Here is a 72,089-nt window from a genome sequence, read left to right as displayed (position 1 = left end):
TCTTTTATTACTTGAAACCACTTAAATCCTACTTTTTGTATTTAATCAAATCAATTTTGTTTATTAACAAACCCAGAGTAAGTGATTAATACCTGGGGGAGCAAACAGCTGTGCATATCTCTCTATCAGTGTTATAGAGGGCAGACAATTCACGAGTTTACCCTGTATAAGCTTTGTACAGAGTAAAATGGATTTATTTGGGGTTTGGATCCCATTGGAAACTTGGTGTCTGGGTGCTGGAGATAGGTATCCTGCTGAGTGGTTTTCAGTTAAAGTCTGCAACTTTGGGGACATGGTTCAGACCCTGGGACTGTATTGCAGCAGGCTAGACTGTCTGGCTCAACAAGGCAGGTTACTGGAGTCCCAAGCTGGCAGGGAAAATGGGCTCAGAGGTAAATTCAGCACATCAGTTGACAATCCCAAGGGGATCTCTGTGACCAAACCCACCACCAAAATCTGAAGAGAAGAAGAGCTACTTGATTCTCCAAATGGTCCAGTTACACCACCAGGCTCTGCAGATGGTCTCCTAAGGTGCTGGCTCTTAAACATTATATTGTGACCAGGCAAACTACAACACGCTGAGTCTAACAGTCTTTTAGAAGTTCAATACTCTAACATGCCCAGATTCTGTTTTCTCTCCAGCCATAATACAAATAATTCCCAAGGAAGGCCTCCTGGGGCAAGACTCTGTGACTTAGATAGATTCAGAATCTGAAGGAGAGAAGGAAGCATTATGATCATCTGGGTTGACCACTTGCACAACAAAGACCAGTGAATATCACCCAATAATTTCTGCATGAGCCCTTGTCTCGTGGTTGAGCAAAAGAGTATTTCTTGAAAGAAACCTTAATGCTGATGTAGTTTCTCAATGACAAAATCCCTTGTCAAAATCCTTTCTGGGGCTATGGAGGAAGATTAGCACATAAAAGAACATCTGTCTCTGCTGCTGACAGGCTGAAAGATCTTTCTTTCTTTTCCACAGAGCAGGTTGCTACCCTCCAAAACTGGAGATTGCAAATATTCATTATCTGTGGGAGAGCAGGCACCAGCCTGAAACAATATATTCTCTCCCAATGATTTGTTGAAGTGGTATTAGCAACCAGTCTCTCAACACCCTCACTTGTACGCCCATGTCTGGAGCACATCACTGCCAAAGTAAAGCATCTTACCGACCAGCTGTTGGTGGCTTTTCTTCATTTTCGAGATCACATATAATCAGGTCTTGCCAATGGATCAACAGTTCTTTTCACTTTTCACAGTTCTTTTCACTTTCAAGCAGTAACCTTTCCTTAAGAATGACCACCAAGTTCTTGTAGTGAAAAAGAAGGTAACACAGGGACACTCTGGCAGAGGCAGGAAATGAACTCCGCTCTTCTGGGTACCTTCCAGTACCTTAACCATTGCTGAAACACTGATCCTGATTATTCACTTTCTTGCACCTAGAAAGTTGTTTAGATCCCTGAGAAATGGATACAAAATGCTGCTACTCTGATTTGGTAGTATTTTGCGTTCACTTTAGACACATACAAATGACTACACAAAGTGCAATGTAATGGATAATCTTGCCCTCAGCCTCCAATATCTCATCCAACTGATAACTTGCTTACAGTATAGACTATACCAGAGAGGGCTTCTAGGAGGTTAAATTAATATTTGCAAAATGCTCTGATATTCTCAGGTGAAAGATGCTTTATAAGTGCAAAATATAATAACGTTATATTCTGCGGATTTGGGCTCAGCCTGTGTTATTGGATCAGCTGCTGTGACTACTAGATATACTCACACTGGTACAGGTCTAAAAATGTCATGTGTGTCACTTGGGTGGTGACCTGCATACCAAACCCATCACTTCAATTCTATATCTTTAAAATATAAATTGTCTTGTGTAGGGAACTTGGTTTCCTGCCTTCTCCTCTTTCTGAGTTATCCTGGAGTCAGACTGGGTTTCCACATCTCTTTTGTTTGCTAACCATCAGAGTGTATTTGGAGCATAACTCAGAAAAGCACATCCTCCTACCCACCTCCCTGCAAATAAAAGTATCCTGTTGTTCTAAGTCTGAGCAAAGCCAGGCTCGGGGTTCTGGTGTTAGGCTAAGAATTCTGGGTAGCCACCTTACTGTTAGGGGCAGACATCTGTTGAAAGTGCATTGACGTAGGATAGGGACTCACCCCCTGAGCCACTTAGAGGGGCCCAGTAGTTACGGCACTTGCCTAGGCCTTGTGAGTTATTGCTGACAAAGGCACAACACACTTTGGTACATGTGCGCATGAAAAAGAGATTTAAAAGGCAAAATGCAGAAATGATCTTATTTACGGTTGATGTGTGCTTCGGACCAGAGCAAACTGGGTAGTTATAGTGAGCTGAGCTAACAGAAGGCAACGTGGTCTACCACTGGGAGCAGAAGTCTAGGAATGTTGATACCAAGGTTCAATTTTCAGCTCTCCCATTGACCCATCACATGACCTTCTGGGAGTCATAGTAACCGTGGTGCCTCAGTTTCCCCATATGTAAAAGGTACCTGAGGAAAAGGCGCCTCTGGTTTATGTTAGCTGGAACACTCACTTTGCTAGGGAATCCTCAGATACAGCTTTTCTGTCTAAGCAGTAGAAAGCTGCAGGATGGATCTGACCTCATGTCTTCAAGGGTCTCAAACTGGGCACCCTAGCAACACAGGTCATTCTTGAAATGTTTGGCCTAACAGCTGGGGTAACTTGCCCCTTGTGCAGAAATAGATCAAGGGACAGCATGAATAGCTGCATAGAAAGCCTTCCTCACCACACATGGGTTCAAATCCAGCTTCCCACTCCTGGAAAAGAGGCAGCTGAGTCTTAACTGTCTGGTGTACAGTGACTTTTGAAATGAATGGTTTGGTTTAAAACCCATAAGTGCTTGCACCATAGGTAATGCACTTGGTAGAAGGGGTTCAAACTCACTTGAGATGTGTGCTGCCCTGTATACATCTAGTGGGTCTGTTCACTGCTCTGCAGGATCCCCTTTTTCCTGCACTTCATATTTTATTATCGAGTTGGCAGGAGCTGAGCAAGTACTGGCAGCAAACATGCAAACTTGGTTCTTTGTAGCTTTAATATGGTCTTGCTTTACTTGCCAGGAGATTAGAAAAGCATTATAGACAGTAAGGATACCAAGGGAGATCTCCATGCTGAGTCCTTCTCCGGCAATATTCCGGTTGGCACCAGTAGATATTTGCTTTATGTTTGACAGGCAGGATCAGCCTCAGCAATGGGAAGATAGGGGTGAGGGGACTCGGGGAGATGGAAAGCAGATTGTATGGCTGCCCGGACTTCATTGCCTTGATGAAGCCAAGTTATCCATGTAGTTATCAGCCATGTACTGTAAGAGAAGTACAGCATCTAAGGGAGGATGGCCCAGTGGTCAGGGCACCTGCCTAGGCAGTGGGAGACATTGCTGACAAAGGCACAAGATCCAGGGGCTGGAAGTTGAAGTTAGACAAATTCAACTTTGGAATTAGATGAGTTTCTTAGCAGTGAGGGAACAGCTGATAAGGAAGATGGTGGAATCACCCTTGGTTGGAGTCTTGAAGATGAGAGTAGCTATTTTTCTAACCAATATGCTTTAATCAAGTTTCTGTGAGAAATCTGATGGCCTCTATGTGTGGGGTGCCAGGTTGGGTGGTAGTGCTGGTCCCTGATGGCCTTGGAGTCTATGAATCCTCTTGTTCATTTCCTTCCATTATGCGACATGATGAGAACAGCTCTGAATTGCCTCCTACATGCTCTTAACATCTGGAGCTCTTCATAATGCCAATGACTATAAAACTCATGTTTCAGGGCACCAGGAAGGTTTTTTTCCCTCAAACATAACAGGCCAGATGTATTTGGAGACAGGGAAATGAGATTGCACCTTCATCTGAAGCATCAGAGATTGGCCACCACTGGAGATGGACACTGCATGGGATGGCCTGGACAATGCCCTGAGATGGCAGAGAGAATCCTCTTTCTTCGATGCTGCATAGTTTGGATGGCCTCTACTTCAGTAAAAGGGGGACCAACCGCCTTGGGGATGGGCTAGCTAGAGGAGTCAGGAGGAAGTTAATTGTAAAAGGAGAGGGTAAAAGAGAGCAGCTATGAGCATTCAGCACAAATGAGATGTTGAGAACAAAATTAAATCAAGAAACCAAAGGACATGAAGGGAAGAAATTCTTGAATTGAACACTAATGCTAGCAGCTTGGGTAACAAATAAGAGGAATTGCAACTACTCATTTATGGGCATAAATTTGATCTATCTGGTATTATTGAAACCTGGTGGGATGATTTGCATAATTGTAATGTTAAAATCAATGGTTATAACATATTTAGGAAGGATCAAGTATGCAAAAGGGGAGATAGAGGGGCATTCTGTATAAAAAATGGCATTATCTGATTCTGAATTACTGGTAACTTGGAAGAAAATGATCTAGAATGTTTATAGATCAATGTCCTAATGGATAAAGCACAAGATGGGGTACTAGTTTGGGGTCTACCACAGACCACCAAATCACACTAGGGAACCAGATGACCAACTCCTATGCACCTGTCTATGAAGTGTAGGGAAAATGTTATGGGATCATAGGGAACTTGAGTGACATAGGGTGGAAGTCTCATGCTGCCAGTAGTAAAACATCCTTTAAAGTTCTAAACATAGATGACAATTTCCTAACTTAAAAAGTATTGCAGTCAACACAGGGGATTTTTTATTAGACCTTCTCCTAACAGATAAAGAGGAACTGATCACAGAACTAAGAGATAATGGTAATTTAGGTACCAATGGCAGCATGAGACCTCCACCCTGTCACTCAAATTGAAGTTCTCCATGATCACACAGCACTTTGTCCTACATCCCCTGATGCATTAATAGACCAATTTCACAAAGCTGAAAACAATTATGAGCTAAATCAGCTGGGAGGAAGAATTTAATCTGAAAAATGTGAATGATAATTGGCAATCATTTAAGAACTGTTTAGCTGTCCTGCAGAGGCTCAAAAGCATGAAAACCAACCTCAGGGCAGATTGTTAGGAAGCAGGGCACAAACTCCAAACTGGTTGTGAGTTCTACACTTAGATTTCACCAACCAATTATCAAGCATAAACTTCTCAAGCACTGTAACAGCCTAAACATGGAGACTAAGACAGTCCCCTTGGGCACTCTCATCCGTCTACCACCCAGGTGAGCTTACCTTTGTGATAGATGGGCTGTTATGCCAAGTATCACAGCAATATCCAGGCTACTCTCAACCCCAAATGACTAGTCACTTACCCCAGATCAATTGCACTTTAGATCTCACACCAAAGACAAGGCTTGTAGCCAATCCTGTAGTAAACTATGTAAAGATTTATTATATAGGAAAAGGAAATGAATTATTTACAAGGTAACTGAAGATAAATAGATGCACAAATGAGTTCCAGTCTTAAACTTCAAAAAGTAATAGAAGCTTCTATGATAAGTAATCTCAATATGTCCTTTAGGGCTAACCCAGGCTAAGCATTGGGATCTTTTGCTTATGCCTAGCGATCCCTGTCCCCCAAAGTCCAAGCAGCAAGAAAATACAACTTCTCCTTGTTAGGGTCTTTTATACCCTTCTCCCCTTCTGCTTTGAGCTGCAATGTTTGCTGATGGGAGGAATTCACTTGCAAGACCCATTTTTGGTGTGGGTGACAGTAAACAGTCTTTTGTCCTCTTTGATGTTCCACCCTAGGTCATCTCACCTTGATGGGCCTTCTTTGTTGGGCAGGACATAACACCATCCATTGCAGACAAGCATCTCACACTAATCAATTTCTCTCTCCTATTCAGTGATTTATACCATTACAAAGATTTACTATACGAATGCTCAAATATTACCTTACAATATGGGATACTGAGTTTATAAGTGAGATGAATGCATGCAGCATCTCACAAGCATTCAATAAAGTCTAAACACATTCTTATAATTCGAAGACCTATTTTAACAGTATCAACACACAGGTGAGCCAGATTGATTCCAGCTCTGTATTTGCCAGTGTTCAGTTGAGACATGGGGACCTTGGTCTGAATTGGCACCTGGTCTGCTAGCATCACAGATATCTTACTAGAAGATGCCCTGAAAGCCACAATTGAGGAAGAAGGCTATTCTGATTTAAAAACCAACCTGGTTTAGAGGAGAAGTGAAGGCAGCTGTAAAAAAAAATAAAAGAAGAAACTAATTAACAAATGGAAGAAAGGAGAAGTTGATAGTAATGAATACAAATCAGAAGTTAGGAACTGTAGAAAATTGATTAGGAGACATCTATGGCCAGCAGAGTTAAGAGCAATAAGAAGGAGTTTTTAAAATATATTAGAAACAAAAAGAATCCTGACAAGGCAGAAAAAGCACACATCTTTAATACATTTCTGTCCTGGATTTTGGGGGCCAAGGAAAAATCAGATGAAATAGTCTCATAAATATCTAAGGAGCTACTGAAGTTTGTAATTTTTAAATCAGCAGGTCAAGATAACTTGCATCTAAGAGTTTTAAAAGAGCTGGCCAAAGCGCTCACTGGACCCTTCATGTTGATTTACATTAAGTCTTGGAGCACAGGGGAAGTTTCAGAAGGGATGACTATGGTAATTATAGACCTGTTAGTCTGACATTGATCCTCAGCAAGATAATGGAGCATCTGGAACAGGACTAGCTTAATAAGGAACTTAAGGAGGGTAATGTAATTAATGCAAATCAAACTGGATGTATGGAAAATGGATCCTCTCTAACTAACTTGATATCTTTTTTTGGATGAGATTACAAGTTTAGGCAGCAAAGAGTCCTGTGGCACCTTATAGACTAACACACGTTTTGGAGCATGAGCTTTCGTGAGTGAATACCCACTTCGTCAGATGCATGTCAACAAGTTTAGTTGATCAGGGTAGTAGTGTTGACATAATATATTTAAATTTCTGTAAGGTGTTTTGCAAAAATTATGATTAAAAAACTAGAATGGTATAAAATTAACATGGGCACATTAAATGGATTAAAAATTAGCTAACTAATAGGTCTCAACATTTGGGATTGGGAAGGAATTTTCCTCCAGATCAGTTTGGCAGGGATTTTGGGGGGAGGTTTCACCTTCCTTTGCAGCCCAGGACCTGGGTTACCTGCTAGGATCATCCGGGCCTATCCCACCAATCAGTTCCCTGCCACTGCAGGGGCCTTGGTGCCCCTTAGTGTCTCCTGTTCTCTGCCTGGCACACAACAATTTAGTCTCCTGAGGACTAAAATGCTTTAATCTAGCTCAGGTTATTGGGCTCAATATAGGGATAACTAGGTGGAATTTAATGGCCTGTGATATACAGGAGATCAGACTAATAATCCCTGTTGTTCCTAATCTCTGAGAAACCTGAGTGCAGTTTCCTGCTTCACCACCCACTTCCTGTGTGACCTCAGGCAAGTCAGGTAGCCTCTCTATTTCTGAGTTCCCCATCACTACAGTGGGGATAATAGCACTGCCCTGCCTCCCAGGGGTGTTGTGTGGATAAATACATGAAAGACTGTGAGAGGCTCAGAGACTATGGTGATGGGACCCTATATAAGTACCTTCGATAGAGATAACGTCCCTTCCCTGAAGAGCTCAATCACTGTTGAGGCTTTACATTTCTTCACCTGGCCTGTGTGCCAGCCTATGCAGCTCACCTTGGCAGGGTTTCAAAGTCAGTGGGATTACACATATGAATGAGGCTAGAGGGATTTGGCCCTATATCTACCTACAACCCCCAGGATGAATAATTCACTGAGGGACAGAAAGATCATGATTTGGGTAAGAGACGGCAGAAGAAGTGGGAGACAGTGGAACCCCCATCCACATGTGACTTTTAAAACCAGACTGGACCAAAGGCTCGGAAATGTCCTGAAAGGATCTATCCTGAATGGGACAGTATAATCCACACACCTCCTGGGTGTTGTGCTCTGTCCTGCTTTAGTGGCACTGAGATTAATGAGTCTGCTACAGCTGTAGCTAACAGGCATGTGGCTTTTAGCTCATGCATTTAGTTCCTGAGTTCCCAGGTTCAATCCTGCCTGCCAACAACTGGGGTCTGTGGGTATTACAACAATCAGGCATGTTAACATTTACTATTATTATTTGTATTGTAGTAGTTGCCCCAGCCTTGGAGCAGGACCCCACTGTGGAAGGTACTCCGCAGAAGAGGAGCTAATGGATCTTTCTCCATCTCTAGGGAACATACACAATCAGGAAGGAATTGTGAGACAGAAGGGTCACCTCATGCCATCCACTTATTTGGGGGACAGGGAGGGGAGTCCACACTCTACCAGACAGAAGCACTTTTATTAACCCCTCAAAACGTGATGCTCTGGCAATGTGAAAATTCCAGGAGGTCAAATGTACTGCTGCCTGGTGCAGTATCACTTCCAGCAGTCTGAATGAAGGATTAATGAAGAGGACTTGACATTTACCTAGATTCCTGTGCCACTAATAGGGTTGACAAAAGTGCTCAATGAATAATTTATACAGAGCAATTCACAGATGGAGAGATTCATTTTCTTCTCAGAAGCAGAAAAAGAAGGTGGGGAGGGAATCAGACAGAAAGGACTGGTTCTCTCCTTCCATAATACCATTATCAGAGTAAAGTGGGGTTAAGGCTTGATGGTTTAGTGTCACGGTTACTTGCTTTCCATTAAGGAATTAATTTTAATTACAAAAAAAGGTTAGGGGGCTTTTTGCTTTTTTCAATTGTTGCTGTAATCAGCGCGGTAGCTTGCAGCTGAGCTCCTTGTGACTCTAATATACTTAGCATTTGAAGGGGGGAAGGGAAGGGAAGAATTAATGTATTCAGGGAATATGGTTTCCCCCATTGTGCATAGGACACTCACTTTATGGTATGGTGCTGTTAGAAATACTGAGCCTTGTTTCTCAAGGAGAGGTGAACACTAGCATCTGGGGTAACCACTGGAGGATAAAATCTTCATGTTCCAATCCACTACAGAAATTTGAGCTGCACTGCAGTTCCAAGGCCAGCTTGATAATGAAGTATCAGCCTGGATCCAGGCCTCTTCAAAGTGCTTGGCTAACCACAACAGTAATGAATTGAACCTCACAACTGCCCTGCAAGGTAAGTACAATCGTCTCCTTGCTGCAGGTGAGGAAATTGAGGCAGAGAGTTGACATGAGGGAGTCTGCATAAGAGGAGATTAGGGTCAGGGAGTTCCTGGTGGTCAGAACACTTCTTTCCATATACTGTACTGTGTTTAAGCTGTAAATGGTTTTGGTTCACAAGTGTCACAACCAATAGGCTGAGTGGGGTGTGATACACTAGTCTATCCTGCTCAGCTGAGGCAACAGAGGGTTGAATGGGATCTGGGAGTTGACCCACATGCAAAGTTACCAGCTACTGTGTCTTTATATTAAAAGCAACTTAGAGAAATCATTCTGTTGGCCTCACTGCTCAGTTCAGCAGAGGTCTGCTGCAGTTTAGTGTTCTGTGGTGAAATCCTGGCGCCATTGAAATGACGAGCAAAACCTTCCTTGACTCAAGAGGAACCAGGATTTCACCTTGGAGGTGGACTTTGCCCCATCCAGGCACTTGTGCACATCTTGGTAAAAAGGAATAAGTGGTGTGCAGCCTAGTATGAGCTATGCGAACCAATTTCTCTACAATGCTGCTATAACTCCAAAGAAGGGCTGGGTCTACAAATGGACCCAGACACTGGGCAGTAGGAGAACTGGATTCTGTCCCAGAGTATGCTGCTGACTTACAGTATAGCTGTGGGTAACTCAATTATGTCCTGATTTTTAGCACACTAAGCACACAAAGATCCCATCAACTTAAGTGTTGCTGATGAAATCTACAGATGGAAAGAGGTAGGAAAGCACTATGGAGCGGTGCTGTCTCCATAAAGCAACTAAAAACAACTCAGGGTGAGGTTATGGACATAGTTAGACCATGAGCATATGCAGCAAGAGTCACTAGGGAAGGAGGTAGCACTTCGCAGCTCAGAAGACCATACTTATATAAAGCTGCACTTTGCTCAAAATGCTCCTAAAGATACCTGATTGATGCGGATAGTGAAACACAGGGTTCACCTTGGGGCTGGGCCTGCTCCTCAGCTGATGGAAACTGGTAAATGGGCTGACATCTTGAACTGGTGCCCTAACACCATCCTACACCACCTGAAGATCTGATCCCGTGTTTATTTAGAAACGGTGTGTGTGCGTGTATATCCTGCTGTAGATGGGATTGAGGGTAGCACCTTCCTTTTTTGGAGAACACCTGCCATTCTGTTTAATCTCATCCATTCCAAAGGCAGCAAATAAATAAATAAATAAATAAATAAATAAATAAATACAATTGCTCTTGAAGTTATTGCTGTCATGCAGGTTTTGGTAAAATACTAATAATACCTAGCTTTTATATATAGCTCTTTTCATCTCTAGATCTCAAAGCACAAGAAAGGTGAGGTGACTTGCCCAAAGTCACCAGCAGGCTAGTGGAAAAGCCAGGAATAGAATCCATGTGTCTAAATTCACAGTCCTGTGCTCCAGCCACACTGCCTCCCTCGGATTGGCCAAGGCCATCAAAGGAGGGGTTCTTACTCCAACCTTCTTTTTAATTTGGCAGCTGAGTTTTCGCAAAATTCTGGAACCACGAGAACCCCCTATAGTTCACCATTGGTTTTGATCTTAGCATATAGGACAGAATGCAAATTCCTTCCCTTGAGGTCAAACATTCATGGTGCTAAGATAATTTTAAAAAACTCTTCACTAAATAAGCTAAATTGTTGTAGATAACTCCATTTACTTATTTGGGAAGTGGAAATCTTCTAATAATCATTAGAGCACAGTACGTCCCATCTAAGCATTCCCAAGAGTCCCCACTTATCTAGCAGAGGCTAATGTAATATTCATAACAAATCACAATGACACAGAAATACAGTTGTTTAAAGAAGGGAAAAACACCTTTACTTTAACATTTAAAATATTAACAATGCTATTTGTACAGAGCTAAGCATTTATACATAATTATTGGTTTACTGCTAATGTTCAAGAAACCAGCATATAAAAGGACGAAGGCACAGAGAGAAATACACCGGGGCAATCTTAATGACTCTTAGCACTTATAGAGCATTCTACTTCTTTTAAAGTTAATTTATTAAGGTCGCTGATCTGGCGTGCCCTGATCCTCCTCCCAGGCTGGTTTAATTCTGCAGCAGCTCATGGATCCGTTCACCTAGAAGCTACAGAGAAAAGCCCAATTTTGTCAATCCCTCCTAGTCGAGGACTAGATTCTGCCATCATTGCTCACAGGAACAGTGCCTTACACAGACAATAGTAATGGTCTGGATCAATTATGCTTAAACCTCTTCCATGGGCACCAACAGGGATTTTTCTCCCTCATCACAGCCTCTCTACAACCTGACATTACTCATAGACTCATAGACTCATAGGTCAGAAGGGACCAATCTGATCATCTAGTCTGACCTCCTGCACAAGGCAGGCCACAGAACCCCACCCATCCAATTTTATAACAACCCCTATCCCAGGATAGAGTTATTGAAATCTTCAAAATTGGTTTGAAGACCTCAAGCTGCAGAGAAACCACCAGCAAGTGACCCGTGCCCCACGCTGCAGGGGAAGGCGAAAAACCTCCAGGGCCACTGCCAATTTGCCCTGGAGGAAAATTCCTTCCCGACCCCAAATATGGCGATCAGCTAAACCCTGAGCATGTGGGCAAGACTCACCAGCCAGCACCCAAGAAGGAATTCTCTGCAGTAACTCAGTTCCCATGCCATCCAACAACTCCCCGCAGATCATTGAGCAGACCTATCTGGTGGTAATCCAAGATCAATTGCCCAAATTACAATCCTATCATAACATCCCCTCCATATACTTATCAAGCTTTGTCTTAAAGCCAGGAAAGTCTTTTGCCCCCACTACTTCCCTCGGAAGGCTGTTCCAGAACTTCACTCCCCTAATGGTTAGAAACCTTCGTCTAATTTCAAGTCTAAACTTCCTAATATCCAGTTTATACCCATTCGTCCTCGTGCCTACATTAGTACTAAACTTAAATAATTCCTCTCCCTCCCTAATGTTAACCCCCCTGATATATTTATATAGAGTAAGCATATCCCCCCGCAGCCTTCTTTTGGCCAGGCTAAACAAGCCAAGCTCTTTGAGTCTCCTTTCATAAGGCAGTTTTTCCATTCCTCGGATCATCCTCGTAGCCCGTCTCTGAACCTGTTCCAGTTTGAATTCATCCTTCTTGAACATGGGACACCAGAACTGCACACAGTATTCCAGATGGGGTCTCACCAACGCCTTGTATAATGGTACTAACACCTCCTTATCCTTGCAGGAAATACCCCGCCTGATGCATCCCAAAATCGCATTTGCTTTTTTAACAGCCGTATCACATTGGCGACTCATAGTCATCCTGCTATCAACCAGCACCCCAAGGTCCTTCTCCTCCTCCGTCGCTTCCAACTGATGCTCCCCCAACGTATATCCAAAATTCTTATTATTAATTCCTAAATGCATAACCTTGCACTTTTCACTATTGTATTTCATCCTATTTCTATTACTCCAGTTTATAAGGTGGTTCAGATCTTCCTGAATAGTATCCCTGTCCTTCTCCGTATTAGCAATACCTCCCAGCTTCGTGTCATCCGCAAACTTAATTAGCACATTCCCGCTCTTTGTGCCAAGGTCAGTAATAAAAAGGTTAAATAAGATCGGTCCCAAAACCGATCCTTGAGGGACTCCACTAGTGACCTCCTTCCAGCCTGACAGTTCACCCTTCAATACGACCCTCTGGAGTCTCCCCTTTAACCAGTTCCTTATCCAACTTACAACTTTCGTATTCATTCCCATCTTTTCCAATTTGACTAACAGTTCCCCGTGCGGAACCGTGTCGAACGCCTTACTAAAATCTAGGTAAATTATATCTACCGCATTTCCTTTATCTAAGTAATCCGTCACCTTCTCAAAGAAGGAGATCAGATTGGTTTGGCACGATCTACCTTTACTAAATCCGTGTTGCAATTCGTCCCAATTGCCATTGACTTCTATGTCCTTGACTACTTTCTCCCTTAAGATTTTTTCCAAGACCTTGCATACTACAGACGTCAAGCTAACATTGTTTTGCCATGCAGTCCAATGGCAACTGGTTCAGACCCACTGAGACCAATTTAGGGCTAGCTGAAAAATTTCCATTGAAAAAGTTTTTCCATCAGGAAATTGGGTTTTCAGCCAAAAAAGAAAACATTTCCACATTTAATTGGGAAAAAAAGGAAACTTTCCATATGAAAGCCAAAAAAGCTTTCCATTTTTAGGGATTTTTTTTGTTTTGTTTTGTTTTTTATTAGAAGTTACATTTTCCCTGCAAAACAAAACCCTATTTTCTGACCAATGCTAGATCATATCATTTTGTTTCATCCAGACAGGCCCATTTTTTCATGAGCTGTCCCTGTGGCCTGAAAACCTTTCTTTGAACACCTGAACTGTCTGAGTTTTTCACTTGAGCAAAATGTTCCTTTAAAAAAAAAAGAAAAATATTTGTTCCAGGCATATTGGCAACTTTATAATGGAAAAATAGCATTTGGAAAGGCCTCCTTCCCTCTCAGTGCAAAGGCAGCATATGTTTGTAAACTCAGTTTAAAGCAAACAAGCTCAACTGATTTGTGGTGAGTGAGCTAGACGGAGGAGCAATCTCCATAAAATGAAATGTGTGAAGAAGCTTATTGAAGGGAAAAAAGTGGAAAGTGAACAGTAAATCTGTGGGTGAATGGAGGGTTGAGCTTTCTGACTATGGTTAGGAATATAGAAATTGGATCAAACCCCAGGATTATGGGGTCCACTCACTGGTAGGGTACCTCCTCCTGGCTTTTCTGGGAATTAGCTCATTCTAGGTCTGACACCCCTTTCTTTGCACTGGTGCCCTCTCTGTCTCTCTGGGATTTGAGGTCCTCCTTTGTTGTGACTCTGCCCTCTAGGTAGGCCATAATAGTTGTCCCCTTTTAGGGTATCAAAACAGGGACGGCTCTAGGTATTTTGCCGCCCCAAGCACGGCAGGCAGGCTGCCTTTGGCAGCTTGCCTTTAGGAGGTCCCCGGACCCGCGAATTTGGTGGCAGCCTGTGGGAGGTCCACCAAAGCCGTGGGACCAGCGGACCCTCTGCAGGCATGCTGCCAAAGGCAGCCTGCCTGACGCCCTCGCAGCGACGGGCAGAGTGCCCCCCGCAACTTGCTGCCCCAAGCACTCACTTGGCATGCTGGTGCCTGGAGCCGCCCCTGTATCAAAGTCCTATCAGACAACTGTTCCAGGCAATCTTCTGCACCGCTGCCCAGTCTATGCCATTTCCCTGTTGCTCTTTCCCTGGATGCCTTCCTACAGATTCTGACTCCCCCTTGGGTTTACCTGCCCAAACTCCCTCCCTCAGGGAGTAACTACAGACTACTTACCTCCATAGCCCCAAACACACCTTCCTTCTCCCAGGGAGTGACTGCAGACTACTTCCCCTGCAACTCCTTTCTGGTGCGAGATTCCTGGCTTTATCCCAGCGCTACATGTTCCTTCTCAACTGGGGTCCATCATCAATCAGCCTTTTAATCCCTGGATCCCCCCCAGGCGTATCCTGTCAGGTTAATTAGCCTAATTTAACCTGCTCTACCTTGTGTTGGAGGTGAGTACCCCATCACACGCAGGGCCAACAGTGGCCAGAAGCAGATGCTTCAGAGGAAGTTGCCAGAACCCTTTCATTAGACCAGCGGTCGGCAACCTTTGGTAAGTGGTGTGCCAAGTCTTCATTAATTTAAGGTTTTGCGTGCCAGTAAAAGGTTTCGTATGCCAGTAAAAGGTTTTGCGTGCCAGACCGGCAGCATGGGCGGCAGACGGAACGCCTGACCGGCAGTGAGCTGACCTGCTCAAAGCCCGCTGCCGGCCTGGGGTTTCATCCACTGGCCCCTGCCAGCCAGGGTCCCAGGCACCAGGGTTCCATCTATCCAGGCCAGCAGCGGGCTGAGTGGGGCTGGCAGCCCGGACTCCAGCTGGCAAGGGGCTGGCGGCCGGGACCCTTGCTGGCAAAGGACTGGTGGCCAGGACCCCAGACCAGCAGCGGGCTGAGTGGTCAACCCACTGCCAGGCTGGGGTTCCGGCTGCCAGTCCCTTGCCAGCCTGGGTCCTGGCTGTTGGCCTCGCTCAGCCCACTGCCGGTCCAGGTTCTGTCCATCCAGGCCAGCAGCAGGCTGAGCAGAGCCGGCAGCCGGGACCCCTGCTGGCAGCAGCCTGCTACTAAAAATCAGGCTGCGTGCCACCTTTGGCACACGTGCTGCAGGTTGCCTATCACTGCATTAGACAGATGTGAGATACTTTGTCCCCCATGTGGATCTCCTCCTAATACCTTATAGTTAGATATTGGATTAAGGCATGAAGTAGGAAATTTAGTCCTGAAATGGTATTCTGTGGAGGACTATGAAGGTAGAAGATTTTTTTTTTTTTTTAGTGTACCAGGAACAGTCTATTGGAATGAGCATTCAGTGTGAAGAACAGCATTTGGAGTGAAGGGCAAATCAAATGAGTACAGACAATATCAGAATTGATCTTTTGCTCAGAGTGATGCTTATGCAATTTTTCATGATAAACTTCCTCCTTCAGAGCACTGTAGGTATACCTACACTGCAAAAAAAACCCTACAACCAAACAAAAAACAACCAAACAAAAGAAAACCCATGACAGCAAGTCTCTGAGCCCAAGACAACTGACTGGCTTGTTGGCTCATGCTATGAGGCTAAAAACAGCAGTGTAGACGTTCCTGCTTAGGCTGGAGCCCAGACACTGAGACCCTCCCATCGCACCTGGTTTAAGAGCCCAGGCTCCATTCCGAGTGGAAACATCTACATGGCAATTTTTAGCCCCATAGTGTTAGTCAATTGACCTGGGTTCTAAGATTTGCTGCCATGTTTTGTTTTGGTTTTGATAGATATACCCTGAATTACTGGACAATCCACACTGAGAAATAGTCACAAAGAAGTGTTGAGTTGGAGCTGCTAAGAGCTATACCACAAATTATTTTTATTTTTAAAAAAGAGTAAATATATTTTTGTCTTTTCATAATCATTTAATGAGCTTACAGACTCATTACCTTGTAGATGGAAATTTCAGGGATACTTTTCACCCTTAAACAGTACAGCAATGGGGAATAACTTGCTGATGGAGTACAAGAATCCTGCACTTTCTAGATAAGGTGATACGATTGAACATGTGCAATTATCTCTTTGGAAGGCTCTGTCTGAAGTACTACGAGGGAATTTCCTCATGGAGAAAAATAATTATTCCCATTTTTAAAAAAAAACAACCTGTTTAATTTCCTAGTATCGCTTCTCCACATCCTCAGAAGCAATCGTTCCTTAAAAGTGATTCAGACTCCTCAGCATACACTGATTGAAAAGGGGTCATTTTAAAATGGGTTGGTAACTAATTAAAATGTGTGACATTCAGAATGTTGTCAGAACATGGCATAAAAACTAATCACAGGACAATACAACCTGTCATGGATAAGTGCTCAATTGAGAACGTGTGCAGTAACATATTATGCAGGGGAAGACAGGTCAGATTAGGCACTTTTTGTACATCTGGGGCCTCTCACTCCCTAGCTGGATGGTGGTGGTCTGTGTAATGCTGCTACTGATCAGTTTCATGCCTCTATTGCAATCTTTATGCAAGTTTCTCTTCTCCAGTCCGTGCTGCAGATCTGCAGTCTGGTGATAGCCAGACATACAGCAATGGAGTACAATTTAGATTCCCAGGGCAACATTTCTTACAACAAGCGACAAAGATTTTTGCTCTTCATCTGGTGTTTATATAATATGCATCCAGTGCTCTCTGACAGCACCGACTGAGGAAATGAACATATTGGTCTTGACTAACTCTCACTTATACAAGCAAATGCAAATTGCATTTTCCTGAGCTAGCAAGGACTGCTGTGCTACATTGGGGGGATTCACCCCCAAAAGAGACCAGGTGTGTTCCCTACTAGCAACCCCGGTGGAAAGACAGCTTTAAATTGCAGTTGAGCTCTCAACAAGCACCTCGCCAACAGAGGCAGCCTGAAGGATGCACTGGAATGAGTATGTTTTGAGAAGGCTCAGCACCTTGCAGGATCAGGTCCCATGTGCGATGAGTCCATATGCCAATATATTTCAGAGTGGTAGCTGTGTTAGTCTGTATCAGCAAAAACAACAAGGAGTCATTGTGGCATCTTAGAGACTAACAAATTTATTTGGGCATAAGCTTTGGTGCTCTAAAACCCACTTCCTCTGACTCAGCCAGTTTCCATAGGCCGGGATCTGATGCCTTATTAATGCCTTAGTGGTCACATTTGAGTAAACGGGAACATTTGTGAATGAGGGGATGCTCAGTCTAAGCATCAGAATCTGGCCTTCAGATTCTATCCAGCTCAGTTACCTGTCTTCCAACAGTGTCCAGTGCCAGATGCTTCAGAGGGAATGAACAGAACAGAGCAATTATCAAATGATCCATCCCCCGTCATCCAGTCCCAGCTTCTGGCAATCAGAGGTTTAGGGACACCCAAAGAATGAGGTTGCCTTCCTGACCATCTTGGTTAATAACCATTGATGGACCTATCCTCTATGTCAGAGCAAATGAAATATGTTTCCATAAATGTAGGTTAAATTAACTATTTTGGTCCTTTAGAATAAATAAGAAAACAGTCTCTCCAATATTCCTTTGGAAAAAAATTTCCATTTACAAATAAGTATATTATATACTATTTTTCCTTAATTAGAGTGTTGCTGCCAAGCAGCATAACAAAGGTTAAAGGTTTTTCATTATTTCAGTTAAAAATCATTAAAAATAACCCCAGGTTCATAACTTTGCTATCAAAATTGTCTTTCTTTTTAATAGGCAGTTAAAAATATCAATCTGGCTGGTCATCAAGAAGAGCCGAACACAAAAACGGCACAGATGGAAAATGAAAAGGAAAGGTAACATCCCACTACTGCTAGATTTATTGCTTTCCTCATACTTTTGTTTGGCTTATGTAAATTTAAATGAAAAATTTCCATTCATTAATCCATAGTATAGACTAGGATCCTTTTCGTACTTGACTCAAATGGATAGATTGAAACATGAAGGGTGAATTTTGAAGTGTGCTCAGAGTTGGCTGAATTCTGGTCCCATTAAAGTCAACGGTAAAACTCCCGTTGAAATCAATAGGAACAGAGTTATGTCAGTGCTGAACATTTTAAAAAAATCCCAGCCAAAGTACATGCCTTGGGATTGGGGATAATTCTTAAAGCACTGCAAGAAGTTTAGCATTGTTCCAGAGTCTAGTCCTTTGGCTACAATAAGTTTGTAGCTTTGGAAAACATACATTCAAAATCTTATTGGATAAGCAGTTTGCCATGCCAGTTTACAGCAGGCTCGTCAGTGAAGTCCAGAGCCCTCAGACCACCATCATCAAATCTGGTCAGAGGGCAAATCTGGTCAAATCTGTCAGTAAGGTGTGGCATTGTCAGTCTTTGGCCACAGCAACTCTCTCTCATTGGCTCCAGCTGTGAAGACTGGATGTACATTGACTCCTGCCCATTAGAAATCAGTTCAAAAGGGTCATGAGCGACATGGCAAATCAAAATCAGGTAGGTGCATGGTTGGGTGAGTTATAAGAGTCTGGTTTCTGAAATCGGCTGCAGACCATTCTTCACACCACATCAATGTTTCAGAGAAATCTCAGCAGAACAAGTGGGTCCACTATACTATTTGCCCATCTTAATTAAATCAGTGGTTAGAGCATTTTCAATTTAAGGGAATGACTGTGCTTGGCTACCTAAGCAAATGTCATCTGTGTTCATGAACTAGTGGGACTGGGTGACTGAAAGGTCATGTGCTTATAGGTTGAAAAGCATTCATGCTAGCACAGAACCTTCGGGTAGGCCGTTGGTTTGTCTGCTGCACATTAGAATGTCTATGACATTGACTATCCATGCTGGGAGTGCTCTTGTCAATTTGACTAAGAGCCCCATCTACCAGACTGTCTTATATGCTGCTATCGGTTCCAGAAAAATGGTTCCCATCTTCAAGCTTTTCTGAAAACCATTTTTGATGAATGTTGTCAAAGCCAGCACTTGCTCATAGGTGCTCTAAACTCTCTGAAAGTCTGCTAGCTTGATGCTGAGTATGGACTCCACTTCTGGGGAGATGAGCTGAAGAATGAGATGCTACAGCACCTTGAATGTCACAAACAACAGATATATAGATTGACAGCTTGCAGCGTTATGTGGGTCTCTCCCTAGTTTCAGGAGAGCAATGACTTTTGACGTTCACCATGTCTTCAGAAGTTGCTCTTCATAGACTACATGTGTGAAGAACTGCACCAGCTTGTGAGCACTAACCCTGAGGTGCTTCAAGAACTCTGGCAATATGCTGTCATAGCCAGCAATTCTGCTGCTCCTAATATCGCTCAGAATTTTATCTAAGTGAGGGTGTTAGCAGCTCTGTGAATTGCTGAGTGCCATTTCTCCAGTGGAATTGATGCAATTTGTCATGGGCTTGTCATTGGACATGCTTCTTATTTGGGGTCTTTGACACATTCAGCAGATGGCTTGCAGCTTGCTTTGGTGGTCTGATTAGGGTTGGTAGTTGCTGAGCTGCACCATAACAATGAATCAAAGTCCAGCATTTCTGGCACAAGTGAGAGACATCTATATTCTGAGTTGTCTTTTCCTATCATGCCCACCTATCCAGTGACTTGATTAGGTAGTCAGCAATATTTGGATCACCAGAGGATTCATACTGACTGAGCAGTTTAGCACATTCAGCAACAAGGCATTGTATGTAGACTGCATGGTGGCTGCGAAGTATGGATGCACAGGTGACTTTGAAGATGGTTTCTCAGAATCCCAGTAGCTATACTGGATGATAAAAGCCTAAAGGATTTTTCTGAGCTGTTGTGGTTTTGGCTCAGGAACTCAAATTCAGTGAAATAAGATGGTGTAAGGGCATAAATAAGGAAATAAGAAGGCAGAACAAGAACCAGTGGCTGGAAACCAGAGAAATTCAATTTAGAAATAGGGCATCTTAATGAGGCTGGTTAATCATTAGAGAAAACTACCAAGTGGTAGATTCTCCATCTGTTGATGTCTTCAGATCAAGACCAGATGCTTTTCTGGATGAGATGCTTTAGCCAAATAAAAGTTATTGGGCTCAATGCAGAGATAAGTGAGTAAACTTCTATAGAATGTGTGGTGCAGGAAGTCAGACTGGATGATCTAATAATCCATTCTTGCCTTAAAATCAACTATATTCACCCCTATGCAGAGGACCAGCCAGTGGTTCCCTAGGAATTGAAATTAGGGGGGGTGTTCGAATTTACAGGGGGGGTGTCAGGACCAATGAGATATATAAAAGAGATATGAATAAAGTAAATGTTTTGTTAGGATTATGCAAATTTAACATAAGAATAATGCAAGTTACACCAAAACACATAACAGGTCCAGATTTCTAAAAAAATATACATTTAAAAAAAAAGTATTTAATTTAAATTGACTTTTGAAAAGTAAGCCATCATGGGGTAAGAGGAAAATCCTCTCATGGATCAGTAACTGGTTAAAAGATGGGAAACAAAGGGTAGGAATAAATTATCAATTGTCAGAATGGAGAGAGATAAATAGTGGTATCCTTGAGGGGTCAGTACTGGGACTATGACTGTTCAACATACCCATAAATGATCTGGAAAAATGGGTAAACAGTGAGGTGGCAAAATTTGCAGGTGATACAAAACTATTCAAGATATTTAAGTTCTAGGCAGACTGCAAAGAATTACAAAGGGATCTCATAAAACTGGGTGACTGGTCAACAAAAATGGCAGATGAAATTCAATGAAAGTAATGCACATTGGAAAACAATCTCAACTATACATACAAAATGAAGGAGTCTGAATTAACTGTTTGCACTCAAGAAAGATCTTGGAGTTATTGTGGATAATTCTCTGAAAACATCCACTCAATGTGTAGTGGCAGCCAATGGTTCCCAACATTCTGTTTGCTTTTTTAAAAAGAACAGGAGTACTTGTGGCGCCTTAAAGACTAACAAATTTATTTGAGCATAAGCTTTCGTGGGCTACAGTCCACTTCATCAGATGTAGCCCACGAAAGCTTATGTTCTTTTTGCAGATTCAGACTAACACGGCTGCTACTCTGAAACCTTTGCTTTTTTAAGAAAGGGATAGATAAGACAGAAAATATCATATTGCCTCTATATAAATCCATTGTACGTGTACACCTTGAATACTGTGTGCAGATCTGGTTACCCTATCCTAAAAAGAAAGACATGCTGGAAATGCAAAAGGTACAGAGATGGGCAACTAAAATGATCAAGAGTATGAAACAGGAGGAGAAATTTAAAATGACTGGGAATTTTCAGCTTAGAAAAGAGACGACTAAGGGGAGATATGCTAGAGGTCTATAAAATCTTGACTTATGTGAAGAAAGTGAATAAAGTAAATGTTTTGTTAGGATAATGCAAATTTAACATAAGGAAAATGCAAGTAACACCAAAACACATAACAGATATAGATTTCTAAAAAAATTTTTTTTTTTAAGTATTTAAATTGACTTTTGAAAAGTAAGCCATCATGGGGTAAGAGGAAAGTCCTCTCATGGATCAGTAACTGGTTAAAAGATGGGAAACAAAAGGTAGGAATAAATTATCAGTTTTCAGAATGGAGAGAGATAAATAGTGGTATACTTTGAGGAGTCAGTACTGGGACCAGTACTGTTCAACATATTCATCTCGAAAAACACGTAAACAGTGAGGTAGCAAAATTTGCAGATGATACAAAACTATTCAAGATAGTTAAGTTCCAGGCAGACTGCAAAGAGCTACAAAGGGATCTCACAAAACTGGGTGACTGGGCAACAAAATGGCAGATGAAATTCAATGTTGATAAATGCAAAGTAATACACATTGGAAAACAATCTCAACTATACATACAAAACGATGGCATCTGAATTAGCTGTTAACACTCATGAAAGAGATCTTGGAGTCATTGTGGATAGTTCTCTGAAAACATCCACTCAATGTGCAGCAGCAGTCACAAAAGCAAACAATGTTGGGAATCACTAAGAAAGGGATAGATAATAAGACAGAAAATATCATTGCCTCTATATAAATCCATGGTAAGTGCACATCTTGACTAGTGTGTGCAGATCTGGTCACCCATCCTAAATATATATATATATTGGAATTGGAAAAGGTACAGAGATGGGCAACTAAAATGATCAGGGGTATGAAACAGGAGGAGAGATTAAAGTGACTGGGAATTTTCAGCTTAGAAAAGAGATGACTAATGGGGATATGATAGAGGTCTACAAAATCTTGACTGGTGCAAAGAAAGTGAATAAGGAAATTTTATTTAATCCTTCACATAACACAAGAACTAGCCGTCACCCAATGAAATTAATAGGCAGCAGGTTTTAAAAAAACAAAAGGAAGTACTTCTTCACACAATATAAAGTCAACCCAGAGAACTCTTTGCCAGGGGATGCTGTGACGACCAAAACTATAACAGGATTATAAAAAGAACTAGATAAATTCCTGGAGAACACGTCCATCTGTGGCTATTAGCCAGGATGGGGAGGGTTGCAACACTATGCTCTGAGTGTCCCTAGCCTGTTTGCCAGAAGCTGGGAATGGGCAACAAGGGATGGTGACTTGATGATTACCTGTTCTGTTCATTTCCTCTGAAGCACCTGGCCTTGACCACTGCTGTAAGACAGGGTACTGGGCTATATGGACCATTGGGCTGACCCAGTATGACCATTCTTATGTAAAAATTAATTATAATAATAAAAATGTTTAGTAAAGAAACTCCCCAACATAATGACCTCTCAAGATAGTAACAATGCGAGATAACAACCTTAGCAAATAATGCATTTTAAAAATCTTGGCCTACTAGGAAACATATTTATATAAGTTTCCATTCCCAGTCACAAATCTAGCATTCTGGAGCAAAGTGACTAAAATATAGTCCAACAAACAAATGTTTATTTAACATGCCCCTCACTTTTCCCTCTACTGCACTCCACTCACCGGTGTTGTCCTTGTTTAGTGGAGACTCAGAGTTCAGAGGTGCTTTCACGTGAGTACACCTTCCAGGTGGGGGACAAGAAGGCACCTTGTTTGTTCCTCCAGCTGCTCACTGTTCACTCTGGCCACGTCTGTTCATTGTGCCACCGTTCTCTCCATTGCTCTGCTGCCAATGGCCCTGCGCAATCACCTTCTGCTGCCACCTGCCACTGTGACCTCTGCGAGTTGGTCTCTTGAGGTTCCACCAGCTCTCAGTGATTTCAGCTGAGCTCTCAATGCAGGAACCTTGCCCGCTGCTAGTGAAGTCTGGGCTGTCTCTTACACAAAAACACTGTACCCACAGGAGCACTGTCCCCACTACAGGACTAAGCACTTAGACCTGATTGTCAGTGATTTCAGCTGCAGTGGTCACTTAATAGAACAAAAGACTATCTATGGAACCTAATCAGCTCTGTTTTTAAACAGTGGAGAGGGACAGGTCCCCACCCTCTCTCTTGATGCCTTCAAATCATCACAGGCTAAGTACAGTTCTACTGCCCTTTACTCATACAATAAGAACAACCTTTTATCCCACATTCAAGTGGTTTGTAACCCAACCCCAGGCAAAATCTATCACTTGGACACCACAGCTCTGTTTGCTAGATACCTAGGTAAAGTAGGTGTGAATGTAAATACGATCTGTCCCTGAAGCCTTTCTCATCAGCCCCAGCTCATTACTAGCTGTTAGGGAGAGCTCATTTAGACTTTGCTTACAAATCATCATTTGAAATTATTAGGTTGGGCAACATCACCGAAATGAATGCACTGACATCACAAAAAACAACAGCTGCATAAGGAAGCAAGGAAGCTAGTCTATGTTCATACTTTTCAAATCTATTATACTTTTTCAGTTACACATATTTTATCATACACTGTATAAGCTTTACTGTTTCAGTTTAAATTCAGATTTCCAAACAGTCACTAAATTGGTATGTAACTAGCTCACAAAACTAGGGGGGATGTTGGGGAAATTCAGGGGGGTGTAGGGAAATCACTGGGACCAGCCCTGATGAACCAGGCTCTCTTGCCCAACTTTTGCTTTGAACTCTGGGACCCCACTTTTTAATCTTTGGCCTAGACAATGCACAAGTAGGTGCTGTTGAAGACTCACATTCTCTGGGGATTGGAAAGACAGGGAGAGGCAGAGCACACTCTGACCAAGGAGTTATACCTGCACAGGCAAAACAACCACTGATGCATAGGATAGCTTTGCCTCCGCAAAGACTGCAGAAAAAGGAGCTTAATGGTGTGTGCTAGGCACAGATTTTAGAGCTTTCAGTGCCACAGATATAAATGATACATTTCACTTTTTATACGGCCCTTTTAAATCACAAAAAAATAAATTCTATTAATGTTGAAATGCAGAAGCCTACAGTTCCTAACTCACCCTGTCTTATAGCACTAAGATAAGCTCTTCCTTAACATTCTGTAAGTGATGCAATATATTTCTGGCCCAACAGGGTAGAACTGCAGTCTTAACTCAATATTTTCTGGCTTTTGGAGTCTCCATAACTTTCAGCTGCAGATAGCTTGTGTGGTATAATAATAAATAAGCCCTGTGAAAGTGTAACTGTCCACAAGAAATCATTGGGAGAACAAGAAACATTTGGATAGGGATATACTGATTTTTTTTCTTTTTCTAGCAGATATCTTTACTCAAATCCCTTCCCTCTCCCCACCACATTATTGCCATGTTAATTGTTATAACTATACCCTGTAGTTCCTTCGCAGAAGAACTAACACAATTAGCCCATGACTTATACCAGCTGCCTTGGCACGGGCGAGGTAATGTGTTTTGGACTCTGACCACCTGCAAACACAGTACATGTGGTGGATGTTTGGATCCTAAAACATACAGCTGTTGGATTTCAGAAGCATTGTGTTGGGAGTGGGGGGAAGGACACAGACTGGCTATCTGTGTTAATGCTGTGTTTTCCACTCTTTGAGCTTTATTCTGTGCATTTCATTCTTGTTTGCTGAGTCCCAGCTGATTAAGGGATAGATTAAACAGAGCTATCTGCAGATTATGCATTCTGTAGGGTTCCATATGTTATGAGGCTTTGTGAATAGTTTGAAGTTTCTAAATATAGTGTGAAAAAGACCTTGCATTCATTTTGATTTATTTCCAATCATTCCTCTTTCTGAGCTGTTAAAGGACAGTTCAATTTGGTTTTGCACAGTTCTCAATTTGCGTAATCTGGAATCTGGCAGTTAGTACTCTGGCAGTTTTACCCCAGTGAGTTTAATAAGCACTGAGAATTATAATACTTGTGTCAAATTTACAGAAACGGCCTCAGATGCATTTCTTTTCCCCGTCAAATGTTAAGAGGCATTGCTCATGTAAGAAATTTGAATGTAGGTGGCATCAATTTGAAATGCAGATGGCATATCTTATTGAACACCATTTTAGCTATTTGTTGAGCTCAGAATAGTATTTGCCTTGAATTTAAATAATGATATAAAGCATTTGTTAAAAACACGCTTGGGCATGCTTTGTTTAATTAGCAGTTTGAAATTTCCTAGCATATGGCTCATGATTTGGTAAAAAGATATGCAGTTATGAACTTCCTTGAAGATTTACTATTTAAATACAAAATTAACTTACTACGTTCGTCAGTTAGTGGCAGGCCATTAAATATAGTATTTACTAAACAAAAGACATATAGGAACATCACAGCCCATCTATGCCATCTGTACCTAGCCCACCGTTCACCTTTCGGTTCACAGAAAATGGACATGACACAATCTGCTCAGACAATCTATTACCAGAGTTTTCTACACTTCAGTGCAAACGACATTGTGTCTGTTTATTGTCTTTAAAGGCATGACTGCTACTTTAGAAGCAGTATTTTAATTCATATACAGAAGGAAAGTTAATGGGCCATCTGCTTTTTGGAGAGCTGCAGGATGTTTTCCCTCTCAGATACAAAATGGCCTTTTAAAGTTTTCAGAACATTTAGTTGTTTAGACACTTTGTTTTTCATTGGGAAAGGAAGAAGAGGAATTGTGATGTTGGAGGATGGTACGTATATGAAAAGCTTTTCTTATCTTGTCATCTCTATCCCTTACCTTCATCACAGTAGGTGACTAATGTACTTACCAATGAAAAGTCTAACTCTACTGTCCCTGGCTTCCTTCCTCTAATTTCCTCTAGTTTTAAACCAACTCACCCATTCACCATCTTGATCTCTTACTTAATTCAGGGGAGGAGGATTATTTCAAGTCCCACTTAAGGTGATGGAAAGATTGGCATCATACGTCTCAACCAGCCCTCATTTCAAGCATCACCACTCATATTAATCCCAACTTGCACATAAATTGGATAGCCCTTCACATTTATTGATGAAAATTGCTTCCATCAGCAGTAAAGAAACGTGAAAGGGAGGTTGCAGGGAGAATAATTTACACTAAAGGAATGAATCCTACACCAATGGACATTTCCTGAATGAATAATTTTGTGTGTCTTTCATTTCAGATCTTTGTCACTCACATCTCAACATGTCTTTTTAAAGCTGAGAGTCATGAATCCCACTAATTTCAATGAGAATGGGGGCAGACACATGATGTTCACTGTGGCTGAAATCCTGGCCCCAGTGAAGACAATGGCAAAACTCCCATGGACCCCATGGGGCCAGGATTTCATGATATGTGCTTTCTGATTGTTATTCTTTGGTTAGCTAACGCAGACAATATACTCAGTGCTGTAAAAGAGACAAACAGACGCAGACCCCCTTCGATGAAGACCTTACAAATAGGGAGAGACAGACAAGACAGGAACAAGTGAAAACAGAAGGAATAACTCAAACGTTATTTTAAATCACCATTTACCATTTTTGCTTCCAGTATAGCGTGTCATGTCTCTAGAAAAGCGCCCCCTTTTGGCCACTCACTACACTGCTGTGAGGGGAACCACCTCATTGGGTCCCATGTGCTTTAAGCCTCTGGAATCTGAACTGAGTCCCAGAACTGCCTCTGGCTTGGGGTCTCTGGGAACACTCTTGAGGTTCAGATCCTCCTTGAAGCACCCCCTCCTGAGAGCTGAGACAGTGTAGTCCAACTGCTCAGCCCCGGGATCAGTGCGAACTTCCCAGACTCCAAAGCTTAACTGCATCGTCTTCCGGAATGCCAGCCCTTGGATATTCCAGGTGCACAGCTTAACTGTGCAAGGGACATGTGAAATGTATAACACATAGCACCCACACAGGATTCTAAAACACCATTGCTCTTCTTTAATAGCACAAGAAATGCACAGAGCTGTACAAAAATAATAAACCCTACACATATTTCCCTGCCTCAGTTTCCTCACCACTCTGGAGCATTCTTTGGTTTGTGGCATGGGTCTTCTGGTGGTGTTCAGGACCACCCCCCCTCTCTCTTTCTCTAGCTCAGTTTACTTTCTCTGACGTTGGTTGGTCCTGAAGCTAAACTGCTCCCCTCTTGCTACAGAAGAATGCCTATGTCTTCCCTTCCTACCCAAAGCTTCCTCTGTGACTCTCTGAGTCCCTCAAGTTTATATGTCTCACCACCAACACCTGGGTCCCTTGTTCTGCTGGTGGTGATTTTCCATTCTCCAAATGCCAGCCCTCTGCAGAAAAGGTGGAGGAAATGGCTTCTCCCAGCATTAGCCAATTTCCTCTGCATACCCAGTGACTGGTCAAAGTAGAGCAGTTAATGTTAACCACTCTCCATTGTATCTCACCTGGGAAGCTTAAAGCCTTGTCAGCAACGGTGGATAGACAAAGAGGCACTCCGTGATTCAGCAATTGTCATCAGGGCAACTTCACAATATCAACCAGAATTCATTACCTCTATACCCCAAATCGTCACACTATGTTAGCAAAACCCATCCTCTCCAATCTAGCCATACTTCAAAAACCTCTGTTCAGACCCTGCTCATCTCTCACCTTGACCACTGTAATCATCTCCTCCCTGCCCTCCGAAGCATTTCCCTGCCCCCAGCACTCTGACCATATTATTCCACCATCTCTCAGAATCCCTTCACTGGCTTCCTGTCTTGTAGCAAATTCAGGATCCTCACTTTCACACACCTCCCTGCAAGCTGTTCCTTCCTTTCCCTCAGCCCTCATTTCCTCCTGCTCATCTTATAGATTCATAGATTCATAGATTCTAGGGTCAGAAGGGACCCTAAATGTGATCATCTAGTCTGACCCCCTGCACAAAGCAGGCCACAGAACCCTACCCATCCACTTCTATAACAAACCCCTAACCTATGCCTGAGTTATTGAAGTCTTCAAATTGTGGTCTGAAGACCTCAAGCTGCAGAGAATCCACCAGCAAGTGACCCATGCCCCACGCTGCAGGGGAAGGCGAAAAACCTCCAGGGCCTCTGCCAATCTGCCCTGGAGGAAAATTCCCTCCCGACCCCAAATATGGCGATCAGCTAAACCCTGAGCATGTGGGCAAGACTCACCAGCCAGCAATCAGGAAAGAATTCTCTGCAGTAACTCAGATCCCATCCCATCCAACATCCCATCACCAACCACTGGGTATACTTATCTTGCACCTTGCCCATATCTCTTTACTTAATGCTCCCGATGTCCTCTTCCACTCTTGACTGCATGGTGGTTTTTTTTCATACTGCTCTTTCCACCTAGAACTGACTGAAGTCCTATAGAACAAACCACCTCATTATCCTTCAACTCTCACCTTGAAACCCTCTTCTTTTTGATAGCCGTCTTCACTCCAGTGCTAGCTACCCCGGTCTGCCCTGAACCATATATAACACTAAATAAAATAGCAAAAAAGCTGTGTATGAATCTCCCCACCCCAAAACTCCCAACATATATAATCTCCCCTCTCTGCAGAATACAAAAGGAGCTCCCCTAAGAGCAGCATTCTCCTCCCTTTATTTACTGCTGTGTCTGCTTTCCTTGCATCAGTGGTGTATGTATTTTTTAGTTGTGTTATTGTTTATATTATAACAGTACCCAGAAGTTCCAATCAGGATCAAGGTACCATAGTGCCAGGTCCTGTACACATTTACAGTAAGCAACAGTCTCTGAATGAACTGATATTAGTAGTACCTAATACCCATCTTGCCAGTGTTTATTATTGTTAGACTATAAGAACCTCAAGGTAGGGACCTGGCTTCTTTCTTCTCCTTTTTCTTCTTCTTCTGCATTATTTCTATTCTGGGAGTGCCCATGATGTGCTAGACACTGAGCACACACATGAGAAGGCAATTTAGGTTGCAAGCCCCTGGAGGAAGGTCTTTGTCTTACTATGTATGTAATGATCTTTGTGCCAGCAGCTAGCACACTGAGGCCTGATCATGGTTAGGGACCCTAGATGTCATACAGATACTAAAAAAATTCTTAAATTTGAAAGAAAACCCAATGAAATTATTATTATTTTTAGGATAGGAAGCATAGTTAACGTGACTTTGCAACCCTGTCTAGGGACTGCCTTACCCTTTTAATAAGTAGCTCTTTGAAGCCACCCATCCAGTCTTACACAAATGTGCTATATATTCCTTCCATTGCCAAAGGACTCTAGGCCAAATTTTCAAAGGTATTTAGATGCCTAAAGATGCAGATAGGCACCTTGTGAGATTTTCAGAAGAGTCTGGTGACCAGATTTTTTAAGGCATTTAGATGCCTAGGGGGATTTTCAAAAGCACCTCGGTGCCTAACTCTCATTGAAATTAAGGTTTCTAGATTTTTAGGGTTAGGTGCCTAGATTCTTCTGGAAAATCCCACTGGGCTCCTAAATACCTTTAAAAATCTGCCCCAAAGTGCCTAGTTCCCATTGACTTTGATGGCAGTTTAGTTGCCTATGTGCTTTTGAAAATCCCACTATGTCCCTATCTGCCTCATTAGTCACCTAACAACCTTTAAAAATCTGGGCCTTTCTCAGCAGCATTCTCTAGCCATTTCTTTAAAAGCTCTCTGAAACTTTGTGAAGATATATGGCCAAATTCTGAACTCCATGGGTCTCAATTTGACCCATGGAGTATTTTTAAGGCTTTGAATGCTGGCAGAAAGATCGTTAACCCTTAAAGAACATTTACACTGTATATTAATAGGACATGTTTAGCCATTGAATTGGTGCTTCATCGTGAGCTACTTTGCTCTAGAGTCTAGGGAGCCCTTTACTCTCCATCTGAACCATATGAGCCAAAACTTTTATTTTATTCCCCCATCATAAATCCTTTGCTGGACGGAAGACCAGAATTTGATTTCCTACAAAGAAGAAAAGAAAAAGACAAAATAAAATACTAAGTCATCCATCCCTCATGGCTTTAAACTGTCACTCCGAGCAGAAAAAAAGAAAAAAAAAACACCCATCCATACACCAACAAACCAATGAGCCATGATAGCAGGCATGAATCCATTCGAGAAAAAGAGAAAACAATTCAAGCTTTTAAAAACACAAACACATTCTAAAAGATTAAATGGATACCCCCATGATCAAATGGACTTCGCTGTGGCTGCTTCTTTTAGACTTCCAAACAGGGACGAAAGTAACTTAACGGACTTACCGGTATGCAGGGTGGCCGGGGTCCTGGGCAAGTTGCGTGTGGGGGCAGCGGCTCTGGGCCCCTGGAAGGGGCGGGGTCTTGAGTGGAAGGGGAGGGGTCTCAGACAGAAGGGGTGGGGTCTCAAGTGGAAGGGGCAGGGCTGAGGCCAGACTCAATTCATCACTTCCGGGATGGACCGTGCTGGCCAGTTGCACCGGCACTTCCAAGACTGACCATGATTCACCGTATCCAAGGAATGGCTCTGTTATTCTCCCTAAAGACAATAGGAGCTATGTGTGTTCAGGCTCTTCAGGAGCACTTCAGGAGCACTCTTCCTTCTGAATCAGGACTGAAAGCATGCCCCAAATGTGTGTCTGAAGGGCTCCAGGATGTCTGAGGTGTCTTTCAGATGAGACATAAAATCAGTGTGCTGGCTGAATTACAGTTTGGATAATTACATTTTGCTCACATAAATTCCTGTAATAGTTTCAATGGGGGAAACTATTCACTTCCTCTCATAAAGCTTTTGTGTATTATTGCTGGCACAAAATGGATGGAACAATTCACCTGAGAAAAGGCTGGATTTTAATAGCAGATAAATTAAACCCCACATAATATATTCTAAGTGCAAAGCATTCCAGGATCTGCCTGGCCAGGATGAAAGATGAAGCGTATTACCATCTCTCTGAAATCTCACAACCCTACATCTCTGCCCATGATATGTCTTCATTGATCCTATCCCGTGTCTCAGCCTGACATCTCTTGTAGGATATCTCACTTAACAAGAGCTAAAAGCAAACTCCTTATTTTCCCACCCAAATCCTCTCCTCTTCTTCTTTTCTGCATTAACTATTGACAATAGCAGCATCTTTCCTGCCACTGTGGCTCCTAACCTGCCAGTCATCTTTGATTCCTCCTCTCTTTCTCCCCTCACATACAGACTAGGCACAAATCTTGCTGGTTCTTCCTCCACTACATTTTGAAGACCCAGCCCTTCTTCTCTTTGCAGACTTGCTAAAACTCCTGTCCACGACCTGATCACATCCCATTTGTTTTGGCCTCCCTGACATCCACATCACTTGTTCCCATTTTTGTGTCTAATTGTTTTCCAGCCAATGAGAAATTGCAGCAGCCAATGTTATCTCAACCGAATAATGACAAAATGTACCAATGCTTATATACAATTTATGGAAGTCGAAATACTAAGATGGGTGAACTAGAGTGCCTGGCATTAAACAAGGATATTGATACACCAGGCTTCCCAGAAATTTGGTGAAATGAAGCTAATCAATGGGACATGGTGATACTAGAGTAGACGATATAAAGGAGTGACAGAGTAGGTCACACTGGGAAGAGTGCCTCTATATGTGAAAGAAATCATAGAATCAATTAAAATCAAAATCTTAAATGAAGCCAACCGTACCATAGAATCTCTATGGATAGAAATTCCAGGCTTGACCAATAAGAGCATAGTAGTAAGAATATGCTACCAACCACCTGACCAGCAGGGGCGGTTCTAGGTATTTTGCCGCCCCAAGCATGGCAGGCAGGCTGCTCTCGGCGGTTTGCCTGCGGGAGGTCCCTGGTCCCACAGATTCGGCGGCACGCCTGTGGGAGGTCCGCCGAAGCCGCGGGACCAGCAGACCCTCCGCAGGCAAGCCACCAAAAGCTACCTGCCTGCTGCCCTCGCAGCGACTGGCAGAGCGCCCCCTGTGGCTTGCCACCCCAGGTACGCGCTTGGCGTGCTGGTGCCTGGAGCCGCCCCTGCTGACCAGGAAGGTGACAGTGATTGTGAAATGCTCCAGAGGCGATCCTAGCAGTTACACGTCAGTGATTGAAACTATAGTAAAAAAACAGACTTATCAGACACATAGATGAACATGATATGTTAGGGAAGAGTCAACTCTGCTTTTTGTAAAGGGAAATCATGCCTCACCATCCTATTAGAATTCTTTGAGGATTTCAACAATTATATGGACAAGGGTGACCTAGTTGATATAGTATACTTTCAGAAGAAATCTGACAAGGAAACACACCAAACACTCCTAAGCAAAGTAAGCAGTCATGGGTTATGAGGGAAGGTCCTCTCATGGATCAGTAAGTGGTTAAAAACAAAGGGCAGGAATAAATGGTCAGTTTTCACAATGGAGACAGACAAATATCGGCACCCCCAAGGATCAGTACTAGGGCCTGTGCTGTTCAACATATTCATAAGTGATCTAGAAAAGGGGCTGAACTGTCCAAGTCCAGATAATATAAAAATACTCATGATAATTAAGTCCAAAGCTGACTGAAGAGTTAAAAAGGGATCTCATTGAATTGAGTGACTGAGCAACAAAATGGTAGATGAAATTAAATGCTGATAAGTGCAAAGTAATGCACACTGGAGAAAATAATTTGAACTCTCCATACAAAATGATGGGGTCTAAATTAGCTGATGCCGCTCAAAAAAGAGATCTTGGAGTCATTGTGGATAGCTCTTTTAAAACATCCGCTCATTGTGCAGCGGCAATCAAAAAGGCTAACAGTGTGTTAGGAACCATTAGGAAAGGGATAGATAATAAAACAGAAAATGTCATAATGCCACTCTATAAATTCATGGTACACTCAAGCCTTGGATACTGCAGGAAGTTCTGGTCACCCTATCTCAGAATAGATATATTAGAGTTGGAAAAAGTGTGGAGGAGGGCAACAAAGTGATTAGTGGTGTGCAACAGCTTCCATGCTATGACAGATTTAAAAAACTGGAGCTGTTCATCTTAGAAAAGAGAAAACCAGAAGGGGAGTGTGTGTAATAGAGGTCGATAAAATCACGAATGCTATGGAGAAAGTGAATAGGGAAGTGTTATTTACCTCTTCATAAAACATAAGAACTAGGGAGTCACCCAATGCAATTAATAAGTAGCAGAGATAAACAAAGAAAAGGAAATACTTCTTCACATAATACATAGTCAATATGTGGTACTTGTTGCCATGAGATTTCATGAAAGCCATAACGTAACTAGATTAAAAAAAAATTAGCTAAAGTTCAAGGAGGATAGGTCGTATAGGATAGTTAGCTAAGACAGCCATGGACACAGCCCTGTGCTTTGCATGTCCCTAAACCTTCAAATGCCAGAAGCTGGCAATGGACAACATGGATTACTTTAAATTGTCCTTTTTTTCCCATTCCCTCTGAAGCATCTGACACTAAGTCACTCTCAGAAGACAGGATACTGGGCTAAATGGACCATTGATCAGATCCAGTGTGGCCATTCTTATCTTATCTCGTGCAAATAATCCCTCCAAAATGTGTCGGCTAAAAGGACCTTTAGAGCCCTCATCCCCCTCCTTAAATCTCTCTGCTAGCTGGCTTGTCCTGACAAATTAAATTCTTGTCTTGTCTTCACAGATGAGCCAATCACAAATCTGAATCTTCTTGTTTATATACTCTTGTCATTTATTGCACCGCCTCACTGACCTCCCCCCTGCCCCACCATTAATTCCAGCCACCTTTGTCAAGTGTCTGAACCTTTTCTGCTTGCTGCCTGTATTCCCTCTAAGCTGCACGGTTGGGTGCCTGCCCAGGAGAGATTCAAGTGCTGCACACTTGATTAGGAGAGCCATGCACATCCAGCAGCATTTGTTCAGGTGTCCCTCCCCCCGCTGCTTTGCAGCCATGTTGCTCCTGCAGCTGCTCCCGGAACCCTTCTGCTGGCTGTGCAGAGTGGCAGGGAGAGGATGCTGAAGTCAGGATGGCCCCATTCCACCACCCCTGTACCACGTCTCCACAGGGAGAGAGGACAGCCTGGCTCAAGACTCAGAGCAGGAGAGAGCTGCTGCAATCTGAGGTCTGAACCAGCCTTCTGGGTGAGTGAGTGTACCTTAAAGAGATAACGCACAGTCTCAGAGACTTCCCCAGCATCCAGCACACACAATCTCTCTCTCTTTCACACACACACAGTCTCTGTGTTACACACACACATACACACTGTCTCTTTCACACTCATCTCCCAACATACACTTGTATTATAGTTGTTGTTACTTCTTGGTACTTCCTGCAATGCACATACATTCACTGTAATTTTATTCTTTCAAGGATGTTATTTTAGTGTTTTTACTAGTCTATGCATTTTATAATTTTTATTTCTCTTACACTTAAATTTAATTCTTTGAGTAACTTTTAAAAAATATATATTAACTTTTAAAGAAGATATATTATTTCTAAGGCTTTTTGTTTCTACTGGTGGCGCACATCCACACATACCTCGGTGCACATAACAAAATTTATTCCGCACAAGGATGGAAAAAATTAGAGGGAACGTTGCTTGCCACTCTCGTGCCTGCCTTCCTAACTCTGCTCAGCTAAGCAGCTGTCTGTCTAAACTCCTACCTGCCACATGGGGCCACAACCGTGGTATCCCTAACCCACCCAGCAATATTGTCAATCTATCGAACCACACACTCAGCCCAGAAGAAAAGTCTGTCCTATCTCAGGGACTCTCTTTCTGCCCTGCCACCTCCACTAACATGATACAGTTCTGCGGCGATCTGGAAGCCTACTTTCGCCGTCTCCGACTCAAAGAATACTTTCAGGACAACACTGAACAGCACACTGATACACAGTTACCCTCCCACCAATAGCACAAGAAGAAAAACTCCACATGGACTCCTCCTGAGGGTCGAGATGACAGTCTGAATGCTTCCGTTGATGTGCACAGGCAGAAATTGTGGAAAAACACCATCACTTGCCTCATAACCTAAGTCGTGCAGAACGCAATGCCATCCACAGCCTCAGAAACCACCCTGACATTATCATCAAAGAGGCTGATAAAGGAGGTGCTGTTGTCATCATGAACAGGTCTGACTACAAAAGGAAGCCGCCAGACAACTCTCCAATACCAAATTCTACAGGCCACTTCCCTCAGATCCCACTGAGGAATACACTAAGAAACTGCACCATCTACTCAGGACACTCCCTACACCAGCACCAGAACAAATCAACATACCCTTAGAGCCCCAACCAGGGTTATTCTATCTACTACCCAAGATCCACAAACCCGGAAATCCTGGATGCCCTATCATCTCGGGCATTGGCACTCTCACTGAAGGACTGTCTGGATATGTGGACTCTCTACTCAGACCCTATGCCACTAGCACTCCCAGCTATCTCCGTGACACCACTGATTTCCTGAAGAAACTACAATGCATTGGTGACCTTCCAGAAAACACCATCGTAGCCACCATGGATGTAGAGGCTCTCTACACAAACATCCCACACACAGATGAAATACAAGCTGTCAGGAACAGTATCCCTGATGATGCCACAGCACAACTGGCTGCTGAGCTCTGTGCGTTTATCCTCACACACAACTATTTCAAATATGATGACAATATATACCTACAGATCAGTGGCACTGCTATGGGCACCTGCACGGCCCCACAATATGCCAACATTTTTATAGCTGACCTGGAACAACGCTTCCTCAGCTCTCGTCCACTCACACTCCTTCTCTACCTACGCTACATTGATGACATCTTCATCATCTGGACCCATGGGAAGGAGACTGGAAAAATTCCACCACAATTTCAACAGCTTCCACCTCACCATCAACCTCAGCCTGGACCAATCTACACGGAGGTCCACTTCCTAGACACCACGGTGCAAATAAGTGATGGTCACATTAACACCACCCTATACCGAAAACCTACCAACTGCTATGCCTGCCTTCATGCCTCCAGCTTCCATCCCCGGCACACCACACGATCCATTGTCCACAGCCAAGCACTGAGGTACAACCGCATCTGCTCTAACCCCAGACAGAGACCAACACCTACACAATCTCCATCAAGCATTCTTAAAACTACAATACCCGCATGAGCAAATAAGGAAACAGATCAACAGTGCCAGATGTGTAACCAGAAGCCTCTTACTGCAAGACAAATCCAAGAAAGAAACCAACAGGACTCCACTGGCCATCACATACAGTCCCCAGCTAAAACCCCTCCAACGCATCATCAGGGATCTACAACTCATCCTGGACAATGATCCCACACTTTCACAGGCCTTGGATGGCAGGCCAGTCCTCGCCCACAGACAACCTGCCAACCTGAAGCATATTCTCACCAGTAACTGGACACTGCACCATAATAACTGTAACTCAGGAACCAATCCATGCAACAAACCTCAATGCCAACTCTGCCCACATATCTACACCAGCGACACCATCACAGGACCTAACCAGATCAGCCACACCATAACCGGTTCATTCACCTGCACGTCCACCAATGTAACATATGCCATCATATGCCAGCAATGCCCCTCTGCTATGTACATCGGCCAAACTGGACAGCTGCTACGGAAAAGGATAAATGGACACAAATCAGATATTAGGAATGGCAATATACAAAAACCTATAGGAGAACACTTCAACCTCCCTGGCCACACAATAGCAGATCTTAAGGTGGCCATCCTGCAGCAAAAAAACTTCAAGACCAGACTTCAAAGAGAAACTGATGAGCTTCAGTTCATCTGCAAATTTGACACCATCAGATCAGGATTAAACAAAGACTGTGAATAGCTTGCCAACTACAAAACCAGTTTCTTCTCACTTGGTTTTCACACCTCAGCTGCTAGAAGAGGGCCTCATCCTTCCTGATTGAACTAACCTTGTTATCTCCAGCCTACTTCTTGCTTGCATATATATACCTGCCCCTGGAAATTTCCACTACATGCATCCGATGAAGTGGGTATTCACCCACGAAAGCTCATGCTCCAATACATCTGTTAGTTTATAAGGTGCCACAGGATTCTTTGTCTCTTTTTACAGATCCAGACTAACATGGCTACCTCTCTGATACTTAGCAAATTAACTTTTCTTCTTAGATTTTAAATTGTTCACAGCTGGGGCTGTGTCTTCTTGTGTGGTTTCACAGTGCCCAGCATAATGGGGCCCCAAACCTTGCTTGAGGCTTTTAAGTGACACTGCAGTATAAATGTAGAATGATAATAATATGAATTATAATATCAAAGGGAATTTTAGAATCCTGTATAAGAGTTCAGTGAACACATGCATTAAGAGTTTCATCCTAGGTGTTGTTTGTCTTCCCAAAGGCTAGCCATCCCCTGCTGTGGACTTGAGCAAACATCCCATTTTGAATAGGTCTATTAGCATTGTAATCACCTCTTCATCTCAGGAAGTGTCTCTGTTTTCCCTAGCTGAGCAGTCGTTTTGCATACTTATTTTAGACACCAGCTAAAAGTTTAATCCTGCTGTAATAATTACATTTTTGTTATCCAACAATCAAGTTTTAGGTTGCCACAGCAAGGAAGCTTATCTAAGAAGCAAATTTTAGTTCCTAATCTAAATTCCAGGCACTGTCATTAGAGCATACCTTGAGACATATTTTAGCTAGCAGTGAAGTGATGTAGATAAGACTGCCTTTTAGCCCTGGGCCTGATCCCAAGCCTATTGGAAAGACTCCCAGGGACTTCAGTGGGCTTCAGATCAGGACCCCTAGGATTGATCCATTGAAGTCAATGGGCATTGGATCAGGTCATCTTTGGATGGTACCTTCAACTCATTCATTTCCATGGCAGTTTTATGACACATACATTATTTATTATAGCATGAGAGAGTATTGAAGGGAATGGTGACTGTACAGAAATAGGAATTTGAAGCGTCCCAAATATATATATCTACAGAGCTGTATATGTTCTTTGTCTGACTATTCAACTTAAAAACCTTGACTAGTCTGGTATTTATGTAGTATGAGAATATTACTATTGGAATGGCAAAGGGTCAGGAGCAAGGACTGCTGGATTTTATTCCTAGCTCTGGCACTGATTCACAATATTTTGAGCAAAGTTATTTATAGCTTCTTTGTACCTCAGCTTCCCCATCTGCAAAATGGTAATAATAATGTCTACCTCACTGGAACAAAGTGGGGATTAAATGACCTGTGTAAAAGCACCTTGAAATCCTTAGATAAAAGGTGCTGTAAAGGGCAAATATAATTACTGTTAATGGAGTGGTGCTGCTATAAAATAGCCATGGTGTAATGGCAAGTCCAGTGAACATTCAGGAGCTTGAATGATCAATTGGTGCACATGACTGCACAAGCACGATAACAGGCTGTACAAGAACACATGGCAATTTGCTTCTACATATCAGGGCCCAATCTTGCAAGGTGTTGAGTGCACTGATCTCCCCTTCTGAAATCAAAGAGAAGCTTTGAAGACAGTGGAATCATAATTACATTTAGCACTAGAAACCCTGCAATGATTTTAGCAATAGCCAAGAGCAAGATAATAAAACTATTGTGAGCTACAGCACTTGTGACTATCACTAAAGAGCATGGGGCCGCATCTTCAGCAGGTGTAATTCAGTACAGCTCCACTGAAGTCAATGGAGCCAATCAAATTTATATCTGCTGAAGATTTGGCCCAAGGTATCATTCACTCTCTTTTCTTTTTTAAACAAGAACCCCGATGGAAATCATTTAATATATCTTCTATCCAAATTAAGCAGCTTTAGAAATGCTGATAAGAATTTTTGCCTGCATTTTAAGACTCCTTTGCAGAGCAGTTAGGAAAAAAATAAGGGCCATGATTCATTTATTTTTAAAATAGATGAAACATGAATTCCATAGGATTTTAAACACCTGAAAGTACTATGAGTTTAAATTATTACTCTGCCTCCTGCCCTTGCATTCATTCTCACCTGTACCACCCTCTTCCAGCCCATCCAAAATGCAGCTACTAAAGTTACCTTCCTTGCCATTCGTCGGACTAGGTCACTCCCTTTCCTCTCTCTTGCAGTGATTCCACTCACTCTCCTTCACCTACCACTTTGCCACCTTAACATAGCAATTTCCTGATTCCTGAGCACTTCACTTTGCAATCTATCATTTTTAATGTAGATTAAGGCCCTGACCCAACACCCTTTAAAGTCAATAAGGTGCGTTCCCATTGGCATTAATGGAAGGGTGCAAGACATGCCACATCTACCCCTGTTTAAAGATGTGTCCCATCCACCAATCTAACATCTTATCTCAAGGTGCCCAGTTTGGAGAATTCCTGTAAAGAACTCAGTCATCCCCAGATGGCATACCAGGTGGTAAGAAGAGGCTTCAGTTGTAGCCCAGGCCTACCGTCTGACAGATCCAACAGTCCATCCTTCTGATTTGACATTCCACAACATCTGTGAGTAAAGCTCAATCGCTCCAGATACAGAGTGATCCAATGTGCTGCAAAGGACTAGAAGTGGGGCTTTTCTGACTCTCCCACTTGTGGTTGTGGATAGTTAGAACATGTAGGCTGCCTGCTGGCAGGCTGCACCCATTGGCCAAACGCTCCTACACTTGGACAATGCCCTTCCCTTAGCTTTTCTGTGATTAAGACATTTGGACTGACACGCTTGACGTGAGCATCCATGGAAATACAATTACAATAAAATAAAATGGGAGGGAGATGAGACAAAGAAAAACCGAGGGGCAAGATTCTTTTCCTGTTCACCACTCTGGTGCTGTATGTGGGCTGCAAAGGCAACAGAAGACACTAATGGACAACTCCCTTGCTGTGGGAGAAATGGAGGGCTGATGTAATCGGCCCTATACCACCATCCTTACAAGACCCACGAGAGAAGCATACGGGAGTGGAAGGGGGATAGGGAGGTCACCAAACAGAGATAGTAGACTGTGATGCATCACATTGGCAGTCCAGACAAGGTTTCCATGAATTAGAGTAGCCTCCAGCATTAATTTATGCTCTAATTTATGGTGGAACTGCTCCAGCATTCGGGTGATGCAAAGATGGTTTCAAGTTACATTTGCCTTTGCTATCTCTCTCACACCACTCCTGTGGGTTATGTGTTCTGGGCGGCACCTCCACTGCATTAAATCAGACCCATTGTTTATATATTATGTAAATATAGGGGGGCAAACTCCTGAGATAAACATAAGGGGATTGTGTGGGAAGTGCAAACACTAAGGGAAAAATGTTTAAAGCAACATGGTTTGAGAAAATCTATTCATGATACATTATCAGCTACTGAAAACAGAAACTTTGGAGAAAGATTCTCAACTGTGTGTAAGGTTCAGCACCCATAGTTGAAATCAGCAGGACTACTGACCATACTAATGTAAGAGGTGTATAGGCTTGGGGCCTATATTTCGGACAACATAATGAACAAGGTAAAAAAACAAACCGTAGGAAGCAGGAGAGGCCGGGACATAGGAACTGACATGCTGGATCTGACCAGTGACCATCTAGTCCAGAAGTGTCCCAGCTCTGACAGTGACCACTACCAGCTCCTTTGGCAGAAGGAGCAAGAAGCCCTGCAACAGACAGTGATAGGATAACTTGCCCCCTCGGGAAGTTTCCTTCTGATCTTCCATTAGTTAGAGGCTGGGTTCTGCCCTGAAGTCTGATGGTTTATGTCTCTTCCAAGATTCTTATTTCTTTCTTTTAATCCTTGTTCATGTCCCTTAGCTGTTCTTGTTATCTATGTAGCTCATCAGTTCTTTTCTGGACTCTCTGAAGCTCTTAGCATCAATGCTATTTCGTGGCAAATTTTGTGCTGCAGCTATAGAGCCTGGGGGACACTTGGTTTATGCATGTGCATATATTGGCAGTTCTATAATGTTCATTTTCTAATCTAAAACAATAATAAAGATAAAATTATTGACTTCCTAATCCAGGGAGAATTTGGTTTTCTGGAGGGATTTAAATGAGATAAAGATAGGGATTTAAAAAGAGACAAAGAGTCCTGTGGCACCTTATAGACTAACAGACGTATTGGAGCATGAGCGTTCGTGGGTGAATACTCACTTCGTCAGATGCATGTAGTGGAAATTTCCAGAGGCAGGTATAAATATGCATGCAAGAATCAGTCTGGAGATAATGAGGTTAGCTCAGTCAGGGAGGATGAGGCTCTCTTCTAACAGTTGAGGTGTGAACACCAAGAAACTGCTTTTGTAGTTGGCTAGACATTCACAGTCTTTGTTTAATCCTGATCTGATGGTGTCAAATTTGCAAATGAACTGAAGCTCAGTAGTTTCTCTTTGAAGTCTGGTCCTGAAGTTTTTTTTGCTGCAGGATGGCCACCTTAAGGTCTGCTATAGTGTGGCCAGGGAGGTTGAAGTGTTCTCCTACAGATTTTTGTATATTGCCATTCCTGATCTCTGACTTGTGTCCATTCATCCTTTTATGTAGGGACTATCCAGTTTGGCCAATGTACATAGCAGAGGGGCATTGCTGGCATATGATGGTGTATATTATATTGGTGGATGTGCAGGTGAATGAACCGGTGATGGTGTGGCTGATCTGGTTAGGTCCTGTGATGATGACGCTGGTATAGATATGTGAGCAGAGTTGGCATCGAGGTTTGTTGCATGGATTGGTTCCTGAGTTAGAGTTACTATGGTGCTGTGTGTGGTTGTAATTTGCTAATTACTTTTCAAAAGTTAATAGAGGATACCCTTCTCTCCGTATTAGGGATCAGAAACTGGACTAGCAATGTCTCAAACTCATTCTGCTTGGCTATTTGCTTAAAAATCTGCCCTATTAATAAGACTTTTGGCAGATCAGCACAAATGCTCACTTAAGCATTGGTGCTCAGATACTGTGTGGTGGGATAATACCTAAGAAATAAAGACTATAAACATCAGACGGGAGTGAAATCCTGGCTCCACTGTGGGCAATGGTTATTTTACCCTTGACTTCACTGAGGTCAGGATTTAACCCAGGGAGTTTAAGAAACACTGCACTAGTCAGAAAGTAAGTACAGTAACAGACATGTGGATCAGTACCTTTGGGCAGATGCTTCTGGACGTAGCTGCTGAAATAGATCTCACTCCTGGCCTCAGAAGAGCTAGACTGGGGCTTGAGATGCCATCCTGTTAAAGGCCTGGGCCATCGGAGTCAAAAGGTGCTGGAAGAGCAGCTGGCTACAGTCAGTGTGAGTACAGAGAAAAGTCTGAAGCCCAGCAGTGGCAGACTTTGGACACCTAACATTGTTTACAAACAATTCTTCCTGCAACAAAAATACACAGAGCCGGCCAAGAGAAAAAAATGGGAAAAAGTTTGAAGTAATTACCATTCCACAGATTTCAGCCTTTTCAGAGAAATGTTTAGTTTTTGAAAATTTCAGGTTTAAAAAATGTATGTTCCTTTCACTCCTTCCTCCCTTTTTCTCCTTTTCCCACGTTGCAACTAAATACATTACAATGAATAATGTGCAGGATTTTTTTCATTGTTTCTTTTCTTCATTTTTTTCATTTGTTTCGTAGACCAACTCCCCTCCTTTTCATGACTGCATGAACCACTTCTCCTTCCCACCAGTGACTGAGTAACATCTTTAACATTCGTGAAAAAGTCACAGTAGGAAACTTTACTGTACTGTTAGCTTATTCTACTATAAGTTATCAGTTGGAAACAAGGACAACGGCCAACAACGTGACTGACTAGCATTCTGCTGACAACAAGCAACAATGCCAGGACTAGATTTTTGGAACACTGCCTAGATCCCTGCAATCTCTGAACATCTTAATGTATCTTTGTGTCAATTTTATTGTTGTATTTACATATTCTCTTCAGCTGTTCTGCCTTACCCAGCACAGGTAGTAGGGTGACCAGATAGCAAATGTGAAAAATCGGGACAGGGGTTGGAGGGTGATAGGCACCTCCATAAGGCAAAGCCCTGAATATCTGACTGTCCCTATACAATTGGGACATCTGGTCATCCTACCGGGTGAGCTTTGATGCACTGAGAATCATTAGTAAGTAAAGGACATGTATACTCTGCTCCAAAAGTTTATGTTGCTGAACTGAAGCAGAAACTCATACCAATTAATTATTTACTTAACTGGAAACTTTTAAAATGCATTTCAAGGACATTCACAGCTTTTTATTAATTTCAGTTCATCTTGCTTGGTTTTTTGCTAATGGAATTTTCAGCAGGTGAACAGCTGTTTATTTTTATATGCATCATACACATTTTAAATGTCATTTCATTAAAAGCTATTTATGGAGCAGAATGTTGATACAATTAATTATTTTGAAAGCAAATGTGAATTGCCAAAAGCATTTTTCCCCCAGTGCCTGTGGTTACATTGCTCATTGAAACCACACATTTGATGGACTGTTTTGTACTATAGGATTTTATTCCATACACGTAATAAATGAAAAACATATTTGACATTTACTGGACTGGACATAGCGCCTTGAAGTCAAAGATCCCACAGCACTCATTAAAAATTAGATTTCTATGAGGATTATTTACTTCTTCCACCACTGAAAAGCAGCTACTGCTGGTTTGGAAGACAGCACTCTTAAAACACTAACTCGGCTAAGTGAGAAGTGCTTTATCCAATATAAATTTCAGGAGGAATTTAGATTGGCACAAAGTAATTATCCATTTGGAATTTTGCCAGCATACTGAGGCTAGAACTGCTCTAACAAAGCTAGCTTGGAATCTTAATCACAAATAATGAGAACGTTGGTTCTATGTCTTATCTGGAGGGAGGAGGAAAGAAGAGAGCAGTTCTTGTGGTTTCCCTGCAACTTTAACTGAACTAAAACTCAGCACTTACACAGTACTCTTCTCCCACAGACATCAAAGCACTTTGCAAAAGTAAGGGTGTCATTACTCTTCAACTTAGTTCCTGTTCTCCATTATAACAGATGCTGTATCACTTCTCTAACCTCTCAGCATGAAGGACTTTATCACAAGCCAAATTTTTGGCTCTGTTCTGGCCACTGCTTTTTATGCAGCATTTCCTAATGTTTCCAGTCAGGATGCTTTATACAAGGTTCACTGGCAGGATGTAGTTACAAGGAGATGGTCCCATGATAGTGAACCACAGAAATAGGTTTGGTTTGAAGAATATTTCACCTTCCAGCTGATTGCTTTCAGGTTTTCCAGCAGTTTATTTCACATTGGTACCAAAGTTGTCAGTGGATTTGTCAAAAGACAAGCCCCAAGTTTGTCTTTTCTCCCCTTGTGTAGTGTGCTGGTCTTCAGGTGACCGATGCTGTCCCATTAAAGTCAATGGAAACTTTATCACCAAGTTCAATGGGCACAGGATCAAGCCCCACCCACACTGGTGAAATCACTCCCCCGTCTCTGCAGTCTGTACAGCTCTTTGGGATTCTCTGGAATGAAAATCCTCCTTTTAGACCAGGAGTTGGTCATGCCCATGACAGCTTGGACTAAGCAGTCTGTTCAACATTTCCATAGCACTGTTCATCTTCAAAGAGCTTTAAGGTTGGTAGATCGTTATGCCAGTTAAGCTAGATTAGGTATTAGAATGATTGTTTAAGGAAAAGTAGTGAATCAGTGGGTCCAAGGGAGTGGGGGGAGAGGAAGAATTCCAGACAGCATTTCTGTAAGACTAAAACAACCATAGGCTTTTTGGCCTGAGACCTGGACTTCTAGAAGATTTCCTTAAGTTGTAAGAGCTGCCTCCAAACACTCAGGTGCTTCAGTAATGCCATCTTCATGGATGGGGCAGTCATGAAAACAAGATTGAATAGAAGATAATCAGGACAACAAGGATTACATTTAGGTCCCAAAGAAGACAGTTCTTGAGTCCCACCAATGTCCCATTTCATTTGTTGGGAGATTTTAAACATGATGTAAGGGGTTTAAGAGACATATTGAATGCATATGATGGTTTCATCACGTTACAAAGGAAGATGTATGATATCAGACCAACCAGCCTCCAATGTCTTCCCAAGTGATTCAATATCGGATCAGATGACTTAGTCATCTGGTCATATGTCAGCCCACCAACTTTATGCATTTGAACCAACTCAAGCTGGTTGAAGAAGATCTTGTGGACAACCTCACACACTCTGAAAGGATGTTGTGGCTTCTGATCTCGCCCAACTCTGCCTTAAAATAGAGAAGCTCGCAACACCGGCAGCAGACAGGGCTTTCTGGAAATGAGTGATCTGAAGTATGCACTCTGTGATCCATGAGCTGGAGAATGAATGAATGAATGAATGAATGAATGAATGAATGAATGAATGAAGAGCACAAGTCCCATGGACCATAAAAGATCTCTTAGCATCTTGTGGCACTTCGGAAAATCTTCCCACTTTATATTTAAGAGGCTATATTTCAGATTAAAAATACCCAGACAGATCCTCATAAGTATTTAGGTACCTAACTACCTTTGAAATCCAGGCTTAAATGGGTGTAAATATTATATGTGAGGAAAATCTCAAGCTTCCTAAATGCTAATATCTCATTGTTAACAAATACAGAGTAAGCTTCCCCCCTGCCAAACAGAGTTATGGGGAACAAGCAGTGGAATGGAGTTAAGCCGTCAGGAAAGGATGATAGGTGGGTGTGGGTATGAGTATTTTGGTAACTGTGGTATAGTTCTTGATAGATTTCTATCAGCAGACTGTCTACTCTGAAGAAGCCAAAAAACAGGCTACTTTTCAGCAGTTTGTGGGTTTCCAATATTAATGAAGAAAGTTTTCTTCTTTTCTTTTTTTAACATACACATATTTGTGTCCATATCACAGGACTAGGAAGGTGCTATTTCTCACCCCCACAATCCCCACAGTGACATTTGAAATCTCTTTTCCTTTTTAACAAACACATCCATCTTCATGCTGCCTTTGCTTTCAGGTGCTGTGCGAATCAAGCCAAAAGGTGTTGCTTTTAATGATCCATCTTGCCAATACCAGTAATAGGTCTTGAGGGCTGAGGTAGACTCTAGGTTCAATATTTCACATTAATTGGTGTGTTTCTCCCCTGAGAATGCACACATGCCTAGGTAATCAGCAGCCATATTTTAATCTTGTCTAGAGACTGCAGTCACATATCAAAGCACTGCTGCCTGCAATATATCTAAAATATGACCCTGACTATCTTTCTTCGCAGCTAAAATGCTTGCTCCTTCATGCCCTAATCATTTCCCCCCTCATTACTGCAACCTCCTTCTCACCAAGTTCCATAATTCCCATATTGCCCTTTTCCAGGCTCTCCAAAATCCAAATGATCATTCTCACCTGTTGATCTGACCATATCACTCCCCCCTTTGAACGAGTCTATTAGCACTCTTTATTAGTATTCCTATTGGTAATTATAGTAGGGCCTAGATTCCCCAACCGAGATTGGGGCCTCATTGTGCTAAGCACTGTTTGTAAACATAATAAGAAGCAGTCCCTGTCTTGAAGACCGTACAGTATCAATGGACAAGAGAGAGAAAGTTAAGTATTATTATGCCCATTTGACAGGTTGGGAACTGAGGCACAGAGAAATTGTCTTGCCCAATGTCACACAGAGAGGCTGAGGCAGAGGTGAGAACTGAACATAGCTGTTCTGAGTCTCAACTTAATGCCTTAACCATAAGACCAGTCTTCCTCTCTCCTTGCCTATAGCATAAAGTAATGTTCTCCCCTTTCAAGGCCTTGAAAAACTCTCCCATGGCTTATAGAATGGAGTATTTCTTTCCATGTGTTCCCACCAGCTTCTCTCTGCCAATGGTGCTAGCCTAGAAGTCCTGTTTGTTTCCATCTCCCACTCCTATCTCTGTGCCTTTCAACATGCTGCCCTTTTGCATTGAATGACCTCCCACTTCTCACAGGCCTCCAACTTCTGCTTGTTCAAATCCTTCCTAAATTCTCAATCTGAGAATTGCCCTCAAGAAGTGAGATAATGATGATGATGAAACAAATAATAATAATAAAAAAATAAAATTAAGCTACAAGTTAACTCCCTCCTGTAGGTTACTGAGTCAGTCTTGACGTCTCTGCAGTAAGCTCCTTGGGGCAGGAACTGTCTGTAATTCTGTCCTGTACAGCACATTGTGTTTAAACAAATACTAACTAAAGATAATAAAGCACATTGGCTGTACTTGCACATTGCCTGAGTGGTACGACAGTGATTTACTAGCTTCCCCCAGATCCAAATACTTGGAGACACACCAAGAAGTTGATTTGGAGGACTTCTTTATTATTTATTTATACTACACCATAAGGTGGGTCCTGTGCTTTGTATGTAAAAGATGACACCTATTTGCCCCAAAGCGTTTAATTAAGATATTTGCAGTGCAGGGAGGGGAGGTGGATGGAATAGCAAAGATAGTCAGTTAAATTCTCCTCGGTGGTATCCCAGTAACTTAAATGGAATCCCATCAGGGAGGAATTCATCACTGCAAATACATCAAGCTAGTACTGGAATTTTTGTGTTATTGGGCAAAGATAAGGCCAAGCACACTTGCATGAGTAGATGGCATAAAGAGTAAAGATCGATCATGAAAGGGTAATGGAACTAAGCCAGATCTGAGGAGGAATTCAGAGAAGGAGTGTAGGATGCATGGCATGATTGAAACAGGGAGTCTCTTCCAGACATAAGGGACGCTGAGCAAAAAGGCAGCAGATGTGAGTGTAGTAGAGAAAGACGAAAGGAAGGACGAGGCAAGAGAAGCAATCCATAGTAATGTTAATGGTAGTGTCTAAACCACATCCAACGAGCTCAGAATTCTGAATCATCTGAAGTGATTCAGTGCAGCAGGAAATAGCTTTGTGTGTTTGTTTAATACCAACTCTATTTATCTTTCTTTAGGCTCACATACTAGTGCAGAGCCTATTACACAAAGACCACAGAGAAAGGACAGCAGGATGAGAAACTCTGTGATAAGAGCCTGCTTATGTTATTCCATTTTGAAAATATGATACTGCTTTTATCGAGGAAGGAAACAGCCAAACTCTGGGCCCATTGAAATCAATGGCAAAATGACAATGGGACTGGTCCAATGCATTTAACGGAGGTAAGAGAAATTGGTGAGGGCATGGGAAATCCATATTTAGCTACTTTCCCCAACTGTTGCTGAGTTTTGTAGATTAGTGTGAAGATGTGAACTGGGTCTGTTTATGCGGAGGCATCCCACTACACATCAAGGAGGTGATTGTCCCTATCTGTGTTCAGTTCAGGGCAACTCGGTACCAGAAAGAGGCAGAGAGAGCCAAGGAAGCTCAGAGACACACAAAAGTAATGATTAAGGAGCTGAAGGGATTGATTTCTAAAGAAAGAGCCATAGCATATCTGAGTGGGAATCTCATGACTCTCTAAGTGATGGCTGAAAGGCACAAACCATAAATACTTAGCAGGTACAGTGCATATCATTGGAAGTAATGGGAAGAAGATAAGGAAATGTAGGCTAAACATCAGCCTGAGATAGCTAGTACAATATAGCCTTCCAAAAGAAAGTGTGAAAGTACCATGACTTGCTATAAAAATAAATCACTTGCTAGGTGAACATTAGAGCTGCTAACAGCAGAAGCTAATAGGAGAGTTTTGGAGGATGTAGTTTGGACTGTGATTGGAGGCAGTAGGACTTGGTGAGTGTTGTTTGATCTATTTGGGGGTTTTTGGATTGTGCCTCCAAACACAGAGTCTGCAGCAGCCCCCTGGGTAAGCAGATGAGAGAGGTTTTTTTGGTTAGTCCCTTTGGTAAAGGTCATGAGGCTCTAACCTTTGAAGCTGCTGTTTGAAGTCTCAGAGTGGTTTAGTGCCCCCCTGAGAGTAAGGGGAGGAGCTGATCTAAGCAGGCTGACTTGGTTTAAAAAGGCACTTGCTAAGTAAACTTGAGAAACCACAAACAGGAGACATTTGGAGAGGGAATGTGAGAGGTTTTCCTTTCAAGTTCAGCTCTGTGAGTAGTATCAAGATGGTTAGTGACGGGACAGTGGTCTTGACTTGCAACAGAGTAGCCAGGTTTTCGTTCCTGCCTGAAGCCAGAGGGATATCCTGTGCATGAAGTGCAAGTTGACGGCTGTGATGGAGGAAAAAATTTTGGATTGGAGGGGCACATAGAGACACTACTGAGAATAAGAGAAGCTGAAGAGTTCCTAGTCAGAAAACATCAGTACTCCAGATTCAAGGAAGAAAGGAGCTGGCCACCAAAGAATCAGAGAGATGGGAAGTCATAGAGGAGGCGTGGCAATTCATAACCACCAGAGACAAGAGGTCATGTTGGTATTCTTCACAGCTGGAGACAGATGAGGATGGGTAGGCTGTAGCTACCAGAGAGAAGAGGAAGAATTCCACACTGCTAAGTTTCCAATTCATACCAGGTCTCAATGTAGAAACTATGGAAGATAACTCTCTAGATCCAGCTGGTCCAAGAGCACTGAGAGATATACAGGACCTACCTGTGGATGGCAGCTCGGCCTAATCTTTAAGAAAGGCAAGCTTCCCCACAAAGAGTTCTCCAACAGTTCAAGGAAGATGGACAGTCTTTGTTGGGGATTCAGTACTCAGAAGAATCAAAACAACATTCTGGAAGGGACAGGAAGACAACAGGACAGTGTGCTACCTTCCCTGAACCAAGACATGAGAGTGACTCTAACAATTACGTAGGCTTTTGAAGTTGATGGCAAAGGATCCACTGATGAGAATTCTCATGAGCACTAATGACACTGCACTGCGGGATATCTTACAGATAAGAACATAACAACTGCTATATCAGGTCAGACTGTGGTCCAGTATCTTGTCTCTGACAGTGACCTATATCACAGCTTCAGGGCGAATGTACAGAACAGTGCAATTATTGAGTGCTCCATTCCTGTTTTCCACTCCTGGCTTCTGGTAGTCAGAGGTCTAGGGTTGTCCCAAGCATTGGGATGTGCCCTGATCAGATTGGCTAAGAGCTACAGAGGAACTTATCCATTTATTTTTTGAACTGTGGGCCATCCCATGGAAATGAGTTCCGCAGATTAGTTGTGTGTTGTGTGAAAAAGTACTTCTTCGTGTTAATATTAAAACTGCTGCTATTAATTTCATCAATGACCCCTAGTTTTTGTATGGAGTGAAAAAGTAAATAATGTTTCTCTATTAACTTTTTTTCACACCATTCATGATTTGATAGACCTCTATCATACCCTCTTATTCATTTCTTTTCTAAGTTGAAGAGCCGTACTTGTTGTAGTTTCTTCTTGTATGGAAGCCGTTCCATACCCTTGATCATCTTTGTTACCCTTCTCTGAATCTTTTCCAGTTCCATCATATCTTTTTTGAGATGGGACCAAAAAAGGATGCAGTATTCAAGGTGTGGGCACATCACAGATTTATATAGTGGAATCTGGATATTTTCTGTCTTATTTTCTATTAGGAAAAGTTGTCACACATTGAGATGAAGTTTCAGAGAACTACCCATTGTGACTCCAAGATCTCTTTCTTGAATGGTAAAAGCTAATTGGGAATAGTTTTTCCAATGTGCATTACTTTGCACTTATCAATGTTGAATTTCATCTGCCATTTTGTTGCCCAGTCACCCAGTTTTGTGAGATCCTTCTGTAACTTCTCACAGTTTGCTTTGAACTTAAATATCTTGACTAATTTCATATCATCTGCAAAGCTTGCCACTTCACTGTTCACCATCTTTTTCATATCATTAATGAATATGTTGAACAGTAGAAGTCCCAGTACAGATTCTGGGGAGGGGGTCTTCCTATTTACCTCTTTCTATTTTGAAAATGGACCATTTATTCCTACCCCTTGTTTACTATTTTTAACCAGCTACTGATCCATGAGAAGACCTTCCCTCTTATCCCATGATTGCTTACTTTGCTAAACAGTTTTTGGTGTCAGACTTTGTAAAAGGCTTTCTGAAAATCCAAGTACACCGTATCAATACATGTTACATCAATGGCAGAATTACTGCAGTAATAGAACCCAGGAGCCCAACCCTCCAGTGACTACTACACCACAATCCACTCTTTAGCACACTGCAATTCATGTGGGATGTTTACAAGTTTCTATTCAAGTTTTTCTTCTCACAGATTGCTGTTTAAAAAGACTACTTCTTAGTATCTGGGAAGATATTTCTGACAGACATTTTTTGAGCTGAAGAAGTCATAAGATCAAACAGCTGAAAGGTGAAGCGAGACAAATTCAAACTAGAAATAAGGCACAATTTTTAACAGTGAGGGTTATTAACCACTGAGACAAATTGCCTATAGAGCGGATGGATTCTCCGTCACTTGAAGTCTCAATCAGAACTGGATATCTTTTACGTTATATATGCTCTAGCTCAAATAGAGGTTAAGGGCTTGATGCAGGAATCACTGGATGAGATTCTTTGGCCTGTGCTATGTAGGAGGTTAGATAAGATGATTGTAATGGTCCCTTCTGGTCTGAACAATCTGTCAATTTATAACAGGGAATGGACAGTACATCCTACTAAACACAGGAAGCACTACCAGAAGAGCATGTTTAATTTGTTAAATAGAGAAGACTTACCTGGCCAGAGGAGTTACCTGCTGCTATTCTAAAGCTTCAGGGACAACTACACTTTGGCTTGTTTTTGACAGAGTTTCAGTCATTTGTTTATTTATGTTTAGATTCTGGGTTCTGTGTTTTACAGTCTATCCATCAAGGGTCATTGCAGCTATTTCAGCTCCTGGGAATTGGCCAGAGGGTTAGAATGTCCAAACAATCTTCTCTGAGATCCTTCCTGTCCCACAAGCAAAGGAAGACAGAAGGCAGAATATTCTGAAAGTGAAACCCTGACTAGGTAAGTGGTGGAGGGTTTTGGTTTTGTGGAACATACGTCCACCTTCATAGGGAGAGGGGACTTTATAGTTTGCACGGCCTCCATCTCAGTAGAATGGAAACAAAGCTCCCCAGGGACAGGTTGGCTAGAGTAGTCAAGAGAATGTTAAACTAATAACAGAAGGGGATGATAAAAAGAGGGAAGATATGCACACTCATTGAGTAGAGAAGCAAGATGTTGAGAACAAAATTAGTCAAGGAACCAAAGGACATGAAGGCTATGAGTCTGGGTAACAAAAAAAGGGAGCTGAAATTGCCAACTTAGGTGGATACATTCAATTTAGTTGGTACTACTGAACCCTGGTGAGCTGATGCTTACAACTGGAGTGCTAAAATCAATGGTTATAACCCAGTTAGCAAGGACTGAGTGGGCAAACGAGGAGGGAGAATAGCACTCTTTGTCAAAAAATGGCATTACCTTTTTCCAAGTCACTAATAACTCAGAAGAAACTGATCTCGAATGTTTATGGATCAAGGTCCTAATAGATGAAGCACAAGATGGGATATTATTTGATGTCTACTACAGACCACCAAATTACAATAGGGAACAGGATGCCTGTCTTTTTAAGCACCTGTCCACAATATGTAAGAAAAAAAGCTGTGTGGTGTTGATATTTAAGATAGCACAAAGGGAGAACTTAAGGGTCACCTGGGAGCAAGGATCTCCTGGTGTTTGCAGTTGAGCTAATTGTAAGAAGTTGAATTTTGCTGAGCAATAATCTTTAGTATATTTTTAAAACTGCTGATTTATCAGTTTTTTAAGATTAAACTAACCTAGACTATTGGAAAACCCCTCTCACTAAACATCAGAGGGTAGCCGTGTTAGTCTGGATCTGTAAAAGCAGCAAAGAATCCTGTGGCACCTTATAGACTAACAGACGTTTTTGGAGCATGAGCTTTCGTGGGTGAATACCCACTTCCTCAGATGCATGATAAACTTTTTAACAAATGGGATCGTGGCACCTTATAGACTAACAGACGTTTTGGAGAATGAGCTTTCGTGGGTGAATACCCACTTCGTCAGATGCATGTATACCTGCCCCTGGAAATTTCCACTACATGCATCTGAGGAAGTGGGTATTCACCCACGAAAGCTCATGCTCCAAAAACGTCTGTTAGTCTATAAGGTGCCACAGGATTCTTTGCTGCTCTCACTAAACATGCAGTCTCAGTTAAAATTGTTCTCAGTTGTTTGTTATCAGTTGGTTACTGATGCTCAACATATTACTAATTATCTATTAGTGATCTATTATTAATTATCAATAAGTGTGCAGGATCAGGGACCTTGACAGGTGGCTAATGACTGATTTGGCAGGGTGGAGTTGCAATTTACCTGCCAGGAGCAGGACTAGTTAGAGTAAAGGTGAGATGCTGACTGGATGTTCAGGAGCATAGCACACCCTGCATGCAGGCCTTTCAGATCAGATAAATAGATATAGAAGCATCAAAATAAGGGATAAGGGCTTAACCCGAACGTATAAAATAACTATGCAAAATGCTGCCCTGGTGAATACTATCAAAGAATAATAGCAAAATGAATACATATATCAATAGACGAGAAGAGAGAAAGGCATAACACCATCCTCAGTAAAAAATAGTGGCGTAATGTCAGTTTATGAAGTTGAGGGAACTCTAGTGTCATTTGTTAAAAAGTATCAGAGGGGTAGCCGTGTTAGTCTGGATCTGTAAAAGCAGCAAAGAGTCCTGTGGCACCTTATAGACTAAAAGAAGTTTTGGAGCATGAGCTTCCATGGGTGAATACCCACTTCCTCAGATGCATGTAGTGGAAATTTCCAGGGGCAGGTATACATGCATCTGACGAAGTGGGTATTCACCCATGAAAGCTCATTCTCCAAAACGTCTGTTAGTCTATAAGGTGCCACGGTCCCATTTGTTAAAAAGTTTATCTGGTACCCTGGAGGTGCAGACCTGGCGTTGGACACTGTATGCCACCCAGACCCGTGGGGTCATATGGGATCATTGTTTGCAAAGATATTGAAAGAAAGGTACAGGACAAAGAACTAAAGGGCAAAGCAATGCAGTGTCTTCTCCTGGTTGCCAGAGCTTGAGACTACAGGGTAAAGGAAATAAAGGAGCTGGGGGAGAAATGAGAGAAGAAAAGGCAGCAAAATGTAGAATTAAAATAGCAATTAGAAAAATGCTAGAGGCCTGAATGCTTCACTAGCCTACCATGTACAAGAAACCGAAGTGAAATTCAAAAGACTGCCAAGATCAATGCAGACAAGGAAGAGTACAGGATGGGGAGAGGAGGTAGGACAGAAGGTTAGTTGGAAAGAGCTAGGGTGACCTGATAGCAAGTGTGAAAAATCGGGATCGGAGAGGGGGTAATAGGCATCTATATAAGAAAAAGCCCTGAATATTGGGATGGTCCCTATAAAATCAGGACGTCTGGTCACCATAGAAAGAGCAAGCCAAGCAGGAGAACAGGTGTAAAGAGGAGCAGGAAGAATTAAGGGAGCAAATTCATGTATTGAAGGAACAGATCACTGCTATGGGACCCATAGTATTGTGACTTCTGCTCCCTCCTATCCATGTCCCACAGGGAACAAGGGTTCTTGTTATCAGAAATCTGACTATGAGTGGGATCAACTACGGTTACAGAGTAGAGGTACAAGCACAAATAAAAAAGATTATCTGAAGAAACTACCAGCATGGAATAAAAACCACATCAGACTAATAATAGATCCAGACAAAATTACTAAAAGAAAACTGTAATATTAATTCTAACCTAAATGTTTAGTTTAAAAAGAAAAGCAGTGTAGTTTTAACAAATTTTATATTAAGTTGAACAAGAATACAATTGTCTACTGGTTAAAAAGCAGGTAAAAATTCCTGCTATCCAACTAAATAATTTAAAAATGTGAATTTGCCATAAAACACTTTTGCAAATTGACATATGGCTGTGATCTATGCACATCACCCCACTTCCTGCGGGGGCAGAAGGGAAATATCCATGTAATCACAAGAGTCTAAGTTAAAAAATGAATTTAAGTAAATTAAGCTACATTTTAAGCAGAACACTTATAAAGAAAGGCAACACATTTGTGGAAGGCTTTAACAAAAACTCCCTGCTTATTAGGATGGAGGTGTATGTAACATGTGTGCATAAAATAAACTGGCTTTCAAAAGAGTCCCCTAAGAATCTGCCTTAATAATTAAAGAGTTAAAACACTGTAAAGGTGAGATAAAGTAACCTTGTTAGAATAAAGGTATTATTCAAGTAATTCACCAAATAATGTAAAGTTAAAGGTATGAAGTCATTAAGTGTGTCTGTAGTTTTGGGTTGTAATTCCTGTGTAATCATTAGGTCCAAGTTCAAAAGCTGACAGGGGATAGTGAAGAGCAAAGGGCAAAAATGTCATTTAAGACTTTTTGGCTGGCTGTCAACATGTTGCAGTAAAGAGAAAAAAACAGTGTCTTTCCTGGAAGTCTTTGTCTGTAAAAAAAGAAACAGATAAGCAAATTGCTGTTAATCTAAAATTTGGTTAATGACAATTAATATTTGTTGCCCATGGTACCCAGTTCTAAGGAAAAAAATGTAACCCCCCCAATTACATTTAAAGTATTAAAATTTGTATTTTAAATTTGAATAATGGATCTTAAACTCTAAAGCAAAATGCAAGTCAAACGTAAGTAACTACTGTCCATTGACTTTGTTGTTTAGCAATTAAACTATATATTTTAATTAGATGCCCCTTTGAGCCTATCAGTGCTTTTAGAAAGTTCAGCATTCTGTTTAAAAAAGGCGATGCCCGGTGTAAATGGAAAAGGTCAATTAATAAATGAAAATAGGATAAAAACAAAATTCTGCTCACCATCCTTCTAACCTCAAAGTAAGGCAGAGGCAGGGAAAGTAGGAGAAAGCAAAAGTAAAACCCTTAGGGGTAAGTGAAAGCATTAATGTGTGTGTTTATATGTGTAAAGAGAGAAAGAGAGCGAATGTTTTGTGACTTGTTTATTGGTAATGTAAGTTATTAGTTGAAGGTGATTCACTTAATATGTTAACAGATATAAGAGCTGTTATTGGGTTTTTTTACCATCTATATGTAAAAAATCAGAACAATCCTGTATTCCTCCTTCTCTCTCTTTGGGAAAACACCCTGCTTTTGAAAATTTTCCACGTAACCTTGTTCGTTTACTTTCTTAACCTCTTCTGGTAGCAATAGGGTCAATGTGTAGACTTTATGTTGTTGCATGTGCTCTTTCATTGAAACCACAAGATTTCCTGGGGTCTGACTTTATGATTCAATAGTTGAGCAGCAAAATTATTTGCTCTGCCTATAGGAGCTATGTGTCAACCACGATAGTCACACACTCAAAAGCATTAAGCAAGGCAAAATTCCTGATATCATTAAGGATAAACAGCTTCTCAAATTCAGCTTCCAAAGGAGTTTTTTTAAGAACAGGTTGGACAAACACCTGTCAGGGATGGTCTAGGCTTACTTGGTGCTGCCTCAGTGCAAGGGGCTGGACTTGATGACCTCCTGATGTCCCTTCCAGCCCTATATTTCTATGATCTGACATGGTACTGTCCCCTATGGGTAATGAGAAAAAGCCTCAGTGTATTAAATCATGTCAGAAGATACCTTTTAGTACAATTAAGAATTTGGGGTCAGTGATACCACATTCAAATCAAGGCTCATGTTATCTCACATTGTTGTGCTCAGTCTCTAGGTCCTTTATAGGTGTTTCACAATGTCTTTATGAGTGATAGACCCTGGCACTGCAGTATTTAAGAAATTAGCCACTGTCCATTCAGTAGGGTGTTCGGATGTTGGCACCTTTAAGAAATGACTGTGCTTGCCATAGTTACTGGTCTACCATAAACCACACAGTCATGCAGGGCTCCACACATGCTGTTCCTTTGCGGGACTTCGATATGTGTGCAAGTCTTTGATATTGCAACCCCAGTGAGTGTACATACAGCCCTGGACCAATTAGCTGGGGTAAATGAGACAGATTAGCTGGCCACCACTGCCTTATGCCTAGTCAGGCTAATGAAATGGAGACAATCAGCCAGAAGAGTAACCAATAACATGGAGGGACATTACTGTGTTGTCACTAATCATAAAACCGATGTGTACGTGAGCCATTGATATCGTGTCCTCACCCTACATTTTTCTGTTACAACCTGATGATTGGACAAATAGTAATAACTCCAATCCCTTCCTTTCATTTCAAAGGAAAACTTTGCAGTTTTTGGCCACTGAAAGCTTAACATGTTTTGGTGTAAAACTGAAACTGTTTGGCTTAAAGTGACAGAAAAATGAAGTTTATTTGATTTTCAATGAAAACCAGAAAATATTCAACAAAAACATTTTTTTTATGAGTGTTTCCATTTTGTCAAAATGTCACCAAAACTGACTTGCTCTAACTGGATACAATCTTGATCTAGTATTCTTGCAAGGTTTATTCTGAAAAGTTGAGGGCCCTATTCAGGGCATAAGGCGTTTATTCAGGCTTAGTCTTCAAAATAGGTGCATTTTTACCATAGGAGAACTATGCTGTAAAATCTAACTAGCTTAACTAACTAGCTGTAAAATCTTGGTGGAGACAGGGTCCTACATTCTTAATGTGGGGTCAACTACACATGTCAACCATATCAAAAGTCACCCAAGTCAATGGCTCCGCAGGCTGATGCAGTTAAGGCACATCAGTTTCATAGTCAAAGGGGAACGATGTGGCCAGCATCACGTCCAACCGCCTCTGACTCCCCTCATGCAATGGATCAGGTACCCAGTTTGCAGATGGCTGAACTGGAAATAGCATTTCAGTGTGAGATCAAGTGAGACTCAAATCCACAACCTTCAGAATTGTACACAAATGCTGGAAGGAGGGGGAGTAATACTGACCTCGCCAAAGTTATGGTTAAAAACTAGAGGAACCTTGTCTCCACTTACGATTTTATGGTGGGATAGCTAATGCAGGTTAGCCAGCTGTAACCCCTACTCCCCCCAAAAAAACTCCACAACACCTGGTGGTTTTTTGTTTTTTTTTTTTGCAGTGAAGGTATAGCCTTACTCATCCTGAGAAACACTTCAATGTGGCCTGAATTTTCTGCTGAGTTTTACTGAGCCAAGTATCTAGGTATAAAATAAAACCTTAATGAAAAGGCAAAAGTGAATTTCTGCATCGGCAATTCAGATCTTTAATATGAAGGTAATTGGTGTCGTGAAAGCCTAATAACATGAGTATATGAATAGCAGCCAGGATCACAGAGTCCTAGATAGGGCCAACTTAAAGCCTTGACACTTGATTGTGCTACTGTATCTCATTGTGAAGATGGAGGGAAAACACCTAGAGCACCATATAATTAGTTAATACAAGAAAATAATCTCTTTTTTCTAAGATTATTTTATTATGTTAAGATTCATATGTGGCTGCCTTCTGGGCAGGACCGGCGCTAGTGTTTTTAGTGCCCTAGGCGCACGGCCATTTCACCGCCCCGCGAGCTGGCCCTGCAGCTCCGGTGGACCTGCCACAGTCGTGCCTGCGGGAGGTCCACCGGAGCCGCGGGAGCAGTGGACCGTCTGCAGGAATGCCTGCGGCAGCTCCACTGGAGCCGCGGGACCAGGGGACCCTCCGCAGGCACTACTGTGGCAGGTCCACCGGAGCCGCCTGCCACCCCCTCCCCCCGGCAAAATGCCGCCCCCAATAATCCTGGCGCCCTACGCGGTTGCCTAGGCCACCTAAATGGAAGCGCCGGCCCTACTTCTGGGCATTGTTCTTTTAGCAATATTATTAGTGCTGATGGTATTAATTGCCATTTGTGTTGCCTGTCAGATGCAGTGAGCTCAGTTCAAATGCAATCTTCCTCTGACCTTTGTTTGCAGAGACAAACCCTATACAAGGAAGAGTCTTAAAAGAAAAAAAACAACTCTAAGAACCAAATGAAAAAATGAAGATGTCTTGCAATATTAATGTTAGAACTTTATAATAGTAATGGCTTTTACTTTAATACTTTATGGGCTTTTTTATTGGCTCAGGAGTCTGTCCAAAGCTTTAATTAAAAGATGCATCCAATATATCTGAAAATTCCACAGACGATATTTTAAGGATAATAAAGCTTTCCATTCTCTTAGTGACAGCACACTTTGAACAGATATCTCCTGAAACAGTTCCATAAATATTGTCACATTTGCTTTGTATCACTGCTGTGTGACAGGTCCTATGTTCCGTCCCAGAGCTGGCAGGATTTTAGCAATGGGTGAATCTAAATTCTTCAGTCTTTATAGTCCTGTTTCCTCTAACACACACTTGACATGAGCTGGGCAGTCTGCCTGTGATCTGTGTCTGTGGAAATATATTGGTATAATGAGGGAGTTCATAGATTGTAAGGCCAGAAAGAGCCACTCCAATCATCTTGTCTGACCTTCTGTATAACCCAAGCCAAAAAAACCCTGTCATGGGCAAATGAATAGCTATGCACCCACTAAACCCAGCTCCTACCCAGGGAGCTGAGTCCCAGGCTCTGGCTGAGGACATCTGAAAGGTTCTAGTCACATACAGTAGCACCCGGGCTTTGCAGAAGACGGGGGAACATCTCACAAAGGTATTCAAAACACTGGGTAGACATACACCTTGGCTGATTCTCCACTGCCTAATACCTTGTGTTGTCCTTTACTCCTGTACACAGCAAACACAAAGAGAGTTTCAAATGCTACTGGATCAGAGTACACTCATTTGTACAGAAGCAAATGATGACAAAGTACTGAGCAGTTGAGAATCAGCCTCTTAATTTCCTATTCTGCATCTGCATTTTCCATCTGCACATGCAGATTTGGGGATTTCCTCATGCAAATATATGCACATGCAAAATGGCAGGCAGCATTTGAAAAGTAGACTCTCAGAGATGCTGTAAAGTAAGTTCTGTTTTAAAATAATATTTTCTTCATTGGATAATGAGCCATTCACTGTCATATTAACCACAAATATTTTCCGCTCCTACAGTGTTATTCTTTTTTTGTTACTATATGAAAGACAAACATTTTTAGCTATTTAATCTTCCTGGTAAGTAGGTATACCAAAAATATCAGTTAGAAAGCAATTCCTAAAGGTTAGGCCAGGTGATTGGGAGTTTGGGGAGCTGTGTTCTATTCCTAACTTTGCCATTGGTGTTACCTTAGGAAGTCACTCAACCTGTCTGTGCCTCAATTTTCCTATCTGTACACTGGGGATAATAACACATGCCTGCCTTTGTAAAGTGCTTTTCACTCCTCTGATGAAAGATTATTATATATTAAGCTGCAAATTCCTTTTAAATTGGGATATTATATTGAAATTTTCAAAAATGACCAGTGATTTTGAGTGCCCTAATTTTTTGGCACTTTAACCTGCATCATCTAAAATGGATCTGGTTTTCAGAAAACACTGAGCCCTCATCCTCTGAAAATTGGGCTTCTTTAAGACATCTCAAGTGAGGACTGAAAAATGGAGCCACCCCAAATCCAAAGGCACTTCTGAAAATCTTGGCCAGGTTTTATTGCCCGGGTTTTCTTTATGTATTTTAAGAAGTGAGAGAATACATGGTGTAATGTTTAAACATGTTCTTGAGTTCTCATTTTAATACGACTTTGGATGAAAATATCTCAGGGTTCTCTTTACTGCTTGCTTTTTATATGATGAGTAGTACAGTATAATCCAGTTTATCCGAAACCCTGTTATCTGAACCTCTGCATTATCCAAATCCCTTCCTTGTCCCCGAGTCTGGATAATGCATCAGTTTGGATAATAGAGCAGGAGAAAGAAGGAGCTCTGTAGTGGGGTGGTTACCTGCTCCTGCTCTGACAGGGTTAAAAACAGCCCAGGAGAGGGCTGTGGCTGGGGCAAGAAGCCTGGGCTGATTAGGGAAGATAGGATCAGCTGTGGCCAAGCCCCAGTCAGGCCCAGCTGACCCCTATAAGAGGCAGTGAGCCAGGACCCCAGTCAGTCTCCCTCTGTCTGTAGAGGGAGAAGGGCCTGACCGCAGGGAGCTAGAAACAGGGTACCTGAGTGGAGCAAGGCTGGGGAAAGGCTGGGAAGCTCTAGCATGGAAAGCCTCAGGCTGCAGCCTAGCAGAAGGCCAACAGGTTCTGGGGGTTGCAGAGGGCAGCCCAGGGGTAGGCCAGCGCAGCAGGTCCAAACCCAACCTTGCCAGTGATGAGTGGGCTGATACTGCAGTCTGCCCCAGGGTGTGGGGCTAGACGATGACTAGCAGTAGCCTTATTCTGAGGGGAGGTGGGAATAGTGGGTGGGGGTTCTCTGGGGAGGGGAGACCCAAAGAGAAAGGGGTTACTGCCAGGGGGCAGCACCCCAGCTAACAGGCAGCGGAGTCCAGGGAGGGGCCAAGCGGTAGTGGGACATTGGCCTGCAGAGGGCACTCCAGAGGCTGGAGAGCTAATTGCCAGAACAGACCGGCAGGAGGCGCTGCAGAGGTGAGTCCCACACCCTTACAAACCCCCAGCCATGGGGGAGGCAATACCTCTGCTGAATGGCTTTCATCCTCATGATTAGCTGAACTCTCAAATATTTGAATGAAATCCATGCCTCCTACGTCATTAATATAATCAGACCCCCCTGACAGAAACCCCACTGAGATAAGGGCTCCATTAAGCAAGGCACAAAGTAGTACACAGACTCTACTGGCAAGAACTCTCAATTTAAATAGAGAGAGACAAAGGATGGGAGGGAGAAACAGAAGCCCAGAGAGGTGAAGAGGTATGTCCAAGGTCACGTAGTAAGTTGTTAACAGAGCTGGTAACAGAACTTGTCTGCTAGGGGCTGATCCTTTCTCACTAGACCACACTGCCTCACAATCTAAAGGCAAAACTCACACTTGCTATCGTGGCTACTGGGAGCCCTGGCACACGTTGGCTCCACTGGATCTAGAAATGAAAACTAATTTTAATAAATGCTAAACAGATGAACTTCAGGATGTGCTAAAGAACTTTAAAAGCGCTGATGATAAATCGAGAAGAAGAAGAAGAAAAAGGAAAGATGTTCGCCTGAAGCAAGATATGGGAGATAGAATGATAAACTCAGAGGTAGGCTGCTAAACTCATTTAGCAGTTCACAAAAAATATAAAATCCGAAGATACTAAACTCTCAGTTATCAATGTGAGCCATGCTTCAGGCAAAATTTCCTTGGTGCATGATTGACCTTTAAAATTACATCCTACTCCCAAATATTGCTCCAGACTGCTATCTTTTATTGTGTTTGGCTTTCTTGCAGCAGTTGTTTATCAGGCTGCTCCTCTTTGTTTACCTTAAATCTTTCAGAACCAATTACAAAGAAGGTGAACAAAAACAACGTAACTGGCATGGACTGAGCTACTGAAGCCAGTGGAGGGAATAAAAAAAGGAGAAGAGGAAGGTAAAAATAGACTAAAAGAAGAAAAGGGAAAAAGAAATGAGAGGAAGGAACCTGATTTTCCTCTCACTCACACCAGTGTAAATCAGAAGTGACTCCACTGGAAAGAGTGGAATTACACCAGTGCAAAACCACTACAAGCAAGAGGATAATCAGACCTGTAGGTGAACTGGTATGGGGAGATACTCTCCATAAACCAAAAGTGATTAACTTATGGACATCCCCACTAGAGACAATCCATGCCAATCCTTACCTCCTTGAGACCCAACATCCGTACATGAACTTTAGAAATGTTCAAAATCCAGATCCTCACTTTGCAAGTACCCCCTATGTCTCTAAAATGGGACTAGCCAAAACCCTGGAGTGATATCTGGCTGAACTTAGAGTGATCTGAAAGAAGGATCTGGAACTGCACTTTGCAGGTTGGGTCCTTCTCTGTGTCAAACATAGTTACATGTTGCCCAGTAAAGGCAGGGTTCCAAGATGCTACAGGAAGACATTTGGGGCTGAGTGGTCTATGCTTGCGGTCACCTTACCAGTGGAGAGTTGTTGTGCAGGCTATGAACTTCCTCACATAGAATAGAATATCAGGGTTGAAAGGGACCTCAGGAGGTCATCTAGTCCAACCCCCTGTTCAAAGCAGGACTGATTCCCAACTAAATCATCCCAGCTAGGGCTTTGAAAGCCTGACCTTAAAAACCTCTAAGCAAGGAGATTCAATCACCTCCCTAGGGAACCCATTCCAGTGCTTCACCACTCTGAGTGAAAAAGTTTTTCCTAATATCCAACCTAAACCTCCCCCACTGAAACTTGAGACCATTACTCCTTGTTCTGTCATCAGGTACCACTGAGAACAGTCTAGATCTATCCTCTTTGGAACTTCTTTTCAGGTAGTTGAAAGCAGCTATCAAATCCCCCCTCATTCTTCTCTTCTGCAGACTAAACAATCCCAGTTCCCTCAGCCTCTGCTCATAAGTCATGTGCTCCAGCCTCCTAATCATTTTTATTGCCCTCCGCTGGTCTCTTTCCAATTTTTCCACATCCTTCTTGTAGTGTGGGGCCCAAAACTGGACACAGTACTCCAGATGAGGCCTCACCAATGTTGAATAGAGGGTAATGATCACATCCCTCGATCTGCTGGCAATGCCCCTACTTATACAGCCCAAAATGCTGGTAGCCTTCTTGGCAACAAGGGCACACTGTTGACTCATATCCAGCTTCTAGTCCACTGTAATCCCTACGTCCTTTTCTGCAGCACTGCTTCTTAGCCATTCGGTCCCTAGTCTGTAACAGTAAATGGGATTCTTCCATCCTAAGTGCAGGACTCTGCACTTGTCCTTGTTGAACCTCATCAGGTTTCTTTCGGCCCAATCCTCTAATTTGTCTAGGTCCCTCTGTATCCTATCCCTACCTTCCAGTGTATCTACCACTCCTCCAAGTTTAGTGTCATCTGCAAACTTGCTGAGAGTGCAGTCCACGCCATCCTCCAGATCATTAATGAAGATATTGAACAAAACCAGCCCCAGGACCGACCCTTGGGGCACTCCACTTGAAACTGGCTGCCAACTAGACATGGAGCCGTTGATCACTACCCGTTGAGCCCGATGATCTAGCCAGCTTTCTATCCACCTTATAGTCGAATCATCCAGCCCATACTTCTTTAACTTGCTGGCAAGAATACTGTGGGAGACCGTATCAAAAGCTTTGCTAAATCCAGGAATAACACATCCACTGCTTTTCCCTCATCCACAGAGCCAGTTATCTCATCATAGGAGGCAATTAGGTTGGTCAGGCATGACTTGCCCTTGGTGAATCCATGCTGACTGTTCCTGATCACTTTCCTCTCCTCTAAGTGCTTCAGAACTGATTCCTTGAGGACTTGCTCCATGATTTTTCCAGGGACTGAGGTGAGGCTGACTGGCCTGTAGTTCCCCGGATCCTCCTCCTTCCCTTTTTTAAAGATGGGCACTACATTAGCCTTTTTCCAGTCATCTGGGTCCTCCCCCGATCGCCATGAGTTTTCAAAGATAATGGCCAATGGCTTTGCAATCACACCCACCAACTCCTTTAGCACCCTCGGATGAAGTGCATCTGGCCGCATGGACTTGTGCTCGTCCGGTTTTTCTAAATAGTCCCAAACCACTTCTTTCTCCACAGTGGGCTGGTCACCTCCTCCCCATACTGTGCTGCCCAGTGCCGTAGTCTGGGAGCTGATCATGTTTGTGAAGACAGAGGCAAAAAAATCATTGAGTACATTAGCTTTTTCCACTTCCTATGTCACTAGGTCGCCTCCCTCATTCAGTAAGGGGCCCACACTTTCCTTGACTTTCTTCTTGTTGCTAACATACCTGAAGAAACCCTTCTTGTTACTCTTAACATCTCTTGCTAGCTGCAATTTCACTGTTAAGCCAAGCTGGTCGCCTGCCATATTTACTATTCTTCCTACACATCAGGATGTTTTTTTCCTGCAACCTCAGTAAGGATTCTTTAAAATACAGCCAGTTCTCCTGGTCAGGGCCAGCGGGGCCCTGAAATGCGGGGCCCAATTCAAATACCTGGCGGTGGTCCGGGGCTTCGGCAGCACTTCAGTGGCGAGGGGTCTCCTTCGGGTCTTCCGCAGCACTGAAGGCCACCCCCCTGCTGCCAAAATGCCGCTGAAGACCTCTGGAGTGGACCCCCTACCACCAAAGACCCTTGGAGCGGATCGCCACCGGGTGAGTGAAAAAAAATTAAAGAGGCGCCTATGGGTCGGGGCCTTGGCGCGGGGCCCTCTTAGGCGCTGGGCCCAATTTCAGGTAATTGGGGGAATCGGCCTAAAGCCGGCCCTGCCTCTTTTCCACATGCAGAGATAGGAAGTGGTAGGGGGAGGGAATGGGACCAAATGTTTTTCCCCTTTCTGTTCCCACTAGTAGAGAGATGAGGCTGGCCCGTGACCTGCTAGGACAATGGTGGAGTCACAGGTTCCCCAAAAGTTCACAAGCAGTCAGACGCAAGGCTCATGCCCCAGGCCCTCCCTTCTCTAGTGAGCCTAAACTGGATCTTTTGAAACCTCTCAGCTTTGAGATTCACCATCCAGAGGTCAATCAGCATCAGTAGTTCCATGGAGCCCAATTTAGCCATGACAGTGCCATGCTTTTTCAAGGGGTCACAGTGTAAAGTGGCCATGTGCCATATATCATGCAAGTGTTATATCTACTGTCCCATGTGCCCTTAACTGTTAACTTAAATAAATAAATGAAACTTTGTAAGAAAGTGGAGTTTTCATGCTGCTGTCATTAGCATTGACCCACTGGACACTGTCCTATCTCACCTGCTTTCTGGGGTTTGCCTTTAATGTTAATGTAAATACAAATGAAATATAAGTTTTCTCCTGAGCTGAGCTGTTAGAATTTTTTTTTGTAGGGGCCAAATGTCCTTGTACCTCAGAGAAAAAGGCCATCCCCTTCTATTGTTTTGTTCATAGGACCCACATGCTCTGACATCAGAGTGAGACAGCTGAAATAATCCTGCATCTCTTTATAAGGCTCTAGCATCAGACTTCTGAGCAAGTCAGTGATAATAGAGCATTGTGCCACTTTGAAAAGACCTAGGACTTGCACTGCCTGTTATGAAAATGTAAAAGATTTAAAAGCTGCAGAAAATTTAACAATGTCCTTCAAGTTTCCTTGGCTTGATGTGGCAAGTCGATGATTTGTCAGATCTGATTATATTGTCACATTACACTCAGATGACATGCAAAGACTGCACTTTCAATAGGAACATGTGAGCTAAAGTAGAAACCTCATACTTTCCATGCAAGGTTGTTATTTTTTTCACATTAAGTGAATTTTAGTATATCAAAGGATGCCAAATTGACAGCACAGCACTGGCGAAGGAAGGCACCTGTTCATCCAGAGAACAGGGAAAGAAAAGACAAAGGGGACGCTTCCCCATACTTCACAATCACTGGGATCGGTTTGGAGCCAACCATGGCCTTTCTTCTGGGCACACAAACTAGGATGCTAATGAGGATAGTGGCTTTTGGGGGAAGAAGTGTGGTGCAGTGTTTAGGGGGCTAGCCTGGAATTCAGGCAATCCAGCTTCATTTCCCTGCTCTGCTACAGACTTCCTGTTGACCTTGAGCAAACTGCATAATCTCTCAGTGCCTTAGCTCATCTCTGTAAAACAAAAATAATAGCACTTCTGTATCTCCCGGGGGCACCGTGACTGTAAATACATTTAAGATTATGAGATATTCAGATACTATGGTGATACAAATGCCATAGATAGATTACATATAGGAGCTGCACTGGGACCACTGAACTCCTTTTCACATAGGCCAGCAAGTAGCTATTTTGTCAGCTACTAACAATGTTTTACCTCTGCCAGCATGGGGTCACACAGTGAACAATGAAGATAAAACAAAAGAGCTGCTCATTAAGTGAACACCATTAATCTTGTGCACTGAATGATGCCGGCATCCTATGGAAACAATAATATGTGATCAAGTAATTAAAGGCTATATCATAATGCAGGCACACAGAGCAAATTAAGATTGCACAGGGAACCTCAACTCTAGCACTTCTCAACTTTTAAGTGCTTGACATCACAACTTGATGTTATTTTAATGTAGTTTTGTATATTTAATTGTATATTTAACACACTTTTGTAATGGGACCAATAAAGAGGGGCCAAATCCAATGAATTCAGTGGGAGCCTTTCCATTGACTTCAGTGGGCTTTGGGTCAGGCCCATAGCAAATATCTTTCCAGTAATAATCCCTCACAGAGATGGTCTTGCACATAGTGCATTGCTTCAAGAGGGTGGAATTAGCCATTCTATCAAGTTAGCCTCCTCATTACTGTACCAACCATGAACCATTTTTTTCCTCCTGATAGCTAACATCATAAATGAGATTTCAATAGTATTTAAAAATTTACACACACACACACACACACACACACACACACACACACACACACACACACACACACAGAAATTAGCCCCATACCATACAGATACCAGCTTGTGTGTATGTTTTAGGGCCTGAAGCGGAATTGAATTTTTCCCAAGATTTCATTAATCACGTCAGAGCTTCTGTTAAATTTAATTTTAATTGCCAGACTGAAGAAATTCTTTTTGTGGATATTATCATTAGATAGATTTGTTAGACGTTTTATACCACCCTGTAGAGGAAACTCACAGAGCAAAAAACATGCAACTGGGTAATAGCTATTGCTTTCACATTTTGAAGCAGGGATTACTCATCAGCCAATTCTTCTGCTTTAAGCACATTTTATCTTTGGCAGTAAATGTTATCTGTGCAAAGAATTATAAACTCAGGAAAAGAGAGTATCCGAATAAGCTTCAACCCACCTAGCATTAGACACTGGATTTTATTAGTCATAAACAAAGGATAAGGTAGCATGCTAACAATATGCACCTGTATATCTATCGAGCCTGCTAGGTTGGCTCTCCATGCTGGATGGCTTCTGGGCAATATTACAAGCAAGATGCACTGAAACTGCTTCATTCTCAAACCAAGAATGGAAGCTTTCAGGGTATGGGGTCATCTCCAGAAAAGGCTTGCTCTCTCTCCGTTTGTTTCCTCATTTAGAGCCTGATTCTACCTTACATGAAGACTGCTTTATATTGCTCTTGCAGTGGAAGAGCTCCAAAGAAGAGTTTGAAGAACAGCTAGCCAAAAACTCCAAAGGTCATAACAAAATGTTTTTTAAGTACATCAGAAGAAGGAAGCCTGCTAAACAACTAGTAGGGCCCCTTGATGATTGAGATACAAAAGGAGCGCTTAAAGACCATAAAGTCATTACGGAGAAACTAAATGGATTCTTTGCTTCAGTCTTCACGGCTGAGGATGTTAGGGAGATTCCCAAGCCTGAGCCGGCTTTTGTAGGTGACAAATCTGAGGAACTGTCACAGATTGAAGTGTCACTAGAGGATGTTTTGGAATTAACTGATAAACTCAACATTAACAAGTCACCGGGACCAGATGGCGTTCACCCAAGAGTTCTGAAATAACTCAAATGTGAAGTTGCGGAACCATTAACTAAGGTGCCTGAGGAGGTTGTGAAGGCTAGGACTATAACAGCATTTAAAAGAGAACTGGATAAATTCATGGTGGTGAAGTCCATAAATGGCTATTAGCCAGGATGGGTAAAGAATGGTGTCCCTAGCCTCTGTTTGTCAAAGGATGGAGATGGATGACAGGAGAGAGATCACTTGATCATTGCCTGTTAGATTCACTCCCTCCGGGGCACTTGGATTTGGCCACTGTCGGTAGACAGATACTGGGCTAGATGGACCTTTGGTCTGACCCAGTACAGCCATTCTTATGTTATGTTCTAAAGGGTTTTAAAGTTAGTATAAGTGACAATAATGCCCTTAGGATCTGAACCAAAGCCCATTGAAGTCAGAAGAAGTATTTCCCTTGACTTCGAGGGGCCTTGGATCAGATCCTTACTAGGAGGCATGTCTGGAAGTAAGCTGAAAAATCTTGGCCTTATTTTTAATCTTTAAGTCCCTTCCATTGAAAACCTCATCAGAACAAAAGAAATTTAGTCTTTTTCTTCTTCAGCTAAGGAATTTCACTCAAGCCCTACCATTATTTATGTTGCAATAACTTCACCCTCATGGATATAAAGTGCATTTTATGTAATTCCTTTTTAGTAGTGGCCCTTTATCAAGCAGCCTCTGCTTACATTGTGGACGTGGTATAGTTTCAAATCCTCCTCTCCCCTCTGCTTTTCCAGTACCATGAGCCTCAATAATCTATGTATCTCCTCATCCCACAGGTGCTTCCATGCCTTCTTCTAAGCTGTACCTCATGCTTGCAACCCCCTCCTCAGACACATTCCTCACCGCTTCACAAAAAATCCTTCCTATGAACACACTCCTGTTGCCCTGCTTGCGAGATGTGAAACAGAACTAAAATAATAACATATATAAATATAAACTTTATGTGCATAAAACACTTGTTCATGACTCAATGAACAATGGTGTAGACTCATTACTGTCAACCTTGTCCTGACTTTTCCCGCCTTTTTTGCTGCTATTGTTTGACTGCAAGCAGTTTTCTGTTTCCACCTAGTTAACGGAGCAGAATGACAACTGTCACAATTGAATTGGTCTTGTGGTTAAGGGGCTGGACAGGGATTTGAGAAATCTTGGTTTGATTCCTGCTTCTAACCCAGGATTCCAACCCTAATCCCTTAGGTTGGGATTTTCAAAGGATTGCAAGTGAGTTTAGCATTCAAAGCTCATTGAGGTAGGCTCCTTTGAAAAGCCTGGCCTTAATCTCTCACCAATTTAGTTCCCAAGCGTATGTTGGAAAGCATGTGCTTAAGGCCTTGTAGTTAAGACAAGTCATAAATAGTGATTCACATACTCCTATCAGGTAGGAGATGGGAGGGGAGATGCTCTTGTCTCTCTCTCTCTCTGACTAAACATGAGCAAATTCCATATTATATGGTTCACAATGGATGACCATTTGCATTCTGAACAAATGTTAATAAATTCCAGGAGCTGCAGGAAAAAACAAAAAGCAGCAGGGATTATTCTGTTTAGCAGTAAAGACAATGAATTTTTGGAACTACACCTGGGGTGCAGATGAACTCCTAGTTATTTTTCACCAGGGAAGGCTAGTGGTCTTGGCCTCGGCCTCGTGAAAGAAGGGACTTACCCATCCTGGTTGAAAAACACAGGGAAGGATTTGGGGGCAAGCAGTGCTTTATTAGACAAGAGTGCATCTTGGTAGTTGAGTTTAGGCTCCACAGTGCATGCTAGGATTTGGTTTTATACATAACCCTTTCTTTCAAACAGTTCTGTTTGGTATCACATGGATCTCTATTCCTTGTTATACTTGCTTTTTCTGTAAACAAATCTCATTGCTGTGTGTGAAGCAGAGCTGGGTTCTAAGGTGTAACTAGTTGTCATAACTTTATTCCCAGATATGGACCTTAGCGTCCAAAATATGGGGGTTAGCATGAAAACCTCCAAGCTTAGCTACCAGCTTGGACCTGGTACTTGCTGCCACCACCCAAAACATTAGAGTGTTTTGGGGCACTCTGGTCCCCCTGAAAAACCTTCCCTGGGGACCCCAAGACCCAAATCCCTTGAGTCTCACAACAAAGGGAAATAATCCTTTTTCCCTTCCCCCCTCCAGGTGCTCCTGGAGAGATACACAGACACAAGCTCTGTGAATCCAAACAGAGTGACTCCCCCTCTCTGTTCCCAGTCCTGGAACAAAAAGTACTTTCCTCTTCACCCAGAGGGAATGCAAAATCAGGCTAGCCACTTCAACACACACCGATCTCCCCTGATTTCTTCATCCCACCAATTCCCTGGTGAGTACAGACTCAATTTCCCTGAAGTAAAGAAAAACTCCAACAGGTCTTAAAAGAAAGCTTTATATAAAAAAGAAAGAAAAAATACAAATGGTCTCTCTGTATTAAGATGATACAATACAGGGTCAATTGCTTAAAAGAAATATGAATAAACAGCCTTATTCAAAAAGAATACAAATCAAAGCACTCCAGCACTTATATTCATGCAAATACCAAAGAAAAGAAACCATATAACTTACTATCTGATCTCTTTGTCCTTACACTTAGAAACAGAAGACTAGAAAGTAGAACTACTTCTCCAAAGCTCAGAGAAAGCAGGCAGCCAGAAAACAAAGACCTCAGACACAAACTTCCCTCCACCCAAAGTTGAAAAAAATCCGGTTTCCTGATTGGTCCTCTGGTCAGGTGCTTCAGGTGAAAGAGACATTAACCCTTAGCTATCTGTTTATGACACTAGTAAACTGCAGTGGACTGTTCCTTTGGGAACAGCAACCCTGGTAATTCTGTTAGTATCCAGTAGATCAATGCTGGATGCCATAGAGGGATGCTCAGAGGACTCAGGCATTGGAGCATGCCTATCGCTAGCCTGCATGAGAGACAGCAAAGCCTATGCTGGCTGAGAGGGGAGTGCTTGTGTTGCTTGGGGCAGAGCTAGAATGTAGCTGACCTTTGGCAGGCCCAGACAGAGATCCCTCACCCTAAGGGTAGGTAGTACTGAGATACCTCACAACCCTGCATCCCTCTCAGAAAGTATCCATACCCAGGTAAGCTGTCCAGTGGAGGATACTACTGGTGGTACTCAAACATCCATAGGAGAAGCAAGCCAAGGGCCGGCTCATACTCTCAGTTGCATGTGCTCAACGCTCGATGATTCAAGGAGCAAATCCTATGACTGCAGAGGGAGTTGCAGGTGCACAATTGACAATAGAAGAACTAGATTAGAAGCTGGATGGAGGGGTAGAAGTGTTGGGCACTAAGATTCCATCATCAGAAGGTCTGATGTTTGTTTAGGTTTTGGTGTTTTGAGGAGCTTCAGATAGCAGTTGTTATATTACCCAAACTGATTAGCTCATTCCTATCAGATTTCTCTTGTGTACAACTCAAACATCAATCTTCACTTCCCCCTTGCAGCCACAATGCCATCATACTTGTGGCAGCTGATACCAGACAGATGGGGTTGAGGTTCTCTGGGATTATAAAATGAAGTGATTCATTAGTCACTG

Source organism: Gopherus evgoodei, chromosome 5, assembly GCF_007399415.2.
Source record: "Gopherus evgoodei ecotype Sinaloan lineage chromosome 5, rGopEvg1_v1.p, whole genome shotgun sequence".
Lineage (NCBI taxonomy): Eukaryota > Metazoa > Chordata > Testudines > Testudinidae > Gopherus > Gopherus evgoodei.
This window is presented reverse-complemented; position numbering follows the sequence as displayed.